Raw genomic sequence first — 72,089 nt, 5'->3', positions numbered from 1 at the left:
CCGGAAGGTGAAAGATGAGAAGGAGTCAGTCACAGGAAGACGGGGAAGTGTGTCCAGGCATAGAGAGCGGCTACTTGATCTTTTCAGTTCACTTTGGCATGGCACACCGCTGAACTCAAAATATACTTCTCATACAGATTGGTAGTTACAAACAGTCATGGGGATGCAAAGTACAGCATAGGGGATCTATAATAATAAAAGTGTAATATGCAAATTGACCGAGTGACTGAACAGCAGAAAGACCATCCAAACGACCTTCTGGACGACCATGCTATGACACCCACTGGCACCAGGCCAGCCAAGGCGGGTGCGATGCGTTTAGTCGGGGGCCCAGCCATTGCCCCACGATCACCCCACAGAGGGAGGCCCAGGCCACCCTCTGTGGGGCGATTGATGGGGGTGCTCCGCAATCAATCACTCCAAAGAGGGCGGCCCAGAGACGCTGTGGTGGGTATGCGGGGCCAGCCAGCAATCACCCCACAGAGGGTGGCCCAGGCCAGCCAAGTGATCTCACCCCATGCCTGTCACCTGCAGAGGGAGGCGACCTGTGATGGGGGGGCGAGGAAGGGGGCAGCACCACAAAGATGGCAAGCAGTGGCAGTGTCAGGGGTGGGGCCAGCTGCCAGCAGCTGGGGGAAGGAAAGCCCTGATAGGCCCTGATCACCAGCCAGGCCTAGGGATCCTACTTGAGGGGTCCCGGATTGCGAAAGGGTGCAGGTCAGGCTGAAGGACAACCTCCCCCGTGCACAAATTTTGTGCACCGGGCCTCTAGTATAAGCAATAATATTTAATATCTATGTGTGGTGGGTACTAGAAATATCAGGGAAACACTTTGCAAAGTATGATTGTCTAACCACTATGCTGTACACCTGAAACTAATACAAAATAAGATTGAATGTAAAATGTAATTGAAAAACATTTTAAATAAAAAAAAATGAAAAAATATATATACTTCAAATGAAAATGAATTCACATTGCTTTGCTAAGTAATAAAACATATATATATTTATCCTCACCCAAGGATAGGTTCACTAATTTTAGAGAGAGAGGAAACAGAAGAGAGAAAGAGACAGAGAGAGAGAGAGACATCGATGTGAAAAAAACATTGATCGGTTGCTTCTGGGATGCACCCCAACTAAGGATCAAACTTGCAACCTAGGTATATGCCCTGAACAGGAATTGAACCCTTTTTGTTGCATGGGAGGATGCTCTAACCACTAAAAATAGTTTCTATTTTTATATTAGTCAATTATTTTTATACATTTCCTAATATATATTACTAGTGACCCCGTGCACAAATTCATGCACATTGAAAGGAAATTAATTTTTAAAAAATTAATTAGAAGAAATAGTTTAATATCGCTATTCATCCTTCCTCTATAATAGAAGTGTCAGAGATGAAAGAAAATTAGTAAAATGTACATGAAAATAATATGTAAATTGCTTAATAAATAAACAAAAACAACATGACTTAACAATGAATATTTTCCATGAAATCTTTACCATCAGAGTCTTCTTTATCATTAATTTTTTTAAGTATGCCAGGTATTCTGGAAAATTTATATCATTTGGACAAACTTTGCCTTTGCTACAACATCAAGTAAATTTCCCTTCAGATGGTTTTTCATCGGAGAAATTTAAGGATAGGCAACATTGACATGTAAGAGTCATTCCACCACAACTGTACTTGATAATTGCATCCGCATTTACCTCACTTTTGCTATGAAGGCAGTTCCTACCAGTCTTGGTAGTACTTGTCGATGACTGTTCTCCAGACATATTCTGTTGACAACATCTCTTTCTTTTGGTTTCAGAGGTACGTTGTGTCAATAGTTGGTCTTCAGACATATTCTGTCTATAATTTTGGCTTCATAATGTCAACAAAAATGTGACATCATTACCTGGTACCCACAGCCACCATTTGCAGGCTGGGCGGGGCTGTGGGCCACATTTTGTGTCATGGCAGCATTGGCTGCAATTTGGTGGGCTGTCATCCCGGGGTGATGGTGGGGCCTGTGTCTCACTTGGGGGAAGCCGAGTGTTGCTTTGTCAGTGCCAGGTTGGCGGTGACGTGTCTCTGTGCACTTCATGGCAGCTCCTGCATTGAGCATCTGCCTCCTGGTGGTCAGTGTGCATCATAGCGACTGGTCGGACAGTGGGAAGGACACTTAGCATATTACCCTTTTATATGTATAGATAAGAGATGGTTTCTATTTAATATTAACAGGCATATTATAGTCCTTCAACAAATATTTATTGAGTTCCTACTATGTGCCAGATCCTCGGCTGGACTCTGATAACGAAGTAGCAAAGCAAAAAAAAAGTTTATTTGAAATGAATACTAAATTGAGATTACACTGGGGTCCTCAGTCCATCCCCTCTCATCAAGGCAGCTTTTGTATGTTTTATATGTTGACATTTCACATGAGAGTCAATTATAGAAACTACTCCCACTACTTAAAAAAGAAAAATATTTTAAAATCATTGGGTCCCCAAATCACTTCTGTAATAATCAATATATGTATTATTATGAAAATGTTTTCCTTAGAATACCTTGTAAGCTATATGTGGATTTAATGTTTGAGAAAACTCAAGAATAATATGAAATAGCATGAATTACTTTGCTTAAATGAATTTAAAAAATTTACTTTTAACACAAATGTACCATTTCCCCCCAAAATATGAAACATTAATCTAAGTTCCCTAACCTCTCAAAGAAACCTCATATTTAATTATTTCTAATATTTACAATTCTCCTTGTCCTAGCAGAATTTTTAAAGAACAGTCTACATGCATTTCAATTGACTTCTTTTTTCCTTTCAAAATATCTGACAATCTTTTAAGCAATAGGGAAGGAAATACCAAGCTGGCAAAATGTGGGATGTGAAAATGGTGCTATGGGCATGAGAAAAGTGTTGCTATTATGTTAGCAAGTTTCGAGTCCTTTCCAAAAAGAAGAACTGATTTGTTAATACCAGTTTTGCTTAGTCATATAATTTTTTTTAAAGTTATTTTGCAGTTATGTATTGTTTTTTTTCGCTGGCATCAACGTGGGAATCAAAGTCACATGAATCGAAGTTTGTGCTAATTATTTTTCTGTCCTTTCCCTCTTTAACACCTATTTAGGGTATACGGATATTATGAAACTCATAGCAAAGACCTCTTCCAGTCATTGGGAGGATGGGGGAAATCATACCCCTTTCTTTTCTTGCTTAGAGGATTTTGGCTCTTTCTTCTCTTTCTTTCTTTCTTTCTTTCTTTCTTTCTTTCTTTCTTTCTTTCTTTCTTTCTTTCTTTCTTTCTTTCTTTCTCTCTTTTGTTATTTTCTTTCTTTCTTTCTTTCTTTCTTTCTTTCTTTCTTTCTTTCTTTCTTTCTTTCTTTCTTTCTTTCTTTTTTTCTTTCTTTCTTTCTTTCTTTCTTTCTCTCTCTCTTTTGTTCTTTCTTTCTTCCTTCCTTCTTTCTTTCTTATTATGTAAGACCACTATTCCACGTTATTATGGTACTTGGTATGAGGTAGTGAACTTCTTTGGTAATAAGCATGCCAGGTACTCATTGTTGGCCCATGACAACATTGTGAAGTAAACATATTGTTCCTTGATCTTTCATTTTGGGTGATCTCTTCTACCTGGCAGCTGGGCCTTCCTACAGTGTGCTTACCTCTACACCCCAACCAAGTCTGCATTCTCTGGCCAAGTCCCTCAAGCTCCAGATCTTTCTGAGCTCTTTCCCTTGCTTATCCATCAGTGACTTCCAGCTTCCATAAGACATTCACACTCATGTATTAGGGGAAAAAAGAATGGTGTTATACCCAAGTAAACACTTTCATTGCTGTTCAAAGGTATTCTGAAAAGTTGTGAATAATATGGGATTTCAGGGAGCTATTTCCTTCCCACCCTCAGCTTTCTCCAGGTGTTTTTCAAATTCTACCCCAGAGAGGGTTGTCTTTGCTAAGTGGATGTAAGCTTCCTGCCTTTCTTTCTCAATGATACTTGCTGACTCATAGTTCACAAAGTTCCCCTGAAGATGATTAGTAAGCATTATTCCAATGTTTCAGCAAAAACACCGAGGAAGGCTGCCTAACATGATTGGGTTGGATTTAAATTAGCTGCATGAAGAGAAGTCACATTGCCTTATCTGTTAGCCAATGTTTCTGCTAAATTAGGCATTTTTAATTTTATTTATACAAACAAGGGAAAAAGATGAATTCACAAAGAAATGTAGAACGTTAGGGCTGGAAGGAACTTCAAGATCAGCTTGGTTGATGTACATTATTTTACAGAGAAACTAAAGAAGCCAAGTTACCCAAGATCACCCAGCTAGTGCTAAACCTCACTTCTCAGTTACAGCCTCTCATGGTGTTGCTGGAGGATTAGGTGGGTGGAATTCTTTGGTCGCTAGTGGGAGTTGGGGGCCTTGAGGTACCTCTGGAGTAAGAATTTCTGGAGGCCCCCATGGAAAGAGGAGATGTGGTAAAAGGCTTTATTTTCATGGAGTCACATCCCTTGGTTTGCATTATCCCTTAAACCAGTCCTGAAAAATATGTAGCTGGGGCTTTAGCAGAGTCAAAAACAGGGCCAATGTCCAGTTTCCATTTCATGGTGGGGTTGAGTCCAATATAGCATCAGGCTAATTAAAGTCCATTAGTCCATTGTGCAGAGTCAACATGGCTGTGGGCCACTTGGGTGAGTGTAGAGCAGGCGAGCCAGGATTCAGATGCCAGCAGCGAGAGAGAGAGAGAGAGAGAGAGAGAGAGAGAGAGAGAGAGAGATCCTTTTTTCAGGCATTAAATACCTCAGATTTTGGGCCCCTGCAGTGGCCATGCCTATTCTGCCCACTGACTCGCTCCCAGGTGTGACTGACAGGTAAGCGTCTTCTCAGCATCCAGACCTTACTGGGCATGTGTCTATTGTCCACTCCCTTCCCCTAGTTATCTTCAGGGAGCAGATTTGGCGAATGTTAACTGCAGTTTTCTGGCAAAGCCGTATAAATGGCATGCTTATACTATCTAGTCTTCCCTCTACTCTTTTCCTGCTCATAATAATCAGGTTATTAATGGTATCAATGTCACCATGGTCTTCTCCCTTCTTCTTAGCATAACACCACTTATAATTCTGCACCTGCCTATGTCATTACCTAATTAATGGCAGTCTCCCGCACTAGACTATTACCTTCATGATTGCAGCTCCTCTACTGGTTTTGTTTGCCACTTGCCAGAACAATCAGGCAAGTAGTTCGTCAGGCTAATGCTCTAACAACTGAGCCAAACCACAATTAATTTTTGAGGGAAATGCACTTACTAGTTTATTAAAGGAAATGATAAGGGATACAGATAAACAGCCAGATAAAGAGATACATAGGGGCATAGGGTGAGGTGGAATGTGGGGGTTAAGTGTAGGAGCTTCTGTCCCATGGAGTTGGGGTACATCTCCCTCCCAGAGTGGATGTGTTCACCAACCTGGGAGCTCACAGAACCTCATGCTCTTGAGATTTTATGGAGGCTTCCTCATGATCAAATGCTAATTCTACTTCTAACCCCTCTCCCGTTGAATATTGGCTTGGCTTTTCTGGTGACCAGCCATCATCCACGATCCCACCCAGAGTCACCTTGATACAACAAAAGATGCTCCGAGTGCACTTAGGAATCTACAAAGGTTTCAGAAACTCTGTGTCAGGAACTGGGAGGGGAAACCAATATATTTTCTGTTATCTTTATTTTTAGGACATATACACTGAGCTATTTAGACAAAAAGGAGCATGTATGATGTCTGAAACTTGGTTTCAAATGGTTCATAATAAATAATACATATAAATAAAAAATAGAGAATGTCAACCATAAAACAAAAGAGAACCAGGTAGTCTGTCACCAAAAAGGATTTATTTGGGGAAAAGAAAGGATTGCAATCTGGAACATACACAGGTGGTGAGCCATGGGCATGTTTTGCCCACACAAAGATGGAGAAAGTATTTATAGGGGGCAGTTTGCAGGCTGACCTAGCCCCCGGCTTTGTCCAGAAGGACGTCCGGAAGATCTCCCGGTCTAATTAGAATATTACTCTTTTATTAGTATAGATTATATAGTTGAGAGTATTACAGATGTCCTCTATTTCCTCACCCTCCCCAACCATTGCCCTCCTCCACCCAGTTCCCGCCTCGCCCCACCCTGGGCCTTTACCACACTATTGTCTGTGTCCATGGGTAATACATATCCTATATAATAAAGAGGAAATATGCAAATTGACCACCACACCCTCACACAATATGGCCACCTCCATGTGGTCAAAAGATGGCTGCCACAAGATGGCTGAAGGGGAGGAGGGGAGTTGTGGGAGATCATGCCAGCAGGGGAGGGCAATTGGGGGTGACCAGACCAGCAGGGGAGGGCAGTTAGGGGGTCCAGGCCGGCAGGGGAGGGCAGTTGTGGGTGATCAGGCCTGCAGGGGAGGGCAGTTGGGAGTGACTGGACTGGCAGGGGAGGGCAGTTGGGGGCGATCGGGCCAACAGAGGAGCAGTTAAGCATTGATCAGGCTGGCAGGGGAGTGATTAGGGGGTGATCAGGCTGGCAGGTAGAAGCGGTTAGGGACAATCAGGCAGGCAGGCAGGTGAGTGGTTGGGAGCCAGTAGTCCTGAATTGTGAGAGGGAAGTCCAACTGCCTGTTTAGGCTCAATAAAAGGGTACTATGTAAATAAACCAAATGGCAGAACAACTGAACAACCAATCAAAGCATAATATGCTAATGATATGCTAATGTTGCCCAACCACTCGTGATGACGTCACTGACCGCCAGGGGTAGACACTCCGACCAGTAGGTTAACTGGCTGTTGGGGTCCAGATGATCGGGACTGAGCAAAATGGGCTGGACATGCCCTGGAGCCCTCCTGTGGTCCCTCCCTGGCCTGTTTGTGCATCAGTGGGGTCCCTCAGCCTGACCTGTGCCCTCTCGCTATCCAGGACCCTTCAGGGGATGTTGGAGAGCAGGTTTCAGCCAATCCTGCAGGCCACTCCCCTTGGAAGGGTACCAGATGCAGGGCTCATAGCTGCCGAGCGGTGCTGCGACAGTGCAAGCATCTCTGGATCAGAACTGATTGAGTGTGAGCCCGTGGCAGGCACAGTGGGCCGGGATAAGCAAGAGTGGTGGGTAGGAGCTGCAGGCGGCATTAGATGGCGGGTTTGGCTGATCCCTGCAGGCTACCCAGAGGGACCCCACCCATGCATGATTTCGTGCACTGGGCCTCTAGTATGCAAATAAGTTTTTTGGTTGATCTCTTCCCACCCCTTCCCTCTGAGATTTGTAGTCTGTTCCATGTTCCCATGCCTCCGGTTCAATTTTATTCATTAGTTTATTTTGTTCATTAGATTCTTTGTTTGCTTATTTTGATTTTTAGATTTAGTTGTTGTTAGATATGTATGTATTGCCATTTCATTCTTCTTTTCTGTTTGTTTTTTTTATTTGTTTGTTTGATTTTTGTTCATCCTCACCCAAGAATATTTTTCCACTGATCTTTTTAGAGAGAGTGGAAGAGAATGGGAAAGACAAAGAGAAACATCAATGTGAGAGAAACATCAACGTGAGAGAAACATACTGATTGTTTGCCTCCTGTGCATGCCCTGACCAGGGCCTGGGCTGGGGAAAAGCCTGCAACCAAGGTATGTGTTCTTGAGCAGAATCAAACCTGGGACCCTTTGGTCTGCATCTGATGTGCTACCCATTGAACCAAAGAGGCTAGGGCTATTTTTCATATTTTTTACTTTTATTTTTTTCTTCTTCTTAAAGAAGACCCTTCAACATTTCATGTGATACTGGTTCGATGGTGATGAGCTACTTTAGGTTTCTCTTGTCTGTGAAGCTCTTTATCTGACCTTCATTTCTAAATGATAGCTTTGCTGGGTAGAGTAATCTTAGTTGTAGGTCCTTGCTTTTCATCATTTTGGATATTTCTTGCCATTCCCATCTGGACTGCAAAGTTTCTGTTGAGAAATTAGCTGGCAGTCATATGGGGGCTCCCTTGTAGGTAACTAACTGCTTTTCTCTTGCTGATTGTTCTTTTTAAATTGATTTTAGAGAGAGAGAAAGAGAGAAGAAGAGAGATAGAAACATCAATCAGCTGCCTCCTGCATACTTCTACTGGGGATTGAGCCTACAATCCAGGGAATTGAACTGGTGACCTTTTGGTGCAAGAGGCAATGCTCAACTACTGAGCCACACTGGCTGGGCAAGAAATTGTGTCTTAAAAGACACAATAGACCTGGCTGGGTGGCTCAGTTGGTTGGAACATCCTCCTATGCACCAATAAGATTGCTGGTAAGATTCAGGTAAGATTCCCCATCAGGGCACATACCTAGGTCAGGGGGAGGAGGAAGTGGGGGCGGGGGGCAGGGGCAGCAGGAGTGGACATGGGGAGGATGCAGCAACCAAAGGATGTTTCTTCTCATTGATATTTCTCTCTCTCTCTCTAATAAAAACATATTCTCAGGTGAGGATTAAAATATAACAATAAAATAAAAATATAAATACACAATAGGCTATAAATTAGAAAATTGAAAAAGTAAAGATTAGCTGTGAGAAAACAAAATCACTGATATACCAGGAAAACTATTAACTGAAGCATAAGTGTATTTTCCACTCTCCATGGATTTGTTTTATCCAACCAGCCATCATCATTTTTGAAAGAGACATAAAGCTGACTTTCAAATTTCTCTTCTGCAGGCATGCTTCTGAATAGAACAAAAAATACAGAATAAATGCCTAGGCATGGTGGCTCAGTGGTTGAACATTGACCTATGAACCAGGAGGTCACAGTTTGATTCTTTGTCAGGGCACATGCCTGGATTGCATGTGCCCCAGTGTGTGTCAGCTGATCAGTGATTCTCTCTCATCATTGATATTTCTAGCTCTCTCTACCTTTCTGAAATCAATTAAAATATACATATTTTAAAAACTAGAATAAATTATTTAATATGGGTAAGGTGCTTAGAACAATTCCCATGCACGTAGTACATTCTCAATTAATGATAACTTATTTATTAAATAGAGGCCTGGTGCATGAAAATTCATGCACTGGGGAGGGGGTTCCCTCAGCCCAGGCTGCCCCCTCTCACAGTCCAGTAGCCCTCAAGGGATGTCCTACTGATGACTTAGGCCCGCTCCCTAAGGGAGCAAGCCTAAACCACAGTCTGGCCTCCCTCTGTGGGAGGCATTGGGAAGATCAGGGGAAGGCACTGCCCCCATTACCCCACTGCTGCTACTGCCATTGCCGGTGGCTGCGGCTGTGAGGCCTGAGCCCTGGGCCTCGCAGCCACCAGAGCTGCCTGAGCCCCCACCCTCGCAGCTGCGAGAGCCACTGCTCATGAGCCTAGGGGAGGAGCCGATAGGTGCTCAATGCACCTCCTGGTGACTGGTTATTTGGTCATTCTGGCCGTCACGGACACTGACTTTTTATATATGTAGATGACACCAAACAAACTAGCTAACCAACTCTAGAAGGATAACATTTGGGTTTGGTCCCACTAGTCCCAGGTGCATGACCTTGACAATCTGGGCATCTAGATTTCCTTGATTGCATAATAGAGCTAATGATAGTATTACACTGGGAGGGGGTTGTTGGGTGGAATAAATGAGCTAACAAATGGAAGGATGTACATCAGCATCCATCCATCACATGAATTGTTTCTTTCTGGGATTTTCCATTTAGTATTTTTGGACCACAGTTGCCCGAAGGTAGATGATACTTCAGGCAATAAATTTTGTTGTTGTTGCCGTAACCAGTTTGGCTCAGTGGATAGAGCGTCAGCCTGCGGACTCAAGGGTCCCAGGTTCGATTCCAGTCAAGGTCATGTACCTTGGTTGCGGGCACATCCCCAGTAGGGGTGTGCAGGAGGCAGCTGATCCATGTTACTCTCTCATTGATGTTTCTAACTCTCTATCCCTCTTCCTTCCTCTCTGTAAAAAAAAAATAAAAAAAAAATTGTTGTTGCTATTGCTGTTGCTGTCTTGTTTATTTTAGATAGTAGGAGGGTGACTTAATTCACAGACTGCTCAAAAACACAGGCTGAAGAGAATAGGGATTTGGATTGGCTCCCTTCTACCAGCGAGTCATAAGTTTTAAGTTGCGTGCCATTGTGAGTGTGATGAAATCTCAAGCTGTTTTACTTTAGTCTCTCCCAGGATGTGAACCAGCCCTTTGTCCATCGTATTCACACTGTATATGCTACCCCCGGTCAGTCACTTAGTAACTATCTAGGTTATCACATCGACCTTAGTGGTATCACAGTGCTTGCCATCCCTATTTTACTTAATAATGTCCCTAAAGCCCAAGAGTAGTGATGCTGACAATTCGGATATGCCAAAAAGAAGCTGTGAAGTCCTTCCTTAAATGAAAATGTGAGTACAGCACAATGAAATATTATGAGAGAGTGAGACCACATACACAAAACTTTTATTATAATTATTATAATAACTGTATTATAATTACTGTAATAATTAGTATATTATTGTAGTATATAGTATGTATAGATTAGCTATGAGAAAACAAAATCACTTATATATCAGGAAAAATATTAACTGAAGCATAAATATGTTGTATGTTCATATATATAGTATAAAGTATATATAAAATAGAATAATTATAATAATACTAGAGGCCTGGTGCATGAATTCGTGCACCAGTGGGGTTCCTTGACCTGGCCTGCGGGATTGGGCCAAAACCAGCTCTCCAACTGTGCTGGGCTGCGTATCTGGCGCTTCGGCCAGGCGGAGCATGCTGTGCTCTCTGTTCCTAGAACACATAGATAGGAAGGTGGTCACTGTACTGATGCGGTACTGTGTTGGGAACAAATTGTGTAAACAAGGCTTTGTAACTAACTGTGGTTTTTGCAAATAAAAACGCTGTAACTCCTGTAGTTCAGCACTGCAGTTCAGCCTTTGCTTCGGCAGGGTGCTGTAACTGTAGTCACTGGCCAGCTTAATAAAGGCTCCTAAATCTTGATCTGAGTCCCTGGTGGTCGTCTCCGCAGGTCGCCCCATTACATTTGGAGGCCCCCAGTAAGATCCACTCCGGCCGAGTTGCTGGTGGACACCCTGGACGCCCCAGGCGAGGACACTCCAGTCTCCGTCTCGGGTCTCAGGGAGGTGGAGTGTTTTCCTCCCCAAACTGCAATCTGAAAACGACGAGCCACCTGGACCTCCAGCGGGGAGGTAAGAATCTGGTATCTGTCTGTGGAACGTTCTCTTTAGGACTCAAAAGAGGGCTGGATGCAGCGGAACCTCGGAGTCCGACCGCTCGGACGCGACAGCGTCTGGGGGTCCTGGTCTGGGCAACCTTAGGTTGCATTTGTCTGGTTTGTTTTGCCTTTGCTCTTTGTTGTCTTTGTCTTTGTCAAAATGGGTCAGGGTCAGTCATCTTCGTCGACCCCCTTACAATGTTTTCTTGAGAATTTTCAGGACTTCAAGAGACGCGGAGAGGACTACGCCACCCCCATTAATTATTTTGATTTGCAGAAATTTTGTGAATGAGAGTGGCCCACGTTTGGGGTTGGGTGGCCATCCACCGGGTCCTTTGATCTAGGGACAGGCATATCAGTTTCATCACATTGTTTACAGTCGTCCTGGCCACCCTGACCAAATTCCCTACATCCAGATATGGGTAGACATCCTCACTGAGAAACCCTGGTGGTTAAAGAAATGCCTGCCAATGCCCCGAAGAAAAATTGGGACAGAGACAGACTGTTTTGCTGACAGAGCCCCCAAAAGGCGGAAAAAAGACAGACCCTAAGGTTTTGCCCAATGTCCCTGAGGATGAGGTCTCAGGATGACAGCCTCTACCTTATGTCCCCCCACCTGGGACACCCTTGGGAAGTGGACCCACGGCTCCTGTGGAGTCATCTCCCCAGCCTCCCCTGGGTACTATTTCTGGCCCAGGTCTAAGCCCAGAGACAAAAGCCGGAGCAGGTCTTCCGGGGGCTTCTCCCCTTTATCCCCAGATCCCCTAATGAAGCATCCATCTTATATAAAAACTGCTGTTTGAAATTTTAACCCTGATAATATGGCTTCTATAAATGCTTGCTTGCTTAAATAATAAGGAAAATGAGACTACTCCCATTCCAGATATAGGCTGCATATCTGGTGCTTCGGCCAGGTGGGGCGTGCTGTGCTCTCTGTTCCTAGAACACACAGATAGGAAGGTGGTCACTGTACTGATGCTGTACTGTGTCGGGAACAAATTGTGTAAACAAGACTTTGTAACTAACTTTGTGGTTTTTGCAAATAAAAACACTGTAACTCCTATAGTCGGCACTGCAGCCTTTGCTTCGGTAGGGTGCTGTAACTGTAGTCGCTGGCCAGCTTAATAAAGGCTCCTAAATCTTGATCTGAGTTTCTGGTGGTCGTCTCCGTGGGTCGCCCCATTACACAACAATCCCCAAGGGGTCCTGGATTGCGAGAAGGTGCAGACCAGGCCGAGAGACCCCACCTGTGCACGATCGGGGATGGGGAGGGACCGTGGGAAGGCTCCAGGGCATGTCTGGCCTGTCTTGCTCAGTCCGGATCAGCTGGACTCCAGCAGCAAGCTAACCTACTGGTCAGAGTGTCTACCTCTGGTTCACATCATAGCAACTGGTCAACCAGTAGACTGTCTGCCCCCTGGTGGTCAGTGCACGTCAGAGTGAGCGGTTGAGCGGTCTTAGCATATCATTAGCATATTATACTTTGATTGGTTGAATGGATGACTGGATGACCGGACACTTAGCATATTAGGCTTTTATTATATAGGATACTACTATATACTACTAGGGGCCCAGTGCACAAATTTGTGCACCTCACCTTGAAAGTAACTGTGGGCCACAAGGGCAGGTCTTGGCCCATCTCCAAGCCCCCGCCCGACATCTCTGCCACAGCCCTCCAGTCCCCTGTCTGCAGACAGCCCCGCTCCCGCCACTGCCACTCCCGTGTGCTGACAGTGCAGAGCAATTGGGGCCGGAGCCAGCAGTGGGTGTGAGCAGGGTTGGTGCTGTCAGCGGGTCCAAGCAGCAGCTGCTGCCCCAATCGCCACTCAGGAGCAGGGGGAGGTGGAGAAGCCCTGAGGGGAGATTGGGTCCAGCATCCACCGCTCGCACCTGCTAATGGTGCCTAGTGATTGTGGCCAGCATGGGCGCTGGCAGCGGGTGCAAGCAGTGGCTCCAGCACTGGCAGCAGGTGTGAGTGCATGGTGGGACTGCGGCGCATGGGAGCAAAGAATTTTCAGTAACCACCAGAGGCTCACCTTGTTCTGGTGCCCCCACTTACCTGCTCCACCATCCTGCTGCAGCCAATGTCTGCCATGTTCTGTACTCTACCGCCTGCTGCTGACACCTGCCATGTTCCGCACACGTCCCCGGTGGTCAGTGCACATCATGGCGACCGGTTGTTTGGTTGTTTGGTTGTTCTGCCATTCAGTCTATTTTCATATTAGGGTTTCATATATATAGATACTATATATAGTAATATATTATAGACAGTATCTATTATATACAGTATTGCCAGTTATTGTTCGTCTCTTACTGTGCTTAATTTATAAATTACTGTACTTAATTTATGAATTACTTTATCATAAGTGTATACAGTAAAATATAATATGTACAGTCATGAACTTCATATGACCTTTGGGTCAATGACAGTCCACATAAATGATGGTGATCTCATGACATTATAATGGAGCTAGAAAATTCCTATTACCTAGTGACAAGTAGACAAAATTGCCTAATGCATTTCTCAGAACGTATCCTCTGATTGAACAGAGCATGACTATAGGGTTCAGTATTATCCCTGGATTTGGGAATCCAATGGGTGTCTTGGAACGTATCCCATGCAAATAAGGGGGGACAGCTCTAATCAACAAATACGATAGCTGGCGCTGTTGCAGCTGTTTCACTTCTGTGCCATCAATTCCTTCAGTTTGCCGAAGGACTGGTTTGCCTTTTCAATTTTAAAATTGAAAGTCCCATATCCAGGGAACTCTTTTCGTCACTGCAGGTACAACAGACTAGTTGTTCCGATTCACTTTGGAAGACTATTACAAAAATGTAAGAAAATACTATGAACAACTATATGCCAACAAACTGTACAATGTGGATGAAACAGATAAATTCCTAGAAAAATACCATCTCCCAAAACTGAATCAGAAAGAAGCAAAAAACCTGAATAGGCTAATAGCAACCAATGAAATAGAAGCAGTAATCAAAAAACTCCCACCAAACAGAAGCCCAGGTCTGGACAGCTTCACAGGGAAGCTATTCCAAACATTCAAAGAAGAACTAACACCTACACTCCTCAAACTATTTCAGAAAATCCAAGAGGAAGGAAGACATCTATTCTCTTTCTATGAAGCCAGCATTATTCTAATTCCAAAACCATGTAAAGACACTACAAAGAAAGAGAATTACAGGCCAATATCCCTGGTAAACATAGATGCTAAAACCCTCAACAAACTATTAGCAAATCGCATCCAGCAATATATTAAAACGATCACACACCATGATCAAGTGGGACTTATTCCTGGGATGCAAGGCTGGTACAATATTCGCAAATCAATAAACATAATACATCACATAAATAAATTGAAAGACAAAAATCACATGATCATATCAGTAGATGCAGAAAAAGCATTCAACAAAATCCAACACCCATAAAAACTCTCAGCAAAGTTGGACTAGAGGGAGCAAATCTCAACATGATAAAGGCCATATATGACAAACCTATAGCCAACATCATACTCAATGGGCAAAAACTAAAACCATTTCCCCTAAGAACAGGAATAAGACAGGGATGCCCACTTTCAACACTCGTGTTCGACATAGTACTGGAAGTGCTAGCCATAGTAATTAGGCAATAAGAAGAAATAAAAGGCATCCAAATTGGAAAAGAAGTAAAACTGTCATTATTTACAGATGACATGATATTGGACATAAAAAACCCCAAAGACTTCATAAGAAAACTACTAGACTTAATAAATGAATTTGGCAATGTAGCAGGATACAAAACTAACACCCAGAAATCTATGGCTTTTTTATACACCAATAATGAACTCACAGAAAGAGAAACTAAAATCAATCCCATTTACCATTGCACCAAAAAAATTCAGACACCTAGGAATAAACTTAACCAAGGAGGTAAAGGACCTGTACTCAGAAAACCACAGGACATTGAAAAAAGAGATAGAGGAAGACATAAACAAATGAAAGAATATATCATGTTCATGGATTGGTAGAATCAACATCATTAAAGTGTCTATACCAGTGGTGGGCAAACCGCGGCTCACGAACCACATGCGGCTCTTTGGCTCCTTGAGTGTGGCTCTTCCACAAAATACCACGTGCGGGCGCACAAGTACAGTGTGATTGAAACTTCATGGCCCATGCGCAGAAGTCGGTTTTCGGCCTGGGCGAGTCTATTTTGAAGAAGTGGCGTTAGAAGAAGTGGGGGGTGTCGGGTCGGTCGGGCGACCAACGCGCGGTGAAGGCAGGCCGTGGGATACACAGCGCGGGAGAGGCGCGGGTGATTCATGCACCAGTTGGGTGAGCCAGTCAGTCAGCAGTCTCATGTGCAGTGGTTAGTGCTAGTCGCGTCCACAAATTGTGCGCGGGCGACAAAAGTACCTATTCGAAGCATAAAGTTACCTGTATTTTTTCCAACCAGCTGCAAATCCTACAGGTATTTTTGTCATCAATTTAAGAACTGTAATTATTTTGTGATGTTGGTTTTATTCTTATAAAATGAAACATTTTTTTAGGTATGTTGAGATGGTTTGGACATATAGAGAGGATGAACGAAAGGAGATAGACAAAACAAGTATACAAGATGAGTGTGAGCTGAAACCGGTTTGGCTCAGTGGATAGAGCGTCGGCCTGTGGACTGAAGGGTCCCAGGTTCGATTCCGGTCAAGGACATGTACCTGGGTTGCGGGGACATCCCCAGTGGGAGATGTGCAGGAGGCAGCTGATCGATGTTTCTAACTCTCTATCTCTCTCCCTTCCTCTCTGTAAAAAATCAATAAAATATATTTAAAAAAAAAAAAAAAAGATGAGTGTGGATGGGAGAGTTGGAAGGAGTCCACCTCAGCGAACGTACCTCAATCAGATTGAGGATGTTTTTAGCAAAGGCCAGCTTAGGAGTACCCTAATTAAGTTAATAACAATGTACCTACCTATATAGTTTAAGTTTAAAAAATTTGGCTCTCAAAAGAAATTTCAATCATTGTACTGTTGATACTTGGCTCTGTTGACTAATGAGTTTGCCGACCACTCGTCTATACTATCCAAAGCAGGAACCATTTGTTTGAGATGATTCCGAACAGCATATTTCAAAGCTGCCCTTCTAGTGTCCTTGCTCTCTGTGACTTTTCTGATTCATTCCAGCTCCACATCTATGCATAACTAAGCTCCCAGAACTCTTTCCTCATGTCTATTTTTCATACGCGCTGTTTCCTCATTCACCTCCCCTTCAGACTGTCAGGGCCTGGAGGACAGAGGTCTTGTCCTGATTTTGCGCAGGCTCAGTCAATGCTTGCGGGTTGGACTGATTTTTGCTTTCCCGGTTTTGCTGGGTGGGCCAAGATTAATTTGCTTCTGCATAGTACTTCCATAAAGGTGAGGCTTTTCTCCAAGAAGATAATGCTATGTAACCTTGGGCAAGTTCCATAACCCTTTTGAGTCATATAATGATGTCATTGTGTTGATATTGATATTAGGCTTAGGAAAAAATTGAATTTGGAAAATGGTGGAGCTGGGGTTTTAAACCAAGGAGTCTGTCTCCAGCCTTAAGAGTCTGAGCTCTGAACCAATTTTCTTGATTCCTTATATTGAGAAAAGAAAAGAACAAAGATATTGAGAGGAAATACAGGTAGAAATATAATACATAAATGAGTTTGCCTCAAAGAAGGAGTACAGATACACAACAGCAAGATCAATAAATTGCAGATTCAATTTTAAACTCTAGATTCTGCTGCACTCATGTTCTAAAATCTTCACCTTTTTAAAAAAGTATATTTTTATTGATTTCAGAGAGAAAGAAAGACGGAGAGAGATAGAAACATCAGAGAGAGAATCATTGATTGGTTGTCTCCAGCATGCCCCATACTGGGGATTGAACCCGCAACCCAGGCATGTACCCTGACTGGGGAATTAAACCGTGACCTCCTAGTTCATAGGTTGATGTTTAACCACGGAGCCACGCCAGCTGGGCTTCACCTTTTTGAAGTATAAGTAAAAAGGAGGGCCAGTTTTCTCAGTGGTTAGAGCAGCCGTGGGCAAACTACAGCCCGCAGGCCGGATCCAGCCCATTTGAAATGAATAAAACTAAAAAAAAAAAAGACCGTACCCTTTTATGTAATGATGTTTACTTTGAATTTATATTAGTTCACACAAACACTCCATCCATGCTTTTGTTCCGGCCCTCCGGTCCAGTTTAAGAACCCATTGTGGCCCTCGAGTCAAAATGTTTGCCCACCCCTGGGTTAGAGTGTAGGCCTGCAGACGATAGGGTTGGATTCCGGTCAGGGGCACATACCTTTGTTGCAGGCTCCTCCCTGGCCTGAGCCCTGTTTGGGGCACATGCAGGAGGCAACCAATTGATGTGTTTCTCTCATATCAATGTTTCTCTCTGTCTTTTCCCCTCTCTTCCACTTTCCCTAAAAATCAATGGAAAAATATCCTCGGGTGAGGATTAACAACAACAACAAAAAGAAATGAATGATCTTAAAGAAAGAAAGAAAGAAAGAAAGAAAGAAAGAAAGAAAGAAAGAAAGAAAGAAAGAAAGAAAGAAGGAAGGAAGGAAGGAAGGAAGGAAGGAAGGAAGGGAAAGAAAGAAAGAAAGAAAGAAAGAAAGAAAGAAAGAAAGAAAGAAAGAAAGAAAGAAAGAAAGAAAGAAAGAAAGAAAGAAAGAGAAGGAAGAAGGAAAGGAAGAAAGAAAAGACAAAAGAGGGGAGGTATAATTTCTTTAATAATTTTCTGTTGAAGGGAAGCAAAAATTCAATCTAGGGACTTGCCTTCCTCTCCTACCCATTAGTTCTGCACCAACAGGAGCCAGGTCAAGATATGTGAGAATTTTTATTTATTTTTTAGATATTTGAAATACAACTTTATTCTGATTCTAAACGAAAAGGAATGGGAATGACAGTAACAAACAAGGTTTCACCACTGAGTATTGTGATGCGATTGCAGCATTCTTATAGTTGAAACTCAATAAGGAAACAACTGTTGCAAACCAGCCAAATTTTATGCAGTTCCAAAAAGTGAAGGTATTTTTTATTTACCACATTCACTCCGAAGCCCATTCATCTTTCCGCATCCCAAGGATCAAGCACAGGTTCTGCTTAGCTGAATGAAGTGCCAAACACGGCACCACTGACATCACAGGACAGTTGCCTATAAAACTAGACTACTGACGCTGGACTCCAGCCTTAATTTTCCTGTCCTTGATGTCCACTTTATTGCCACACAAGACGATGGGATGTTCTCACTCACACACACCAGGTCTCTATGCCAGTTAGGCACATCCTTGTAAGCAACTCTTGAAGTTACATCAAACACTATAATGGCACACTGGGCTACATACTTCTCAAATTCACCCATCAGGTGACATTTCATAAAGATCATTTTCCCTGGGACCCCCCTCCCCTCCACTTTCCTAAGCCTCAGATTTCAGCACATGATCTACACATATTTAGAAACTACTGTTTGCCTGTTTTGGTATCTTGGGTGACAACTGGCCCAAGTCTGGCCATTTTGGCAGTAGTCGCTCGGGAGGAAAACATTAAGAGAAAAGACTTCCACAGCTACAAAGGGTGAAAGGCCGCTCATGCCTAGGCTAGAGCTGCCTGGTCAGCCCAAGGTAGAGCCACGGCTTGATTATCCAGAGGAAATTAAATATGTTTATATCAAATTAAAAAAAAAAAAGATCATTTCTCCCAGCTCCACTATCACCAACCAAAACAAGTTTGAACTCAACTTGCGGTTCTCCTTGGGTTTCCATGATGATGTCACTTCCCGGAGCGACATCAGTCCCGGGGTTGTCTGACTCGAGAATTTAAGAAATGTTATTGCATTCTCTCCCTCACAGCCGGCTGAAACCCGGCGTCATCCCCGAGGGAGGGAGTCTGTTTTCTTACCTAGGATAAAAGCACGCAGTATAGGGATCAGGGTTACATCAGCCAGCTGGGGTAGCTGCCTAAACAGCAGTAACTCTCGAAGTTACATCGAACATTATTAAGGAAGATAGCAGTTGTCTGGTGGGTGAATAGTCAATCAGCGAGAGGGCAGTTTGGGGTTCGTGGGGTGGAGAGGAGGGCTTGAGTCAAGAGGAATGCACCTTATCTCGCTTCTGCAGGTGTGGGCCTGTGGCTTCAAGCTATGGGAGAAAAACTGATAACAATATATTTCAGAAAAACGATCCAAACAAGAGAGGTTAGTGGTAGCGCATCCAAATACTAACCCACTATCAAACGTTCATAAAGACATATCAAGTAAGACTTGATTTTCTACCAAAATCAAATTGGGAATTGCAAGGTCAGGATGAAAAAAAGAAAACATTCTTTGAGGAGAGAGGGGCTGTGCCACCGCAGAGGCGATGCCTGAGGCACTAGGCTGGTGGGAGCTGGTCGCATCAGTCCTCAGCAATGCTGATGATAAAGACTAAGGACAGTGAAAACAAAAGAACAAGAAGGCAGCATAAACCGAGTTAATCTTAATTCCAGGAAATATTGCAAGGCTGGAGAAAGAGCAGAGTTAGAAGAGCTAACGATAATGCTGGATCTTCTGTTGCCAGGTAAAAACCATGGTGCAGAGAAAACTGCACTCGATTTAGGAGACCTGGGGTCTAGGCGGGGGACCAGAACTAAGTTATTGTAGTAAGCAAATTCTTTTGCCTTTTCAACTTTAGTTTCCTTCCTGGGATGTTTGAATGAACTCCCTAGAGCACCTGCAGCTTTAAAATCCGATAATTTCTCAAAAACGGAGTTTAATAAAATTACCAGCCCACTCCTGTGACCTAGTATCTTTTTAAAAATATATTTTTTTTATTGATTTCAGAGAGGAACGGAGAGGGTGAGAGGGATAAAAACATTAGTGAGACTTATGTAAAACTGTAGACAATAAAAAAATTATAATAATAATAAAAAGAAAAGCTCATGTCAATAAAACACTCAGTAAAGGAAAAAAAAATGATGAGAGATTGCCTCCCCATACTGGGGATCAAGCCAGCAACAGGAATTGAACCTTGACCTCCAGGTTCATGGGTCAACGCTGAAGCACTGAGCCACACCAGTCCGGCTGTGAATTTCAGTTTTATATCCCACACATGAGTGCAATCATGTGGTTCTTAGCTTTTCCTGACTGACTTATTTTGCTTAGCATAATATTATCAAGATCCATCCATGTCGTCCCAAATGGCAATATTTCATCTTTTCTGATGGTTGAGTAGCCACCTAGTTTAAAGATAAATATCATGCCCTAGGTGGTTTGGCTCAGTGGATAGAGCATTGGCCTGTGGATTGAAGGGTCCCAGGTTCGATTCTGGTCAAGGGCACATGCCTGGGTTCCGGGCTCAGTCCCCAGTAGGCGGCATGCAAGAGGCAGCTGATCAATGATTCTCTCTCATCATTGATGTTTCTATCTCTCTCTCCCTCTCCTTTCCTCTTTGAAATCAATAAAAATATTTTTATAAAAAAGTAAAGATAAATATCACATGATCTCACTCATTTATGGATTATAATCCTATATAATAAAAGGCTAATATACAAATCAACCTAATAGCGGAACGACCAGTTGGTATGATGTGTACTGACCACCAGGGGGCAGATGCTCAATGCAGGAGCTGCCCGTGGTGGTCAGTGTGCTCCCACAGGGGGAGCACTGCTCAGCCAGAAGCCCTGAGCTGGGCTCACGATTGGCAAGTGCAACGGCAGTGGCGGGGCTCCTGGACTGCAAGAGGGCAAGGCCAGGCTGAGGCCCCCCTCCCTCCACTGAGTGCACGAATGCCGTGCACTAGGCCTCTAGTGAACAACATAAACCGATGAATAAAAACAGATCTAGAGACAGAGAATCATTGATCAGATGCTCAAACCTCAGAGGGAAGGTAGGGGAGGGTGAGGGTATGGGACAGAGATCAAAAAAAGGACTTGTATGCATGCATCCTATCTAATAAAAGAGAAAAATGGTAATTAGCTGTACATCCGCTACCCTTCCCATTGGCTAATCAGGGTGATATGCAAATTAACTGCCAGCCAAGATGGCAGCCGGCAGCCAGGCAGCTGGAAGCGAACATGAGGCTTGCTTGCTTCAGCGACAGAGGAAGCCAACGTTCCCCGCCTGCCACTGCCAGCCTCTGAGCTTGCAGTTTGAAACATTGTTACAAATATAGAAGCTAAACAAAACCCCAGAAACCTGCTTTCAGCCAGCCGGGATGTCAGAGCTGGAGTTGAAACAGTGTTTCGATTATAGAACCCAAACAAACCAGATACCTGCTTTCAGCAGCCGAGGCCTAAGAGCTGGAACCAAGCCTCAGAGCTAAAGCTGGCCCAGAATAAAAAAAAGAAAAAGAAAAAAAGGAGCGGTTGGGAGCTTCAGTCACCCTCCAGCCTGAAAACAGCCCTCAGCCCCTCACCCAGACTGGCCAGGCACCCCAGTGGGGACCCTCACCCTGAAGGGTGTGTGACCAGCTGCAAACAGCTATCATCCCTTCATCCAGGCTGGCCAGGCACCCCAGTGGGGACCCCCACCCTGATCCAGGACACCCTTCAGGGCAAACCAGCTGGCCCCCACCCATGCACTAGGCCTCTATCTGCTGGGGTCCAACCCCAGCAGGTCCAGGGGTCCCCAAAGGTGTGGACGGAGTTGGCGAAGAAGGAATGACACGGAGATAGGGTTCAGTTGATCAGCAGCCTAGCCAGGACCTCTAGCCAGGATCTCCATGTTCTCTTGCTAGGTTCTCCAGCCAGGTTCAGTCACCAGGTTCTCTTGCCAATTTCTGTAGTCAGGCTCAGTCCAGGATCTTTTGCCATGTTCTCTCACTAGGTTCTGTCTCTAGGTTCTGAGGCCAGTTTCTGTCCAGGATCTTTTGCCATGTTCTCTCCAGCGAAGTTCTTCTGTCTCTAGAGAACGTTCTGTGTAGGTTCTGTGCCTAGGTTCTGTCTCTTAAGTTCTGTGTCTTGTTGTCTTGTTGCATCTGTATTTATACCAGTTGATTCCAACCCTATCAATCTCTATTCCAAAGGTTAGGGCGTTTCTTATCTCCATTCCAGGGAGTAAAGATTATGTAGCTTAAGCATTATTGTTCGTAGTTGAAATGATTAATTACCCGCCTGGCACTTAGTTAAGAGGTTTTATTCCCTCCCTAACTTCAGGGGAAAATCCCTACCTGGGGATTCAACCTTTCTCAGAGAGGTGACCTTGGTTAAAACACAGTGCCCAGAAGGTGAGCAAGCATATTAAGAACAGTATGCCATATATGCCAGGTCCCTTGAAACAGCAAGCATGGACCGGTTCCCAGCATCTATCCTATATAGTAAAAGGGTAATATGCCTCCCAGCACCAGGATCAGTGGAGCCGCGAGGCCTCCCGGCACCGGGATCAGCATGACAGGGGGCAGCACCCAAACCCCCTGATCGCCCTGCGGCTCTGTGTGTGAAAGGGGGCGGGGCCACAACCTCCCTATCTGCCCTGCTCTGTTCGTGACAGGGGAAGGCACCCCAACCCCCTGATCAGCCCTGCTCTGTGCCTGATGGGGGGAGCTCCCCAACCCCCTGATCGCCCTGCGGCTCTGTGTGTGACAGGCTGCGGTGCCTCAATCCCCTGATCAGCCCTGCTCTGTGTTTGACAGGGTGCGGCACCCTACCCCCACCCCCCCACGAGCCCTGCTCTGTGTGTGAGGGGGTAGAGCCATAACCTCCCCATCGGCCCAGCCCTGAGTGTGACAGTGGCGGTGCCCCAAACCTCTGATCGGCCCTGCTCTGTGTGTGACAGGGTGCAGCACCCCAACCCCCTGATCGGCCCTGCTCTGTGGGTGATAGAGGGCGGCGCCCCAACCCCCCCCCCCACGGTCCCTGCTCCGTGGGTGATAGAGGGCGGCACCCCAACCCACCCCCCCCCCCACGGTCCCTGCTCTGTGTGTGACAGGGTAGAGCCATAACTTCCCCATCTGCCCTGCTCTGTGTGTGACAGGGGGCGGTGCCCCAACTCCTCTTTCGGCCCTACTCTGTGAGTGACAGGGGGGAGCTCCCCAACCCCCTGATCGCCCTCCGGCTCTGTTTGTGACAGGCGGCGGTGCCCCAACCCCCTGATCGGCCCTGCTCTGTGTGTGACAGGGTAGAGCCATAACCTCCCCATCTGCCCTACCCTGAGTGTGACTGAGGGTGGCATCGCAACCTCCTGATCCGCCCTGCTCTGTGCATGACAGGGGGCAGCGTCCCAACTCCCCAATCAGCCCTGCTCTGAGCCCGACCAGGGGCTGCACCTAAGGATTGGACCTGCCCTCTGCCACCTGGGAGCAGGCCTAAGCCATCAGGTCTTTATCTCCTGAGGGGTCCCAGACTGTGAGAGGGCACAGGCCGGGCTGAGGGACCCCCCTGCCCCCCGAGCGCACATATTTTGTGCACTGGGCCTCTAGTATAAATATAATAGGCTAGTGTACATAGCATAATTTGATTTCTATTTAAAGGAATCTATTAAATACTAGAGGCCCGGTGCACAAAATTTGTGCACAGGGGTTGTTTGTCCCTCAGCCCAGCCTGCACCCTCTCCAATATGGGACCACTCTTACAATCCAGAGGGGCCCCCAACCACTGCTGGCCCCCATCCACTCTTCTGCCTGCCTAATTGCCCCTAAACGCTTCTGCCTCCCAGCCTGATCACCCCCTAACCACTCTGGCCAGCCTGATCGATGCCTAACTGCTCCCCTGCCAGCCCAATTGTCCCTAACTACCCTCCCTTGCTGGCCTGGTCACCCCTAACTGCCCTCCCCTGCAGGCCCTGTCCCCCCCCAACTGCCCTTTCCTGCAGGCCTGGTGGCCCCTAACACTCCTCCCCTGCTGGCCTGGTCACCCCTAACTTCCCTCCCTTGCCATCCTGGTCCCCCCCAACTGCCCTCCCCTGCAGGCCTGGTCGCCACCAACTGCCCTTCCCTGCAGGCCTGGTCCCCCCAAACTTCCCTCTCTCTTACCGGCCTGGTCACCCTAACTGCCCTCCCCTGCTGGCCTAGTTGCCTCAAACTGCCCTCCCCTGCAGGCCTGTTCACCCCCAAACGCCCTCCCCTGCAGGCCTGGTTTCCCCCAACTGCTCTCCCCTGCAGGCCTGGTCCCCCCCAACTGCCCTCCCCTACAGGCCTCCCCCACAACTTCCCTCCCCTGAAGGCCTGGCTACCCCCAACTGCCTTCCTCTGCAGGCCTGATCGCCCCTAAAACTCCTCCGCTTCAGGCCTGGTCATCCCCAACTTCCCTCCCCTGCAGTCCTGGTCTCCCCCAACTGCCCCCCCCCCCTGCAGGCCTGGTCCCTCCCAGCTCCCCTCCCCTGCAGGCCTGGTCGCTCCCAACTGCCCTCCCCTGCTGGCCTGGTTCCCCCCAACTGCCTTCCCCTGAGGCCTCTCCCGAAACTTCCCTCCCCTGCCGGCCCAGTCACCACTAACTGCCCTCCCCTGCTGGCCATCTTGTGGCGGCCATCTCGTGTCCACATGAGGGTGGCCATCTTGTGTGTTGGAGTGACGGTTAATTTGCATATTACTTTTTTATTATATAGGATTATATATGCTTATATATGCATGAAATAGCCTGGAAAGATATTTAAGCAATCACTAAAAATTAGTATCTCTGGGGAAAACTAAGCACTGGGTGCCAGAGATATGAGACTCACTTTCACCATATACATTTTTACTTGTTGAATTTTTTTAAGAGAGTTTATTAGTGAAGGAGTGGGACAGAGAGAAGGCTGATCCATAGGCAGAACAGCCTCCTTGAATTTTTAAAATATCATATGTATTACCTAGTTTAAAAACTGTTAAACCTTTTTAAAAGGCTGGCATTTTATCATATAACATATGTTTAAATATACTTCCCTTCTTTGTCTGGAAGAAATTTTCCACAATCAGGAATAAAAGGCACTGTTTAAACAAGTAAGGCTAGTTTATTAAGTCTAATAGAATAAAGAATCCTCTTATATTTGCACACACACACACACCCAAAGTAAAACAAAAACCTTCAGCCTACATTTTAAAACTGGCTGAGTGTGGCCTTTGAAAGTTACTTCTTTCTTTTTTTTTTTAAGATCAACAAAATGGTTTGGTTTTATAAAAATAGAAAAGGCATGAATGAATGTATTGAGTTCTTATCGTTTTCAGCTCTAGAGTTTTCTTTGTTTCTCCTTCAAAATTGCCATGCCTCCAACCTCTGACATTACAAAGAAAGAATAATTTCCAGTTCTGTGCTGAGATTTTTAATCTTGTTTTTTTTTTTTTTGTCTCCTCAAACGATCCTATATAATAAAAACCTAATATGCAAATTGACTGAACAGTGGACCGGCAGAATGCCCAGTTGCTATGACACACACTGACCACCAAGGGTCCCGGGAACAGCTCCTGCGTTGACCATTTTCCCCCTGGTGGTCAGTGTGTGTCATAGCAACTGGTAGTTCTGCTGGTCCACTGTTCAGTCAATTTGCAAATTAAGCTTTTATTACATAGGATTGTTGGGGGCAGCTCTTACATTGAGTGTCTGCCTCCTGAGAGAGAGGTGGCGATCAGGAGGCAGGGCCAGCCAGTGGGCTGTGACAGGCTGCCAGCCAAGGTGGGTGCCAGTTGGCGGGGGGGGGGGGGGGGGGGGGGGGGGACGGGCGGCTATCATCCTACCTGCCAGTCGCCCCACAGATGGCCCTGATCGCCAGCCACGCCTAGGGTCCCTACCCATGCACGAATTTTGTGCATTGGGCCTCTAGTATAAACATAATTAGTTTAAGGTCTGTATTTGACAATCCCAATGTCAGAAGCCTTGTGGTTATTTCTATTGTCTGTTCTCCTTCAAATTGCCTAACCTTCTATGCCTGATGATTCTTTCATGTCTGGGGGCATTGTATTTGATACAATCAATGTAGAAATAACCCGATGGCATCTTCTACCTAAAAGTGCCTAAAGAAAAAAACAAAAACAAACAAACAAAAAGAATAAAAGTGCCTACGGCCATAGTAACAGGAATTATCTTAATCAGCTTTAGGTATTGAAATGATGGATAAAAACCTGGGCTGAAGTACCTAGAAGGGCTAGTCTACGGACTGTTGTTTTATTCTTCTTTTAAAGGCCTGCAGGCTCTCACCCCAAAGCTAGATGCCGCCCCTACCCAGAGCAAGTCAGCTCCAGGGAATTTTTCATGGCATCAGAAGAGATGGAAACATGTGGGCATCTTTAGTAGGCTCCTAAATCGGTGCACACTCAAATCCAATATGCTTGGAATATCAATCCTACATTTCAAGCATTGAGAAATGAGTTCCGACTGCAGGAAAGGTGGAATAAAGAGCACCTAAAAAAAAAAAATCACTTTCATCAAGACCCCCAAATAACCAACATGATAAGCCTGTAATTAACTGGGACTCTCTCCCTCTTAGAAAGCTCTTGGCTCCTTGACCCAGTAGCTCACAGGATGCTCCCTCTGCCTGGATTGTCTTCTCACAGATGTCCACATGGTTCACTTCCTCACCTTTTTCAAGCCTTCACACAAATGCTATCATCTTAATAGGCCATGTCCCGATGACCCTATGTAAAAGGGGAACCTCTTCAATTCCTGCTTCTTCTGACCCTGCTCAGCTTTCTATTTTTTTCACGATCAACTTGTCTTCTACTATGCTGTAATTTGCTGATTCATCATGCCCAGGCTCTGTCTGCTTTGTCCACTGATGCCTCCCGGCATCTAGATCAACATCTGTTTGGTGCTCAGTAGATGTTTGGTGAGTGAATGAGTGGTGGTAGCTCAGAGGTCTCATGGATACAGTAGGGAGTCTCTCAGAGGTCTCTAAAAATCTCTCCTCTGCCCTACAGCTTATCAAACATTTTTTGTTTATTTGTTTTTGGTGCCTGTGACTGGAATCGAACCTGGGGCCCATGAATCCACAGGCCAATGCTCTATCCACTGAGCCAAACCAGTCAGGGCCAAATACTTTTTTGTTCCAACTACTTATAGCTCTGTCCTTAAGAGGAATTTGAGTAAATGTATTTCCCCTACTTCCATGCATTTCTGGTGATATTTTAGATTTAGGTATTGTAGTTCTTGGATCCTGCTGCCTGACCCACCCTCTGGTTCTGCATCTCACTAGGAGAAAGGTCTCCTCAGGGATGCCTGGAGTATTCTTCAAAGTCATGGACCACTACACCCTGCATCCATCTCTACAAAAGCAACAATTCTGCCCAGAAGCAGATAACCTCTCCTTCTGGATACTTCTTGAATAGTCTAGAACAGGCTTCTTTCTTGGCTTCCTTGACTAGCAATGAATGAATGAGTCATTCAGACCTCCTTTCTGAATGACTCATTCATTCGCTCTTTCTCCCTCTCTCTCTCTTTTTTTTTTGTTAATCCTCACCTGAGGATATTTTTTCCCTCACTGATTTTTAGAAGAGGTGGAAGGAGGGGTAGAGACACATCAATGGGTTGCCTCCCACACACGCCCTAGGGATGGAGCCAGGGCTGGAGCCAGCAACCAAGGTATGTGCCCTTGATCACATTTGAACCCAGGACCCTTCAGTCCCTGGGCCGACACTCTAACCACTGAGCCAAACCAGCTAGGGGGACTCATTCTTTTTTTGAATATTCCTTCTTGCTCATCTCTTTCAGGAGACTCTGAGGTTGGTTTTATTCTCCCTGCTGTTTAATCAAAAGGGAACAATATTGCCTTTTCTCTTTCCAAAGGACTGCCACGCTGGACCTAAGCTGAGGGCGATCCTTTGAAACACACAAACATTCAGGCACATTAGCATTCAGTACCTCATATCTGACAATTGCCTCTGTAACTTCCTCTTTCACAGAACCCGTGGGAATTTACACCGTGAGTACAAAAGGAAAATAACTGAGTTCTCTTGTTTCTTATCAAACAAAATAAGTTAGCCATAGATGCCTTATCAAATATATTTAAAATTAGCGGGGTCTGCTTTCAAATTTTTCCAACTGGCACACCAAGAAACGCGAATCTAGACAGTCCATATGTGCTATCTGATGGCAAAATCGTGCCCTTAAGAGTATAGGGCTTCAAACAAGAAATAATACTTGGAATTGACTGGAGGCTGAGATGAGGGGGACAGAACCAGTTCTCTAAACTTTGGTACTTTTTAAAAAAAAATATATATATATATATATATTTTATTTTTTACAGAGAGAAAGGGAGAGGGATAGAGAGTTAGAAACATCAATCAGCTGCCTCCTGCACACCCCCTACTGGAGATGTGCCTGCAACTAAGGAACATGCCCTTGACTGGAATAGAACCCGGGACCCTTCAGTACACAGGCTGACACTTTATCCACTGAGCCAAACCGGTTAGGGCTAAACTTCGGTACTTTTTATTACTGTCATACTTCTTCATTACTGTCATACATTTACATGGGTTGTATTTAAATTATGCTAGAGTTTTAATAGAATAAAACATGTAATTTTACAACACTGATTGCTGGGGTCCAACCCCAGCAGGTTCAGGGGTCCCCAAAGGTGTGGATGGAGTTGGCGAAGAGGGAAAGACTCGGAGGAGGCGTTCAGTTGATCAGCATGGTTGGGTTCTCTTGCCTGGTTCTATTGCCAGGTTCTGTCCAGGTTCTCCAGCCAGGTTCTGTAGCCATGTTCCCTCGCTAGGTTCTCCAGCCAGGTTCTGTCCAGGTTCTCCAGCAAGGTTCAGTCACCAGGTTCTAGTCAGGTTCTTTTGCCATGTTCTATCCAGGTTCTGTAGCCAGGTTCTGTCTCTAGGTTCTTCAGCCAGGTTCTCTCGCTAGGTTCTGTCTCTAGGTTCTGTGGCCAATTTCTGTCCAGGATCTTTTGCCATGTTCTCTCCAGCGAAGTTCTTCTGTCTCTAGGTTCTGTGTAGGTTCTGTGTCTAGGTTCTGTGTCTAGGTTTTGTGTCCTGTTGTCTTGTTACATCTGTATTTATACCAGTTGATTCCAATCCTATCAATCTCTATTCCAAAGGTTGGGGTGTTTCTTATCTCCATTCCAGGGAGTAAAGATTATGTAGTTTAAGCATGATTGTTCGTAGTTAAAGTGATTAATTACCCGCCTGGCACTTAGTTAAGGGGTTTTATTCCCTCCCTAACTTCAGGGGAAAATCCCTATCTGGGGAAACAACCTTTCTCAGAGACCTTGGTTAAAACATAGTGCCAAGAAGGTGAGCAAACATATTAAGAACAGTATGCCATATATGCCAGGTCCCTTGAAACAGCAAGGATGGACCGGCTCCCGGCAACTGATGACTGTTTTCACTGTTCAAGGCAAAGTTGTTTCCTTAGAATTTTCTTTTTTGGAATCTTACCTGCTTTGTTAGATAACCTTCTTTTATATCCCTGTTCTCATTGACTGTGGTTCTTTGTTATTGTAGTATGTTAATTGAAGCACATAGAAGCACATGCATGCTGTCATTTTAATAAAATGAATACCCATGAACCCAGCTCCTGGTACAAGGGAAAGGCAAGGGTGTACACTTGAGAAGGAGAGTGGGAAAAACTAAGCATTTTAAATAAATTATTTGCTACTCTCCTGATCACCTCTCTGCTTTCCCATTCCCAGGAGTAGCAAACTGCCCTACACTTCCTATTAATTATTTCCTTGGCTGACACATATACACATCAACCATAGAAAGATAGATGATAGATAGATAATAGAAAAAAAGAAAGGAAGGAAGGAAGAAGGAAGGAAGGAAGGACAGAAATAGGAAGAAAGGAAGGAAGGAAGGAAGAGAGAAAGGAAAAAAAAGGAAAAAAAGAGAAGGGGGGAAAAGCTGGTTAAAACATATTTAGTTGTTTGTGAACTCTAAAAATCCTGTCATATTTTAAGTTGTTTCCTGGGTTTTACTTTTTTCACTTAACATTATTCTTCCCTGTAATGCATTTAGCTATAATTGATCCATTTTCATTTTTCTATATTATTCCATTATGTGGGCATATCACAATTTATTTATTTATTATTATTATTTTTAATTTATTGATTGATTAAGGTATTACAAATGTGTCCTTCTCCCCCATTTCCCCCCTACCCCCCCCAACCCCACTCATGCCCTCACCCCCCCCTGTTGTCTGTGTCCATTGGTTAGGCCAGTGGTTGGCAAACAGCGGCTCGTGAGCCACATGCGGCTCTTTGGCCCCTTGAGTGTGGCTCTTCCTAAGCCTTAGGAGTACCCTAATTAAGTTAATAACAATGTACCTACCTATATAGTTTAAGTTTAACAAATTTAGCTCTTAAAAGAAATTTCAATTGTTGTACTGTTGATATTTGGCTCTGTTGACTAATGAGTTTGCCGACCACTGGGTTAGGCTTATATGCATGCATACAGTCCTTTGATTGATCTGTCCCCCTTACCCCCACCCTCCCCTACCTTCCCTCTGAGGTTTGACGGTCTGATCAATGCTTCTCTGTTTCTGGATCTGTTTTTGTTCATCAGTTTATGTTGTTCATTATATTCCATAAATGAGTGAGATCATGTGATTTTATCTTTCTCTGACTGGCTTATTCACAATTTATTTATTCATTCTCTTGTCATGGTATATATATATATATATATATATATATATATATATCTTTGTATGTGTATGGGTTTTCTTTTTGTTTTTTTGTATGGGTGGTTTTTTACTAGTCCTGTGTCAGAGGAGTTTCCTTCATTGGTATGAACACTAGCAGGAGTTACTTGTGTGTTTTTTGTTTGTTTGTTTCGTTTTTGCTAATCCTCACCTAAGGATATATTTTTTCCATTGATTTTTAGAGGGAGTGGAAGGGAGGGGGAGAGGTAGAGAGAAAGAGAAACATCAGTGTGAGAGACACATCAGTTGGTTGCCTCCTGCATGCGACCTGATGGGGATCGGGGATCGTACCTGCAACTGAGGTATGTGCTTTTGACTGGAATCAAACCTGGGACCCTTCAGTCCGAGGGCTGATGCTCCAACCACTGAACAAAACTGGCCAGGGCTAGCAGGAGCGATTAAAGTAACTACAGTAAAGGCATGAAGCCTATGGAGAATATTTGTGTAACCTGGTTATTGGGAAGAGGCAGGGACCGCAAGGGAAGATCTGGATTTGAGTCCTGGCTCTGCCACTTGCCAACTAGCTACAGGTCCCAGATGTGGTAAACTAGGAGTTTTTGGTGATACAAGGTTACATTAGTGCATATTCACTAGTCCTTCTGCGCAATCTCAATAAAACCTTTCCAAAGCCTTTTGTTATAAGGCAATTATCGGTTATCAAAATCTTATTCTCATTCAGTCTTACTCCTTAGATAAGGACGCAAAGTCAGCTGAATGGTTAAACAGTTTTGGTTGGAGTTAGGTAGAACTGGTTTGAAAACCTTCACACCTTTACTCAGTAGCTGTGTGATTTTCAGTCAGTCACTTCACCTCTCTGAGCTTCTATTTCTTCATCTGTGAAAATAAAGTGGGACCTAACATTTATTGAGTGCTAGGACTATCTAAAGTACATTAACATGGATTCACTCAGATTTTCACAGTAGCTCTATGTGATAAAAAAAATTTATTATCTACATTTTACAGAGCGGGATCAGAGGCTAAGTGATCTGTTCAAGTTCACATAGATCTGGAGCCACAATTGGAATCCAGGGATAATAATACCAGCACATAGTATTACTGTGAAGGTTAAATAATCCATTATGATAACATATAAAGTAAATATATGCTGAGAGTAGCAACAAGGATAAGAAGAAATGAAAAAGGAATTATACTGAATATACCGATAAGTATATGCGTATATTATGCATGAATGGTATAATCATAACTAGGGATAATCTGTGATAAATTCAAAATGAATATTATAATTCCTGGAGCAACCACTACAAATAAATTACAGAAGTATATTATATCATAACATGCCATTACATTATAAAAAGCTAATAAAATGAAATAATAAAATGAAATAATAAAAATAATTAATTCAAAAGGAAGCAGGAAATGAACAAAGAAACAAACAAATAGCCAGATGATAGACTTAAACTTAGCCATATCAGTAATTACTAAATTAGACTAAAAAGGCAGATATCGTTAAACTGGATAAGCAACACCCCCATTACATGTTGCTTAAAGAGACATATTTTAAATATAAAGACTCAATGTGGACATGTTGAAAGTAAAAAGGACAAAAAGTAAAAGGAAAGTGAAAATCCTGGTGTAGTTAATGTCAAAGTAGACTTCAAGGATTACCAGAAAGAAAGACAGAAGTTTTATGATAACAAAAGGCTTAATTTACCAGGAGCACATAATAATTCTAAATGAGTATAAACCTAGTAATAGAGACTCAAAACACTGGAAGCAAAAGTTGACAGAACTGAAGGGAAAAAATAGGCAAATCCACAATTATAGTTGGATATTACTCTTTGTGGTGTCTAATCTTAATTAAAAAAATCAATAAGGATGTGAAAAATTAGAACATTATCAACCACCTAGACCTGACATTTATTTGGCCCTTCATACAATAATTGCAAAATATACCTTGATTCAAGTGCAATTGAAACATTCATCAAGAGAGATACTATGTTGGGTTTTCTTTCTGCTCTAGGCCTGAGTGGCTGCCTTCGAAATGGGCAAGAAACCCGGGAAGGTGGTGCTGGTCCTGGCTGGACGCTACTCAGGATGCAAAGCCGTCATTGTGTAGAACATTGATGATGCCACCTCAGACTTCCCTCCAGCCATGCTCTGGTGGATGGCATTGCCCTCTATCACCATAAAGTGACAGCTGCCATGGGCAAGAAGAAAATTGCCAAGAGGTCAAAGATCAAGTCTTCTGTGAATTCCAGTCACCTCATGCCCATAGGTATTCTGTGGATCTTCCCTTGGACAAAATTGTTGTCAGCAAGGACCTCTTCGGAGACCCGACTCTCAAATGCAAGGGTCAACAGGAGGCCAAGGTAAAGTTTGAAGAGAGGTACATGTCTGGCAAGAACAACACATGGTTCTTTCAGAAGCTTCGGTTTTAGAACATTTTTTGTTTCCGTTATTAAAAATCCAAAAATAAAGATAGAAAGAGAGGTCCTATGTTGAGTCTCAGAACAAGTCTCAGTAAAATTTAAAGAATAATTGAGAGCAAGTAATTATTATTCTTTAAAAATATTTTTTTATTGATTTCAGAGTGGAAGGGAGCCGGAGAGAGAGAGATAGAAACATCAACAATGAGAGAGAATCATTGATAGGCCACCTCCTGCACACCTCACACTGGGGATCTAGTTGGCAACCGGATATATGCCAGGACTGGGAATCCAACTGTGACCTCCTGGTTGATAGGTCAAGGCTCAATCACTAAACCATTCAGGCTCAATAGGATTATATAAAACATCTACATTTCAGAAGAGGGATGGTGTGTATATTTGCAAAACAAAACAGCTCAACAAAGTAGTTTAGAACAATAGTCCCATATCAACGGTGATTTAGGATTCCAAAATGCTGATTAGAAAAATCTCTCCCCCACCCTGTAGAAGATTTACTAGAAACCCTTGGGTGGTTCCCCCCCGGGCTACAGGTGACAGCTATTAAAGCGGCAGAAAGTTGCGGTGAGTTAGGTTGATGCAGGCTTGTGTTTCAGAGGAGTGAGTGATTTCTACCTGGTACCTGTGGATGCTAGATTGGATTCAGGAGAACAGGTAAGATGGGTGGGCTGAGAATGAAGCATTTTTAGGTGGACGGAGCACCCATAGTTTCCATCAGAGCCACTGGAAACCAACACAAAGAAACCTTCAAGATAAAGAAGAAAACTTGACGCCCTTGGCAAATGCAGCAGCTTCAAGCAGTTTACTGGTAGATCAGCACCCATCAACCGCTACTATTTGCTAAACCTCTACTAAACATCTACAGGATCCACGTGTGCAGGGAAAGCAATAGCACCTCCTCTCAAATGAGCGCTGGTAGTTTTGGTTGGTTTGGCTCAGTGGTTCGAGCATCGGCCCGTAGACCAAAGGTCTGATTTCTGAATTCCCGGCGAAAGGTACTTACCTCAGTTTCAGGTTGCTGTTTTTTTGTTTGTTTGTTTGTTTTGTTTTTTAATCTTTGTTGTTGAAAGTATTACATAGGCCAGTGATGGCGAACCTATGACACGCGTGTCAGAGGTGACACGCGAACTCATTTTTTTGGTTGATTTTTCTTTGTTAAATGGCATTTAAATATATAAAATAAATATCAAAAATATAAATCTTTTGTTTTACTATGGTTGCAAATATCAAAAAATTTCTATATGTGACACGGCACCAGAGTTAAGTTAGGGTTTTTCTTTTCTTTCTTTCTTTTTTTTTTTAAATATATTTTATTGATTTTTCACAGAGAGGAAGGGAGAGTAATAGAGAGTTAGAAACATTGATGAAAGAGGAACATCGATCAGCTGCCTCCTGAACACCTCCTACTGTAGATGTGCCCGCAACCAAGGTACATGCCTTTGGCCAGAATCGAACCTGGGACCTTTCAGTCCACAGGCTGACGCTCTATCCACTGAGCCAAACCAGTTAGGGCTTTTTAAAAAAAATATATATATATTTTATTGATTTTTTTACAGAGAGGATGGGAGAGGGACAGAGAGTTAGAAACATCGATGAGAGAGGAACATAGATCAGTTGCCTTCTGCACACCCCCCCACTGGGGATGTGCCCGCAACCAAGGTACATGCTCTTGATCAAAATTGAACCCGGGACCTCTCAGTCCGCAGGCCAATGCTCTGAGCCAAACCGGCTACAGCTACCATTGTTTTTTTATCCACTCATCTGTTATTGGGCATTTAGGCTATTTTCAAGTCTGAGCTTTTGTAAATTGTGCTGCTAGGAACATAGGGTGCATGTATTTTTTTTTCTTTTTTTAATACATTTTTTTTATGGATTTCAGAGAGGAAGGGAGAGGGAGAGAGATAAAAATATCAATGATGGGTATGCACCCTGACTGGGAATTGATGACTGGGAATCAAACTGGGGTCTCCTGGTTCCTAAGTCAACACTCAACCACTGAGCAACACTGGCTGGACTGAGTTGCAGGTTTGATTCCTGGCCCCAGGGTCAGGCTCATGTGGGAGGCAACCAATCTGTATCTCTCTCATGTCAATGTTTCTCTCTCTCCCTCCTTTCCATTCTCTGAGGCTCAATGGAAAAAATATCCTCAGGTGAATATTATAAATAATACATAAGTAAATAAATAAATAAATAAATAATCAGAGATGAGTATTATAAATAAGTAAACAAGCAAGTAAGTAACTAAGTAAGTAAGTAAATAAATAAAATGAACTATGGTCAATAGAACTAAGGCTGGAATGAATGGCCTCCAATGCCAAGGCAAGGCCTATGCCTTTAAAAACTCGCAAGTAAGGCGATCAGTAAATCACGGTATGAGTAAAGAAGTTTGAGAGTAAAGAGACCCATTTGGGGAGATCAGAATGAGACAGCTGCTAAATAGTCCGAACAAGAAAGGCCCTATATTGCCCTGCTGGCATGGCTCAGTGATGGAGTGTCGACCTATGAACCAGGAGGTCACAATTCGATTCCTGATTAGGGCATATGCCTGGGTTGCAGCGGGGTGTGCAGGAGGCAGCCAATTAATGATTCTCTCTCATTGATTTCTCTCTCTCTCCCTTTCTGAAATCAATGAAAGTATATTTAAGAAAAATAAAAAATACATATAAAAAAAGAAAGAAAGGCGATTAAGGTCCAGAATCAGGGGAGAAGTAACAGGAATAAAAAAAAGAGGAGGGGCAAGCATTGCACAGGTCAGAGTTTCCAATAGGGCTGTGCAGGCCTAAGGGCTGCAACTTACACTGGGTGGGGGTTTCATGGGGTTTGTTCTAATGCTTTGGCCCATAGGATACAAACTATTCTGCGCCTCTTCAAAATATTAGCCCCTGGTGTCCACTGGCCGTATCATGAAAGAGAAATTATGAAGGCACTGTATCTTTTAAAAAAAATCCCCTTTTGTAGCACTTCCTTAAAAACAGCTATTTAATGCAATTCTGCAGTGAGTTCTTGACAGTTCTGTCTTAACGATTCTGATATTCATGAAACATCATTGTAAGGGGTTGAAGTGCCTTCCTGGTAAGTGTTAAACTTGTTCTTTTCATAGCGTCTTGTAAAAATGGTTATTCATTTTCTCCTTTGGTCTAATGAGTGTTTTTTTTTTTTTTTTACTGGCTGTCCTGATACAAGATATATTAAGCAGCAGAGTGATCAATACGTTTTCAAACTTTTTTCTTCCCTTTGAGTTTGCTGCTTTTGAGAGTTGTGGCAGTTTCGTGGGGTATTGTAGTAAAAAAGGAGTAGCTTCATTTAAGTATTTAATTCAAAGTACAACACTCATGTATTTGCTTTGGCGCTTGCAAGTAGAGGCATATTTAATTGAAAGTCATTGATGTGGCTTTTGAAAAATACATTTTTCCCAGCTTTTATGAGGTATAGTATTGTATATATTTCAGGTGTACAACATGATGATTTGATATAAGAAAATATTAGGAAATGATGACCACAATAATATTAGTTAACACCCATCATCTCAATAGTTTCCGATTTTATGGCTTTTCTTTTCGTATTCTCTTTTAATTGACATGATATAGTGATCCTATCATCTCATTGTTTAATGCCGTATTAAATATTAGAGTAAGCTCATTGTGTTTGCAGGATAAATGTTAACAACTTGTATAAACAGTTGATAGGTGTCCTAAATGAAATGATAAGCAATGTTGGTTACCCCATACACTTTATTGTTATGTGGATTTCTTTGTGTGTGCGAAGTTTTATAGAAAGTAGAATTAAAAAACATTTAATGTGGGTCAGTGTGATAATTGTTTATTTAAAACAAAAATCTAAATTACTTACAGGGATAAGAAAGTAGATAATATAAAATTATGGATCAGGGTTCTTAACTCAGGATTTTAGGAAGTCCATGGATGTGTTTCAAAGCCTATATTTTATTTGTGATATAATTCTACATTTCATAAGGGAAAAAGTATGTCTTTCACCAGATTCTCTGAAGGCTATAGAACATCAGAAATGTTTAAAAAAATCACTGCTAAAACCAAATAGCTATGCTTAATGGAGAAAATAATTTTGATTATCAGAACTTAGGAATACTTTTAAATATTTAAATATATACGTGAGTTATTTCTGTATTCTCTTATAAGTTAAACCAGGTAGGTAATTAATTCTATTTAGCTTTTTTAAATTGAAGAAGTTTTGTAATGATAGAAGAGCAAAAAAAATGTTTATAGGAAGAAAATTTGTACTCATCATATATACTAATCAGATGGTACTCTTGGTTTATGTAAGACATTTTTTAGAAAAAATTTTGAGTAAGATCTTTTAATTCAGAGGAAAATTAAATAGAGACACTACTTAATTTTGTTTTTTAAATATTAATCTTTTTCAGAATTGCCAAGTTAATAAGAAGTATGGTAAGTGGTCATGTAAAAATCTTTATTCATTTTCCATTTTGAAAATAAAATACGTGGATTAGATTAATAAGAGTAAGCAATGGTTTGCACAACACTTCTACTTTAAATCTTTTTTTAAAAAAGCTTATTTATTTATTTACTAGAGGCCCAATGCATGAAATTTGTGGTTGGGGGTGATCAGGTAGGCAGGTGGTATGTGGTTAGGAGCCAGTGGGCCCAGATTGCGAGAGGGATGTCCGACTGCCAGTTTGGAGAGGGTACAGGCCGGGCTGAGGTGTTTGTGGGAGGCAACCAATTGCATCAATGTTTCTTTCTTTGTCTCTCCCACTCCCTTTCACTCTCTCTAAAAAATCAATGGAAATATATTCTTGGTTGAGGATTAACAAAAGAAAAAAGAAATTAAGAGCATTTTGTTTTTAAATAACATTTCAGATTCTTGATTAAAGGTAATTTTTAAAAAAATATTTTATTGACTTTTTACAGAGAGGAAGGGAGAGGGAGGGTTAGAAACATCGATGGGAGAGAAACATCAATCAGCTGCCTCCTGCACACCTCCTACTGGGGATGTGACCTCAACCAAGGTACATGCCCTTGACTGGAATCAAACCTGGGACCTTTCAGTCTGAAGGCCGATGCTCTATTCACAAAGATAATTTATTGATCCCTTTTTCCAAATCAGTCTTCAGCTCTACAATTCCTTGAAAAATTTTACAAGAATGTTAAAATACTTTACTATAGCCCGGCTGGTGTGGCTAAGTGGCTGAGCATCGACCTACACACCAGGAGGTAGCCAGTTCAATTCCTGTCCTGGTCAGGGCACATGCTCAGGTTGGAGGCTCAATCCCCAGTGTGGCGTGTGCAGGAGGCAGCTGATTGATGAGAGAGAAACATCGATCAGCTGCCTCCTGCACACCTCCTACTGGGGATGTGCCCACAGCAAAGGCACATGCCCTTGACCAAAATCGAACCTGGGACCCTTCAGACTGCAGGCCGACGCTCTATGCACTGAGCCAAACCGGTTAGGGCTCCATTGATTTTTAGGGAGAGGAACAGACAGAAATATCAATGTGAGAGAAACACATGATTGGTTGCCTCCTACATCAGGGCCTGGGCCTGGGAGGGGCCTGCAACACAGGTACATGCCCTTGACCAGAATCAAACTCAGGATCTTTCATTCAGTCTGCGGGCCGATGCTCTACCCACTGAGCCAAACCAGCTACAACAATAATGTTCTCTCTTATCAATTTTTCTATTTCTCTCTCCCTTTCCCCTTATCCAAAAAACCAATAAAAAACACCATTTAAAAAATACTATACTATATAGTATGAATACTGGTCTCTAAATATGTATTATAGAGCAATGCTCTCAATTAGGGTTGAATTTGTCCCCAAGGATATATTTGAATATATTTGAGACATTTTGATTGTCACAGCTGTTGGAGTGCTCCTGGCATCTAGTAAGTGGATGGAGGCCTGGGATGCTGCTAAACACCTTAAAATGCCCAGAACAGACCCCCAATTTCCCCCCCAAAAAAGACTTGGCCAACCTAAAATGTCATAGTGCCATGGTTAAGAAACCCTCCAATTGATAATTTCACAACTCCAAAGTATTGCTATTGTTCTAGCAGGCTTGTGTTGAACAAGATAGGCTGGGCCAAGCATTTGAAGATGCTTTTGATGTACTGAGGCAACATTCAACTGGAGATCTTCAGTACCTGCCAGGTAAGATGTTAGCTCCTTCTTCTGCTGCTATATCAAATGGCTGGTTGGTAACATACATATGCAAGAATAATGATCAGAACAGAGAAGACTGTTTTTACCCAATGCAGCTAGAATTAATTCTAACAAAGGCAAAATGCATCCAGGGTTACCTAGCCTAAATCAATCTAAAGTCTCACATATAAAATGCAAAATACGTAGAGAACGACATTCCACACAGGAATACTAAGACATATCATTTTTTATTAAGCACTAGAGGCCAGTGCACGAAATTCATGCATGAGGCAGAGGGGTCCTTCAGCCTGGCCTGTACCCTCTTGCAATCCAGGACCCCTCGGGGGATGTCTGACTGCCGGTTTAGGCCCGATCCCACAGGGATCCCTGTGGGATCGGGCCTAAACCTGCAGTTGGACATTCCTCTCACAATCCGGGACCACTGGCTCCTAACCTCTCACCTGCCTGCCTGCCTGATTGCCACTAACAGCCTCTGCCTTCCTGCCTGATTGCCCCAACCACTTGCCTGCCTGCCTGATGGCCCCTAATCACTCTGCCTGCCTGCCTGATGCCCCTAACTGCTCACCTGCTTGCCTGATCACCCCTAACTGCCTCTGTCTGCCTGCCTGATCTCCCCTAACCACTTGCCTGCCTGCCTGATTGCCCCAACCACTCATCTGCCTGCCTGATTGCCCCTAACTGCTTGCCTGCTTGCCTGCCTGCCTGAATGCCCTTAACTACTCTGCCTGCCAGCCTGATGCCCTTAACTGCTCGCCTGCTTGCCTGCCTAACTGATCACCCCTAACCACTTGCCTGCCTGCCTGATTGCCCCTAACTGCTCACGTACCTGCCTGATTGCCCCAACCACTCTGCCTGCCTGCCTGATCGCCCCTAACTACTTGTCTGCCTGCCTGGTCATCTCTAACCACCTCTGCTTCGGCCCCCACCACCATGGCTTCATCCAGAAGGATGTCTGGAATGACATCAGGAAGGTCATTCGGCTGTCTGGTCTAATTAGCATATTATGCTTTTATTTATTTTTTATTTTTTTAAATATATTTTACTGATTTTTACAGAGAGGAAGGGAGAGGGATAGAGAGCTGGAAACATTGATGAGAGAAAAACATTGATTAGCTGCCTCCTGCACACCTCCCACTGGGGATGTGCCCACAACCAAGGTACATGCCCTTGACCGGAATCAAACCCGGGACCCTTCAGTCCACAGGCCTACACTCTATCCACTGAGCCAAACTGGTCAGGGCCGCTTTTATTATTATAGATATCTTACTGACATTTTCAGAAAGGGCTCTTCAATTATTCTCGTTTATTTTAAAGACCTTCCACCCAAGCAAAATATATTCTACTGGAAAAAATAAGTATGCTATTCTTTCTTACCCATTATCCCATAGACTATAGAAGTATAGCCTAGATGAGATGCAGATATTTTCACAATTGAGTTTACACAGGGTATTGTGGGAAGTTCCAATATACAAGAATTCATGCGATCTCATCCTGCAAGGAGCATGTACTCTAGTAGGAGAAATGGAATATGTAAAAATGTATCTGTAATATCAGCATAATGCAATAAACACCCTAAGGAAATGCTAAGTGATGAAAAGAACATGGGTGGAAGCAATTGCATACATAAGCTTATACATATAAGCACATATATGCACAAACATAAACTTTATCTTTTTAAATCTGTTTTTACCTTAGATTGCAAAGACTATGTGAATGTCCTCAACCACTGTTATGTCACAGGAAGTCCCAGCTGCTATGGTATGCTGCCTCCAGAGCAACCTATCTATAACTGGAAAACAGTAATAGTGAGTATACACACCAAGAGGCCTCTCTCCAAACCCCCTCAGTAACAGGTAAATTTCCCCTTCACACCAGCTTTCCCCTTGGCACTTGATGAATGATAGCTGAAACCCAGCTGAAAGCACAAGACTGCAAATGCTTACTCATGGTTGCTTACTCATGGCTACCATCAATCAGGGTATGAATTTTTTAAAAATATATTTTATTGATTTTTTACAGAGAGGAAGGGAGAGAGATAGAGAGTTAGAAGCATCGATGAGAGAAAAACATCAATCAGCTGCCTCCTGCACACCCCCTACTGGGGATGAGCCCGCAACCAAGGTACATGCCCTTGACCGGAGTCAAACCCGGGACCTTTCAGTCCGCAGGCCGCCGCTCTATCCACTGAGCCAAACCTATCCACTGAGCCAAACCGGGGCCAGGGTATGAATTTGAAAGGCAATGTGGGTGATGATGAGCAGTGCTGTGAAGAAGGAAACTGCCCTTTGTTATTGCTCCTCACCCAGTGGCAGACTTCTAGAAAGAGGAGGCGCTTTCAAGGTTCTAAGATCACTGCTTCTCTTAAGTACGTCCGGAAAATTGCCGAACAGTTGTGATGGGTCCCTAAAAACCAGAGGGCAAACGCCCAAACATCCCCTGCATTGGCTTTACCTACAATTTTGTATTCATCTGTCCTATTCCCCCACACCCCAAGCACTAACTATATGTATTGGACCAATTAATTTATATTTTAGTAGCTTCCTGCAAAAGTAAATATCCCCACCATCTCTCTCCATCCGTGTGTTCTTTTACATTGTTCTGATGTGTCCATTTTATGAAAGCAGTCTTAATGTAGTGGGGAGTAAATAGGAAATGATTTTCCTTTTTCTTCTGTCATTACTTGCAACCGTGCTATGCAAAAATCTTTCTTTGTGACCCTGTACATTGTTCTGTCGTGGCCTTTCCACGGGACATTTCTTTGAAGAGGGAGTTTTTGGTTCCAGCTTAAGCTCTTCTGCCTCCATTTAGGGTTGCCAGGTAAAATGCAGGATGCCCAATATTTCCATTTGCAAAATCTGGCAACCCTCCTTCCACTTCCATTCCCACAGCCTGGCATACACACACTGCACTGCCTCTTGTGGTTAGGAAGTCCTTGGCTGTTGGGCAGCCCTCTTGCATGGGGTGTGGTAAGATCGCTCAAGTTCAGCCCCTTCCACCCATGGAGATCCACATATCCTTGACATATGTAATGGTAGGAGCTCCTGCCCCCTTTCTTGGCTCTGCCCTCCTTTGGTTGCCATCTTTCTCCTCTTATCTCCTCTTGCCTGGATGGGCATCCAAAGCAAGAATGGAAGCCCGTCTCCCCTTTTTGCTGACACCTAAATTCCTGCTACTGACTCTTTTTGGACTTGCGTTCTCATTGGCATTTTCAGGGGAGGGAAGCCATCCCCTGTCCTTTCTCATCGGCAGAGGACAATATGGAACTCCTCACAAACCCAAAGAGGACCCCCCATCCCTAGGTCCTCTGCAGATATGCTAGTTCTGTCCCTGGGAGATATCTGGCTGCAGCTGAGGGTAGTGCTTTGGAGAATCTGGATGTTTAACACTCTTTTGCCCCCAGCGTTTGACTTTAGCCACCAACTGAGGGCCACATGGAAAGTCCCACTTAACATCCTGCTGCATTGTTTGTATAGAACCGTCCTGTGGACCTCTGTCTTGAAGGGAATATTCATCAGTCTCTGCAGAACATCCCTGAAAACCAGATGGTACAGTTTCCTGTTCTCCAGCAAAAGGGAGGAAAAGGTACATGGATCCATCGTGTAAAAGAACCAGGTCTCCCTCAAAGCAGTTTTAAGGGGATTTCATATCTGTTTGGAATTGTATTTGCAAGATATTCTCTAATCACGATTGAGCATAATTTAACTCAGACAGACTGAACTACTCCAAGCTGTTCATCTTGGATGAGCTTTCCTATTGCTTCATAGAGATTTTACAAAGCTGCAAAGTATCCACTTAGCTCAAATAAATACATAATGTGTATATATTATATTTTAGGTATCAAAAGGGAATTTTTCACAAGTTATTTTAGCATTCTTATTCCAGTTGTGAAGTCCTTGGGATAGAAATCATCTTCTTTATTAAGTTTTCTGCAAAAAAAATGTTCCATAATAATTTGATATTTTATTAGTTTGAATTCCTGATGTGAGAGAAACATGGATCAGTTGCCTCTCGTATGCCCCCAGGGATTGAACACAAAACCTAGGTAGGTTATGTGCCTGACAGGGAATTGAACCCTCAACCTTTAGGTGTAGGGGACAACACTCCAACCTAGTCACCTGGCCAGGGCACCATTTGTAATTTTTTAAAGAATATGCATGTTTGTATATGCAAAAATAAGAAAAACACTTTCTAGAAATATGTAAGATAGACTAGAACTTTTACTTTCACTTTATGCTTCTGTTTTAATCATTTACCATGAGCATATAATACTTTTATTTTAAAAAAATAAAAATTTAAACATTTTTTAAAAAAAGTTGTGGATTCATTATAATTGATTTAACCACTGGATGAGAGGCAGTGAGTTTGTTTAAGGTTGTGACTTTTATTTTTTTATTTTTTATTTTTATGAAGTGTGTGTGGGGTGGGGGGGGGGCGGGAGGCGGGGTCAAGGTTGTGACTTTTAATTCATGATTTGTTTTTGGTAAGTCCCTTTCATTACTCAGTTCATAAACTCAAGATAATACAACATAAAAGATAATCTTTGTAGAAACTTTTGAGGTTTTTGGATGACTGATGACTGATGCAAGAGTATGACTCCCCAGAGGCTGTTTAAAGCAGTTTGGAAATCCAGTATTTTACTTTCTCAAGGGGGAAATGGAATTTGGCCATGGATTTTTTTTTTTAGCTCCTGACAGATCTGATGAGGCATGGCATTTACAGGCCAACCCCCAAGTTACAAAATGGGTGGTCACCTTTGTTCTTTGTTCTGCTAAAAATATCCAATCAACCAAACAAACAAAAAACCACAACAAATCTTCCTGAAGTTTCCTGTCTAGTAGTTCTAAAATGTAAAGGGCTATGCTCCTAAAGAGAAAAACTCTGACAGTACCATTTTATGTAACAGCAATGAAAAAATATCACAGTGCCCATTGTCATTGCTCATAAACAATATCAAAATGTCATGAAGATATTTTGGCATTTTCCACTCCAGTTTTCTCTATACTTGCTTTTTCAAGAAATTATGCAGACCCAGAGTTCGCATTTTTACCTAAGTCTCTGTTATCAATTTCACTTAGGTTTGCATAGTGTTTTGCCTTTTACAAAATGGATTCATATTCCTTACCTCATTTTGACAACTCATTTGAATAAAGACCTTCAAATGACTTGCTTTCTGAAAATGGCTTTTGGGGCTTCCCTTTAAAACCATTAAACTTGGTCATCCATTCCTGAAGTTTCCTGAGTTTTTGCTCAGTTTCATTGGTCTGTAGAAAGTTTAACACTTGATATAAAAATACTAGTTAAGATTTAACTATAGAAAAAGACCACATGAGAAATGGGAGATTCAGGTAAAGAGGTTCCAGGCTTCTCTTTATCATTGAAGGATGATACAAGATTTTTTTAAAAAATATATTTTATTGATTTTTTACAGAGAGGAAGGGAAAGAGATAGTTAGAAACATCGATGAGAGAGAAACATCGATCAGCTGCCTCCTGCACATCTCCTACTGGGGATGTGACCATAACTAAGGTATATGCCCTTGACCGGAATCTAACCTGGGACCCTTCAGTCCGCAGGCCGACGCTCTATCCACTGAGCCAAACCGGTTTCGGCGATAATACAAGATTTTTTGATAACTTTTCCAACAAATAAAGGTCCAGTTGAAAGCTCAAGGTCAAAAAGACCCTTGACTTTCAAGTCCCATAAAATGATGCCATAAATGCATGCCTACGTGAATGAGAAGGAGGAAACCAGTCCCAGAACAGCTTTCCACGTTGTAGTCAATAAACCCTTCCTGAGGATGTTCCTTGTTACAGCAATGAGTGGAGTATGATGTTGTTTTCCCCCTTTTTAGGCAGGAAGAAGCTCCGACTGTTCGAATACCTTCATGAATCTCTGTGTAACCCTGAGATGGCATCTTGTATTCAGTGGCTAGACAAGACCAAAGGCATCTTTCAGTTTGTATCAAAAAACAAAGAAAAACTTGCCCAACTTTGGGGCAAAAGAAAAGGCAACCGGAAGACCATGACTTACCAGAAAATGGCCAGAGCACTGAGGAATTATGGAAGAACTGGGGAAATCATCAAAATCCGGAGAAAACTAACTTACCAATTCAATGAGGCCATTCTCCAAAGACTCTCTCCATCTTATTTCTACTCACAGTATGTTCAACCTGGTCAAGGATATCTAAGTTTAAATAGCTGGAATGCAAATTGTAACTATACATATGCCAATTGCTGTGAGCGGAGTTACCATACCTGCTAAATATAATCTTACATATTACGATTTCCTAATATCAGAAATCCCCGAACCCACAATACAATGTATAACTAATAAATTATAGAATTGTATACTATATAATTTTATTAACCAGTCACACTAATAAAATTCAATAAAAATTTAAAAAGAGAAATATCTATAAATTTCAGGATTTTTCTCTTTTATATTTAAATCTTTATTGTTCAGTATTACATATATGTCCTCTTTCCCCCCCCTTTAACCCCTTCTAGCCCACCCCACCCCTTCAACAACCTATTGTGTGTGTCCATGCACTCTGCATATATGCATACAAGTTCTTTTGTTGATCTATTCCAACCCACTCTCCCCGCCTTCCCTCTGAGATTCGATAGTCTGTTCCATGCTTCTATGTCCCTGGATCTATTTTGTTCATTAGATTCCACATATGAGTGATTTCATGTGATACTTGTCTTTCTCTGACTGCCTTATTTCACTTAGCATGATACTCTCCAGGTCCCTCCATGATGTCTCAAAGGGTAAGAGATCCTTCTTTTTTTATTGCTGCATAGTATTCCATGGTATAAATGCACCACAGATTTTTTATCCACTCATTTACTGATGGGCACTTGGGCTGTTTCCAGATCTTAGCTATTGTAAATTGCACTCCTATGAACATAGGGGTACATACATTCTTTCTGATTGGTGTTTTGGGTTTCTTAGAATATATTCCTAGAAGTGGGATCACTGGGTCAAATGGCAGTTCCATATTTAATTTTTTGAGGAAACTCCATACTGTTTTCCATAATGGCTGCACCAGTCTGCATTCCCACCAGCAGTGAACTAGGGTTCCCTTTTCTCCACATCTTTGCCATCACTTGTCATTTGTTGATATGTTGATGGTAGCTATTCTGACAGGTGTGAAGTGATACTTCATTGTCATTTTAATTTTCATCTCTCTGATGATCAGTGATTTTTGAGCATTTTTTCATATGTCTTTTGGCCATCTGTATATCCACTTTTGGAGAAGTGTCTATTTAGGTCCTTTGCCCATTTTTAATTTGGATTTAGATTGTTTGTCTTCCTTTTGTTAAGTTGTATGAGTTCCTTATAATTTTGGATAATGACCTTTTATCAGTTGTATTATTGCCAAATATGTTCTCCCATTCAGTGGGTTGCGTTTTCATTTTGTTGACAGTTTCTTTTGCTGTGCAGAAGCTTTTTATTTTGATGTAGTCCCATTGGTTTATTCTCTCCTTAGTTTCCTTTGCCCTACAGTGGTTGGCAAAGTCATTAGTCAACAGAGCCAAATATCAACAGTACTTCTTTAAAATAGACTCGCCCAGGCCAAAAACCGACTTCTGCACATGGGCCATGAAGTTTCAATCGCACTGTACGTGCACCTGCATGTGGTATTTTGTGGAAGAGCCACACTCAAGGGGCCAAAGAGCTGCATGTGGCTCACTAGCCGCAGTTTGCCGACCACAGCCCTAGGAGATATATCTGCAAACATATTGCTATGAAAGATGTCTGAGATTTTGCTGCCTATGGGTTTTTATGGTTTCATGAGTAACATTTAAGTCTTTTATCTATTTTTAGTTTATCCTTGTGTATGGTGTAAGTTGGTGGTCTAATTTCACTTTTTTGCTTGTATCTGTCCAATTTTCCCAACATCATTTATTGAAGAAACTATCTTGACTCCATTGTATGCTTTTTCCTCCTTTGTCAAATTAATTGAACATAATGGCTTGGGTTGATTTCTGGGGTCTCTGTTCTGTTCCACTGATCTATATGTCTGTCTTGCAGCAGTACTAGGCTGTTTTGATTACAGTGGCTTTGTAGTATAACTTGATATCTGGTATTGTGATCTCTCCAACTTTGTTCTTCTTTCTCAGTATTGCTTTGGCTATTCAGGATTTTTTGTTGTTGTTCCATATAAACTTTTGGAGTATTTGTTCTAGAACTGTGAAATGTGCTGTTGGTATTTTAATAGGCATTGCATTAGATCTGTAGATTGCATCGGGTAGTATGGACATTTTAATGATATTGATTCTACCAATCCATGAACATGGTATATTCTTACACTTGCTTAGATCTTGCTCTATCTCTTTTTTCAACATCCTATAGTTTTCTGAATATAAGTCTTTTACCTCCTTGGTTTAGTTTATTCCTAAGTATCTTAAATTTTTTGTTGCAATGGTAAATGGGATTGCTTGTTTAGTTTCTCTTTCTGATGGTTCATTGCCATTGATTTCTGGGTGTTAATTTTGTATCCTGCTATATTGCCAAATTCATTTATTAAATCTAGTAGTTTTTTGGTGGAGTCTCTAGGGTTTTTTTATGTACATTTTTATGTCATCTACAAATAATGAGAGTTTTACTTCCTTCTTTCCAATTTGGATACCTTTTATTTCTTCATGTCTGATCACTGTGGCTAGAACTTCCAGTACTGTGTTGGATAAGAGTGGTGAAAGCAGACATCCCTGACTTGTTCCTGTTCTTAAGGGAAATGGTTTTGTTTTGGCCCATTGAGTAGGATGTTGGTTGTCTTTTTTTCACCAGATTAGGAAAGGTTACTGCCATTATTTCTTCAAACACATTTTCTATCTCTTTCTCACTTTCTTCCCCTCTGGCATTCCTATAAAGTGAATATTGTTACGTTTCATGTTGTCCCACAGCTCCCTTAAGCTGCCCTTGTGTTTTTTAATTGTTTTTTTCTTTTTGGTTCTCTGAGTGATTTTTTTTTTTCCTACCCTGTCATAGAATCCACTGATCTGATACTCAGCTTCCTCTAATCTACTGTGTATTCCTTCCAATGTGCTCTTTATTAGTGCTATGACATTCCTTCCAACTGGTCTTTTTTCATAGTTACTATATCTTTTTCTCATGCTGTTGAGCATCCTTGCCATCATTATTCTGAACTCTATGTCTGATAAATTTCTTATCTTCATTTCATTTAGCTCTTTTTCTAAAGAATTCTCTTGTTTTTCATTTGGGGCTTATTTGTCTTCCCATTTTGGCCGCCTGTTTGGGTTTGTGTCTACACTGAGTGGCCAGATTATTATGACCACCCTTCAGTACTTCATTGACACTTCCAAAAATACTGAATATTGAAAACTTCCTAAGCAAATACTCTCAAGGTTTTATTATTATTATTATTTGCATAACTAATTCCCTTCATTGTACTGATGGGGCGGTCATAGTAATCTGGCCACTCAGTGTATGTATTAGGTAGATCTGCTATGACTCCAAGTCTCTAGTGCAGCACCATTTCAGATGCTGTTTTTGACTGGCCCTGAGTCCCCTGTTTGGAGCTATCAGCAATCCACAGCTTGTGGCTTCCTCTGTTGGGGCTGGCTGCCTTTGGAAAGGACCAAGATGTGCACTAAGGTCTGCTTTTTCTAGTTCCAGGCCCTGAATTAGATCAAGAAAAGCTTATAGGCTCCAGAGACCTGCCTCTTCCTGAAGTCTGATTGTTATTCAGTCTGATTAACCTCAGGCTATCAACCACAGGATGGAGTGAGAGGTTTACCAACAGGGTAGGGCAATTGCTTCTGCCTGCAGGCTGATTGTTCTTCTCACTCTCTTAATGGGCCTCATAAGCCCCAGAGGGTAGGTCAACAGTTTTCCAATAGGGTGAGGCAATTGCTTCCCCCTCCCCACTCCAGGCAAAAGCTGCCTGGATGGTAAAGGTCTGCTGGAGAAAGATGTCCTCTGCAATATGAGGGAATGACTCAGCACAGGAAATGGGAGTCGGGCTTCTGAGTTATAATCCCAGAGCCCCCAACCCTGGCTTCTGTTCACACAGTCCAATCCACTCTGCCTTCACTCTGCTGGAACCCAAGGTGAGTGCTGCACACATAATTTTGTGCAACGGCTGTTTAAGAGGTTGCCTGTATTTCTAGCCATCTCTCCCTAGCAGACAGCAACCCTGATGCTATTCACAGCCAGATATTCTGTGGTCACCTTTCTTAGTTCTGGTGCCCTGGGCTGGGGAGCCCAGCTTGGGTTTAGACCCCAGAGTTCTCAGTGAGAACTCCCCACAGCTGAGGTATCCCTCTAGAACTTCAGCTGCTGTCTGTGGCAGTGGGTCAGCCCTTTCACATCTCTGTACTTCCTACCAGTCTCTATGCCGTCTCCACTTTCTATCCTTGGTTATCAGGGTTCTCTCTGGCTAGTCTTTAGTTGATTGTTCAGGATGGTTTTTCTGTATTTTAGTTATAAGTCCAGTTTGGTCCTGGAAGCAAGTCAGTATAGCTTCCACTTACTCCGCTGCCATTTTGGAATCTCCAGGATTTTTCTCTTAATGCAAATGCTGAAGAGAATAACTTCATTGTTGCTATTTTTTATTAAATAGCATATAATTGCCTAGCCAGTGTGGCTCAGTGGCTGAGTGTTGAGTCATGAAAGAGGAGGTCCTGGTTTGATTCCAGGTCAGGGCACATGCCGAGGTTGCAAGCTCAATCCCCAGTAGGGGGCGTGCAGAAAGTAGTCAATTGACACTTCTCTCATCAATGTTACTATCTCACTATCCTTTTCCCTTCCTCTCTTTGAAATCAATAAAGACATACTTTTAAAAAATAATAGCATATAATCTATAGCAACTTGGTGAGATACTCTCCCAGCAAAAGATAAAATGATCAAGGCTTATATGAAAGCATAGACTAACTGTCCTTGCTCTTAGTATTGACTATATACAATACTTTCTTCTAGATTAACAATGTCTGAAGAGATTACTTGATTTATATATTCACTTAAACATTTTCCTGCCATACTAAACAAGCAAACAAAAAAATCACTAACAAGAGATTACTTGATTTATATATTCACTTAAACATTTTCCTGCCATACTAAACAAGCAAACAAAAAAATCACTAACACCTTATGGCTTTAGCAATAAAACCAAAACTGATTGTGATGATAGTGTTTATTTCATGCTAATATACACTTAATGGCTTTCCAATCTTCAGTGGCTATCCTGAACTGATATTTTCTCTGCACTTGGGACCTTATGATCTATAACCTGTGGTGCCAAAGAAACAATGGTCTAAGGAAGATGCCACCAAACTTAAGGAAAGCTTATACCTCTCAAAAATTATTTCCTTTCATTTCTTTCTTCCATAGAGTAGATCCAAAAGCTAATGCTTCTTGCTCTCCTGCCACTAAGCCACAGGGAGGGGCTCTTGCCCCATTATCTTTCTGGTGCAAACCTGGAACACGATCTCCTTTTTCCCTTGAACAAGTCCAGCTGAGACCAAACTGGAAGTTGAAAAGGAAAAAGACTGATAAATGATAGAAACTAGCAAATACTAAACCTAGAGTAAAACCAGAATTTAGTCAGTCTGGCTTGAAAGCTATGGTTTAATCTCCACCTTACATAAGGAGCCCTGGGAAGAAATACTTCGCTTCTTACTTCCTGCTTGGCAGGTTCACGCCTGTTCCATCCATATAACTGTGAAGCAAGAGAGCTTCCTAGACCACATGAGCCATTTCCATCCAGGCCAAGAGCCCCCTGGAGCCTGCCCTTTCCAATTTGTAGCATCCCCACTCACTTCTTTTTCTTTGTGTCCTCCTGGTGCTCTTCCCCAGGGACTCTTAAAAAAAAAGAACATGTGTGGGTTATAAAACAAAAAGCAACAAACTCATAGTTAGAAACAGCAGAATGGTAGTTACCAGAGGGGAAGGGGGTGGGGAGAAGACAAAGAACGTAAAGGAGGTCAAATATGTGGTAACAGAAGGAAGCTAGATATTGAATTGTGAGCACACGGTTGAGTATACAGGTGTATTATAATGTACACCTGAAATGTATATAATGTGATTAACCAATGCTACTCCAATAAATTCAGCAGGAAAAAAAAACAAAAAAATCAACAACATGATAGATCCAGAGTGATTAAATGAAGGCTAACTTGATATTGGTCATCTCTACATGTAATCTGGGTTTCTGTTATAGACTGAATGTGTACACCCTCGAAATTCATGTTGAAATCTACCTCCAATGTGATGGCATTGGAAGGTGGGGGTCTTTGGGAGATGATTAAGTCATGAGAGTGGAACCCTTGTGAATAGTTTGAGTGTCCTTATAAAAGTGATCCCCAGAGAGCTTTCCTTCCCTTTCCACCATGTGAAGACACTAGAAGACAGCCATCTTTGAATCAGGAAGTGGCTGTCACCAGACACTGAATGCTCTGGCACCTTGGTCTTGGACTTCCTAGTCTCTTGAACTGTGAGAAATAAATTTCTGTTGTTTATAAGCTACCCAGAGTATAGTATGCTTTAATAACAATCTGAACAGACTAAGACAGTTTCAATTAGTGCTAACATTAAAGTAGGACTCAGCAATTACACTCATTCTCCCACAAAGAAAATATGCTTTATAAAACATTAATAAAGAACATAAATTTTAAAAAAATATATATTTTTTATTGATTTCAGAGAGGAAGGGAGAGGAAGAGAGAAAGATAGAAATGTCAATGATGACAGAGAATAATTGATCAGCTGTCTCCTGCATGCCCCCCACTGGGGATCGAACCCAAAACCTGGGCATGTGCCCTTGACCAGAATCTTATCCAGGACCCTTCAATCCATAGGCCAATGCTCTATCCACTGAACCAAACTAGCTCAGGCTAAATTTGACCACAGATTGCAAAGAGGAAATGAAAAGGGTTTAATAATTCAGTCAGCGACAATAAAATTTCATAAACATATTCTCTCCATTATCCTTCCTATATCCAATACTAGCCTGAGGGATTCATCTGAACAGAAAGAAATATCGATGTGAGAGAAATACATCGATTGGTTGCCTCCTGCATCAATTGGTTGCCTCCTGACCAGGGCTTGGGCCGGGGAGGAGCCTGCAACCGAGGTACATGCCCTTGACTGGAATCAAACCTGGGGCCCTTTGGTCCATAGGCTGATGCTCTATGCACTAAGGCAAACTGGGCAGCAATTACTTGTTTGATTGGGCACTCATATATAGTAAAGTGAATAAAGTGCATTAAGGTGGAGCATTATTATACCTAACCTTAACTGTATAGAATGAGATAGACACCTGCATAATAATCATCTAGATTAAGAAAAACAATACTTCCAGCACTCCATAAGGTTCTCTCACTCTCCTTCCCAATCTATGTCCACCTTCTTGAACATTATTATAAACTAGAGGCCTGGTGCACAAAAGTTTGTGCACTTGGGGGGTGTCCCTCAGCCCAGGCTGTGCCCTCTCACAGTCTGGGACCCCTAGGGGGATGTCCATCTGCTGGCTTAGGCCTGCTCCCTGGGGGATCAGGCCTAAGCTGGCAGTAAGACATCCCTCTGGCAGCCCGGAAGCCCTCGGGGGAAGTACACTTGCCAGGAGGGAGCAGGCCTAAGCTGTAGTCGGACATCCTTAGTGCTGCTGAAGAGGCAGGAGAGGCTCCCACCACCACTGCTGTGCTGACAGCCTTCAGCCTGGCTTGTGGCTGAGCAGAGCTCCCCCTGTGGGAGCGCACTGACCACCAGGGGGCAGCTCCTGCATTGAGCATCTGCCCCCTGGTGGTCAGTGTGTGTCATAGTGACCAGTCATTCCCAGTCTTTCTGCTGTTAGGGTCAGTTTGCATATTACCCTGTTACTATATAGGATAGAGGCCTGGTGCACGGGTGGGGGCAGCTAGTTTGCCCTGAAGGGTGTCCCAGATCAGAGTGGGGGTCCCGCTGGGGTGCCTGGCCAGCCTGGGTGAGGGGCTGATGGCTGTTTGCAGGCTGGTCAAGTCCCCAGTGGGGACCCTCACCTCATGGGGGTGTGGCCAGCCTAGGTGAGGGACTGAGGGCTGTTTTCAGGCTGACCACGCCCCCAGGTGACCCAAGCTCCCAGCCTCTCCTTTTTTTCTTTTTTCTTTTTTCTGGAATTTATTTATCTTCTATAAATGAAACTTTGTAGCCTTGAGCGGAGCCCAGGGCCGGCCAGGCAGGCGGGAAGCTTGGCTTCCTCCATTGCCTGGGCAACCTAAGCCTCCTGCTCACTCCAGTTCTGTGGCTGCCGCCATCTTTGTTGGGTTAATTTGCATACTTGCTCCTGATTGGCTGGTGGGCATGGCTGGTGGGCATGGCTTGGGTATAGCAGAGGGACGGTTAATTTGCATGTTTTTGCTTTTATTATATAGGATGAAATCACACAGTCTTTTCTCTTTTGCATCTGGTCCTACTTTCCTCAATATCATATCTATGAATTTAATCAATGTTGCTGGATTTTCCATGAGTTTATTCTTTTTCATTGCTTTTTAAATTGATTTTTAAAGGACAATGCTGATTTTTTAACAGCCCTAAAATCTCTCCTTTTCAGTGGTTCTCAACCTTCTGGCCCTTTAAATACAGTTCCTCATGTGGTGACCCAACCATAAAATTATTTTCGTTGCTACTTCATAACTGTAATGTTGCTACTTTTATGAATCGTAATGTAAATATCTGATATGCAGGATGGTCTTAGGCGACCCCTGTGAAAGGGTTGTTCGACTGCCAAAGGGGTCACAACCCACAAGTTGAGAACTGATGCTCTAGACCAGGGGTGGGCAAACTTTTTCACACGATGGCCACAGTGGGTTCTTAAACTGGACCGGAGGGCCGGAACAAAAGCATGGATGGAGTGTTTGTGTGAACTAATATAAATTCAAAGTAAACATCATTACATAAAAGGGTACGGTCTTTTTTTTTTTTTTAGTTTTATTCATTTCAAATGGGTTGGATCCAGCCCGCGGGCCGTACTTGAAAATATAAAATGGACCCCAAATATTTCCAATGCTCACATGGATAATGTTACTTTCTGGTTTGAAAACTGTTCCTCAAAGGGCTGGAATGACTTTTGACCTCAAGAACATTAAGTTACCTAACACTGAATAATTTCACAAATTAATAAGCGTAACACAAATAAACCTATTTTTCTTGTTCTCTGAAAGCAAATTTCCTGTTGCACACACCAAACAATTCAGTCCAAGACTAATGACGCGGCAATCGGCTGCTAAAATATTCATTGCTAGTATTAGTGGAGAGAAATGCTGCACCTGTGCATAAGGCACATAAGGGAAATGAATGCAACACAATTATAGTAAACAATCATTAGTGAATGTTGTAGTTTGTTATTAATAATTATGTATAACAGGATATTGTAAAAATTAAGTTACAAAATTTTTATTAAAACATTTCTTACATACTTTATATTAAATGTATTAAAGAAATGTATTAAAACATTTCTTATAGTGACTGGGCCGCTGCCGGGGTCCAACCCCAGCAGGTCCAGGGGTCCCCAAAAGTGTGGATGGAGTCGGCAAAGAAGGAATGACACGGAGATAGCGTTCAGTTGATCAGCAGCCTAGCCAGGATCTCTAGCCAGGATCTCCAACCAAGTTCTGGTCTGGATCTCCAGAGAGGTTCTGCTTCGGATCTCCAGCCAGGTTCTGTGGCCATGTTCCCTCGCTAGGTTCTCCAGCCAGGTTCTGTCCAGGTTCTCCAGCCAGGTTCAGTCACCAGGTTCTAGTCAGGTTCTCTTGCCAATTTCTGTAGTCAGGTTCAGTCCAGGATCTTTTGCCATGTTCTCTCCAGCGAAGTTCTTCTGTCTCTAGAGAACATTCTGTGTTCTGAATTCTGTCTGTTGTTGTCTTGTTGCATCTGTATTTATACCAGTTGATTCCAATCCTATCAATCTCTATTCCAAAGGTTAGGGCGTTTCTTATCTCCATTCCAGGGAGTAAAGATTATGTAGCTTAAGCATGATTGTTCATAGTTAAAATGATTAATTACCCGCCTGGCACTTAGTTAAGAGGTTTTATTCCCTCCCTAACTTCAGGGGAAAATCCCTACCTGGGGAAACAACCTTTCTCAGAGAGGTGACCTTGGTTAAAACACATAGTGCCAAGAAGGTGAGCAAACATATTAAGAACCGTATGCTATATATGCCAGGTCCCTTGAAACAGCAAGGATGGACCGGCTCCCGGCAGGCCGCAAAAATACTTGTTTTGGGCTGTATGAGGCCCGTGGGCCACGAGTTTGACATGCTTAATATATACTCTAAATTGGTTGGTTTGTAATTTAAAAATTGCAGTGGACTAGAGGACTCTCCCTGGAGAGGTGTGGGGAAGATGAGGGTGGCAGTTGGCTAAGGCAAGGTGACTCAGGCATATGATTGGGTTGTCCAGAAAACCAGGTGTGTCTGGCATATGCATACAGGGCAGATGCAAAACATCAAGTTTACAGAAGCTAAAAACATGGTTAATACAAAACATTCAGTAGTCTCCTCTGATCTGTGACTGTGTTTGCTCTTCATAGTCCAGCAACAGACATTAATATAAGGTCAGAGTGAAAAAGGACAAGAGCAGAACACAACTCCCAATCACTTTCCCATAACACACATTTCATCCAACTGCACAGGAATGGTGAGATTCCTGCCTGGGGAGGAGTAGATTTCTTGATCAATCAATGGGACTGGTCCTATTTCCATTCTCTTCAGGGAATACCCTTTATTATGTCCTTCATGATCCCTGGTTCTGCCTTTTGGGATAATCTGCCAGTTTATTTTTTTCGTATAATGGTATCTGAAATGGGCATTCAAAAGATGTGTTTTCTTAGTACCAAGCAGCACTGTGTTAATACGAGTTCAGAAATCTAATATTGCCAGTTCCATATTTTAGCATTTGCTACTGACAACACCCCACTTCCTGGTACTAAATTTTGAAGCAGTAAACTTTCTTGGTTGTAGCTAACTGAAATCAGCTTTGACTCACTGAAATACTGGAATTTATTGAAAGATATTAGATTGCTTACAGAATTTCTGAGAAGCCTGAAGACCATGCAGCCTTTGAATCATAAAGACCAAACCACATCAAAGACCTGGTCAAGTGAGGACATTGCTGTCATTGTTACCAATCACTAGATGCCTCAAGTTACGTCATCTCACATGTCACTGAACAGAATTAGCATCCATCATTGCTGCCCCCAGAAATTAACTTGCTACAACTGTCATTGCATTCAGAGACAGTTGTCTACCATTCCTGCTTCTGTACATTGAAAGGGACTTCAAATTAGCTGAGGTTTGCTCATGTGCCTATGTTGGCTACAAAGAAAGCTAGAAAAGCAATTATCTGGAACTTTCAATTTTTATACTGGGAGACTATTTCTGCATCCTACCAAGACTCATAAGGTCAAGAATTCCCCAAACATAGGAAGGGGTTCACATGCTGGGCAGCCAAAAGAATGACAAAAGTTCAGTTGATATTTAAACTATAATAACAAAGATCAGAGTAAGTATAGTTTAATTTTAAAGACCTTTGACATGCCTGGCCAATTTCCCAAAATTCTCTTTGTTCTTGGTACTTCTGTGGTCATAAAAATTTAAATAGTCTCTAAACAACTTTATCTTTCTGAGAAGGCAGTTTCAGCATAGTATTTAAATTCTCTCAATATCAAGTAAAATTGTAACATATTTCTATAACTGAAGCTTTGCTGGGATCCAACCCCAGCAGGTCCAGGGGTCCCCAAAGGTGTGGACGGAGTCAGCGAAGAAGGAATGACATGGAGACAGCGTTCAGTTGATCAGCAGCCTAGCCAGGATCTCTAGCCAGGATCTCCAGCGAAGTTCTGGTTAGGATCTCCAGCCAGGTTCGGTTGCCAGGTTCTGTAGCCGAGTTCTTCAGCCAAGTTCTGGTTAGGATCTCCAGCGAAGTTCTGGCCTGGATCTCCAGCCAGGTTCTGTGTCCATGTTCTCTTGCTAGGTTCTCCAGCCAGGTTCTGTCCAGGTTCTCCAGCCAGGTTCAGTCACCAGGTTCTAGTCAGGTTCTCTTGCCAATTTCTGTAGTCAGGTTCAGTCCAGGATCTTTTGCCATGTTCTCTCGCTAGGTTCTGTCTCTAGGTTCTGAGGCCAGTTTCTGTCCAGGATCTTTTGCCATGTTCAGTCTCTAGGTTCTGTCTCTAGGTTCTGTGTAGGTTCTGTGTCTAGGTTCTGTGTCCTGTTGTCTTGTTACATCTGTATTTATACCAGTTGATTCCAATCCTATCAATCTCTATTCCAAAGGTTAGGGCGTTTCTTATCTCCATTCCAGGGAGGAAAGATTATGTAGCTTAAGCATGATTGTTCGTAGTTAAAGTGATTAATTACCCGCCTGGCACTTAGTTAAGGGGTTTTATTCCCTCCCTAACTTCAGGGGAAAATCCCTACCTGGGGAAACAACCTTTCTCAGAGAGGTGACCTTGGTTAAAACACATAGTGCCAAGAAGGTGAGCAAACATATTAAGAACAGTATGCCATATATGCCAGGTCCCTTGAAACAGCAAGGATGGACCGGCTCCCGGCAAAGCTTATCTAAGAAATTGGGGTTTCTAATTTTCGCAATATGAAAGTCTTATTAATGTCTGTCTCCCTTGCTCAGGAAGTGTTTATGATGTTCCAGTTTTATGATTTAATTTTATTGGGATGAAGTTTGGAGAGCTGGAAATATAATCAGTTACAATTACAAAAGACTAGTGGCCCGGGGCACAGATTCATGCATATTGAAAGAAAATGAATTACTGCCAAGTCACTGCAGCTCGGCAGTAAACCAGATTTGGGGCCAACAGTGCCCCAGCAACAACGTAACCCACGGCCAAGGTGGAATCTTGTGGCCCCCATGAGGAATCAGGCTCGCTTCTCTCTGGTTCTGGGGTGCACAACCCGAGAACCACCACTGCCAAGTCACCGCAGCTTTGCAGCTCCTGTGTTGAGCACCTGCCCCTAGTGGTCAGTGTGAGTCATATGTACTGGCTGGTCAGCCGGTCAGACAATCAGATGGCCACTTAGCCTTCTATATTTATAGATAATTGATACTGATTCTTTTCCCAAGAGCATTTTTCTGGTTGCCAGAACTCACTCTGAGGACGTGAGGGGTACATTGGAAGTGCTCAGGGTAATGGCCTCTTAGGAGCAGCTCTCAGTCAATGACAGATGGGATTTCATAAGTACTTACCTCTGCTTCTTTACTGCATAATTGAAATAATGCTGAGACATGTCCTTATACTTCCCTCTTCCCCTAATGCTGTTTCTTGCAACCTCCTCTCACACTACTAATATTCATGTTCTTGTCTCAATGTCAGCTTCTGGAGGAAGGAGAGGACCCAATATAAGCTGTTAAATGACTCAAGTCACTTATGCCATTAAGATGTATCAATTATGGATGAGAACAATGGACTAGCACTTAGAGCTTACTGCAGTATTAATATGTTTCTTCTTCTTCTTCTTCTTCTTCTTCTTCTTCTTCTTCTTCTTCTTCTTCTTCTTCTTCTTCTTCTCCTCCTCCTCCTCCTCCTCCTCCTCCTCCTCCTCCTCCTCCTCCTCCTCCTCCTCCTCCTCCTTCTTCTTCTTCTTCTTCTTCTTCTTCTTCTTCTTCTTCTTCTTCTTCTTCTTCTTCTTCTTCTTCTTCTTCTTCTTCTTTTCTCTCTCTCTCTCTCTCTCTCTCTCTCTCTCTCTCTCTCTCTCTCTCTCTCTCTCTCTCTCCACACTATGGTGTCAGCAGCCCCATTTCCCATTTATATCAATAGAAAAACTGAAAGAATAATTTATGTATTTTTTCTAAAGTCATCCAGCTAATGAGTGTTCCATTGTCTGTACTCAGGTCAATCTAATTCTTTCTACTGTGCTATACTGTCTGCTGATGTAAAGACTACCTTAGGAATAGGTTAATATATGTTCTCTACCTGTGCTGATGCCAGATCTTCATAACATTATCATTCTGGAGAAAAACATCTGCTAAGTGTATTATTCAGTGTTAACAAAAGTCGTTAATAGACTCATAGAGAGACCCTGGAGAGACAAATTCCTAGTTTTGGGGGTTTCTCAGAGTAGGTTGAATAAGGGTCTGGGATCCCACTATTCAGTAAGCAGATGTTCACTTAATATTAAGGTTTTCAGCTTCACACTTCACTCTACCCTTTAACCTAAGTTAGAGTCCTTCTGATCTAATTTCTCCACATAACAAACCTGTGATGTCTCATTATATGGACTAGTTACTTACCTTTCTGGATAGAGAACTGTTCCATTTAAAAAGCTCGCGTATGCTTTTATGTGTATTTATTGTCTGCTGCTTCATGGCCTTTGGGGAAGTAGATATATTTTACATATCTATCACATTGCTTATTTTATTCATTGTCTTTTTTTTTGTACGCTGAGTCTTTCTTCAAAGACAGTGGCATGATTTATTAATTTGTGTGGCATTTTATTTTTTTATAATACCTATCTTATTTTCCCTTTATTAATTAATGTACTACATGTGTGTCCTTATCTCCCCATTGACCCCCACTCCCCGCCCCCACTTGTGCCCTCACCCCCTTAGTGTCTGTGTCCATTGGTTAGGCTTATATGCATGCATACAAGTCCTTTGGTTGATCTCTCCCCTTTCCCACCCTCCCCTGCCTTCCCTCTGAGGATTGATGGTCTGATAGATGGTTCCCTGTCTCTGGATCGCTTTTTGTTCACCAGTTTATGTTGTTCATTATATTATGTGTGGCATTTTATTAAAATCACTGGTAAATCAACCTAATCTAGAACTAGAAGGTTAAATGATCAATGTAAAATACATTAGTGTTTCTTTGATTATTTATAAGGAATTATTATATTGCTATACTTTCACATATGTAAGGCACTTTAAAATACAAGGAAAACCTTTTGTTCTATTCATTTGGTCTCAGGAAATTATTATTTCTTTTAGGTTTCTCCCTGCAAATCTCTTTCAAAGGCAAAAGCAACCCAATGCTTTTATGGATATTTTTAGAAGCATTTATATGTAGGGACTACATGATATCAGGATGATGTAAAAATATTTTTATAGGGCAAGAATACCTATCATATCCACTGAGTGGCAGAAGGAATATGTCATTCCATCTCATAAAAATACTTTTGCTATCTTATGACCACCATACTGAGTAACTTATTCGGCTCATTTGACTTGTGGAGTAAAAAGAGACTAATTTTCATTGCAATAAATAAGAGAACTTATAAAATTATTTATTAGATTGCCATATGTCTTTTGGTGAGAAAACAGGAACTACCTGAGGAGTAATTTGTAGGAGAAAGGAAATCTTGAGTAAATTAAATAAGTGAAATAGCATTACAATGAGACTTATGGCATAGGAAATATTAATAACAAAATATAAAGCTGTTATACTTTTAAAAATGTGTTAGGTTTCCTCTGAGAATATACACTAGAGTGAGTTTGAATCTTCAGTCTTGGACAGTGACTTAAATTCTTTGAGACACAATTTATTTATCATTATAATGTAGATATTGCTCTCTCTCTCAAGGTTGTTTTGAGGGATAAATGACATACCAACATCATAGAAAAACCATATTCACTTCAATGAAGGGACCCCAAATATAACTTGATTCCTCATTTTCTCGATTAGAAGTCTAAACAGTACGTTTTCAACCACTTGAAAATACAAACTTCTAGGGTATAAATTAGTAAAATGACTATGTTTTAGTATAGTAATTTTGCTACTCCTACATATTTAAAATTGCACATGAAAAATAGCAAATAGCCGTAACTGGTTTGGCTCTGTGGATGGAGCGTCAGCCTGTGGACTGAGGGGTCCCAGGTTCGATTCCGGTCAAGGGCATGTACCTTGGTTGCGGGCGCATCCCCAGTGAGGGGTGTGCGGGGGGCAGCTGATCGATGTTTCTCTCTCTCATCGATGTTTCTGGCTCTCTGTCACTCTCCCTTCCTCTCTGTAAAAAATCAATAAAATATATTTTTAAAAAATAGCAAATAAACAATCATTATATTAACTATATAAATATTTATTGATTTAAGGAGATGCACGTGGTACCAAGTTGATAAGGGGTTGATTTGTAATGGTTAATTTTATGTGTCAACTTCACTGGGCCATCGGGTGCCCAGACACTTGGCTAAATATTCTTCTTAGTGTGTCTGTAAGGGTGTTCCTGGATGAGATGAACATTTGAATCAGTAGCCTTAGTGAAGCAAATTGGCCTCCTTTTCATATAGACGGACCTCATCCAGCAGATGGAAGACATGAACAGGCTCAGTAAGAAGGAACTTCTGCCTGACTGGTGGAGCTAGACATGGATCTTTTTCAGCCTTCGATCTTAGACAGAAACATCAGCTTTTCTTGGATCTCAAACCAGCCAGCTTTTGGACTGACCTTTATACCATAGGCTCGCCTGGTTCTCAGGGCTCTTGGCTTGGACTAGAACTACACGTGGACGCTCATGGGGTTCCAGCTTGGAGACTGCTGATCTTGTAACTCTTTAGCCTCCACAATTCATGTAGTTTAAATAAATCAACATGTAGGCAGAATATCCAGCTGAGGGAAAATCGAGGGGGAAAACCCTCTCTCTAAATGGAAGAGCTAGGAAAACTGGAACGTGGCAGATGAATTCGACACTGGCACTTGGTGAGGTAAGCTTTCTATTTCCTCCTGCAACATGTCCTCCACATTGACTCTCATGGTCAAGGTGCCTGAAGCACTTTGCCTACCTTGCAGACTTCATTTCCTCTTCTCCCAGTGCTCTCTGCCTTTCGTAGACTTCTGTTATCCCTGCGCAAATAGAAGTCCTAGCCCCAGCCAAAGAGTTCCATGTTCATTAGTTCCTATGAACTGACTATAAACCTGTGGGTATAATAGCTGATTAATTTTCCATAATCACTTGGTCAGGGACTTCTTTGATCACCATGTTTTTTGGTTCCAGATGGAAATTGCTTCATTTAAAAAAATTGTACACACATAATTCATACCTCTTATAAAAAGCTCGCAAAGTATAAATATAAAGGCATAATAACCACCTTTAATTCTTTGTATTGCCTTCCAACTTTTTCTTTTTCTTTTTATAATATACATATAATAATTGATTTTTATTGATTTTTTACAGAGAGGAAGGGAGAGAGATAGATAGTTAGAAATATCGATGAGAGAGAAACATCGATCAGCTGCCTCCTGCATATCTCCCACTGGGGATGTGCCCGCAACCCAGGTACATGCCCTTGACCAGAATCAAACCCGGGACCTTTCAGTCCGCAGGCCGACGCTCTATCCACTGAGCCAAACCGGTTTCGGCAGTATAATTGATTTTTAGAGAGAGAGGAAAGGAGAGGGGGAGTAACAGAGAGAGACATTGATGTGAGAGCATCGATAGGCTGCCTCCTGCACACGCCCTACCTGGGATTTTGGGCTCATGCTCGCAACTAGGGTATGTGCCCTGACAGGAAATCAGACCGGCAACCTATGGTGCCCAGACAACCGAGCCACATCGATCAGGGCTCCTTCCAAACTTTTTCTAGGCATATAATAAACATGCATATATTTTACAAAATGATGCCATAAAAATATACTCTATTTGTAATCATCTCTTTTCACAGAGAAATGCAGCCTGAACATATTTTTTTTTTGTGGACAAATAAATCTTCATATTTTCCTTTTAAGAGTTGCATGATATTTTTTATGTAGATATGGCATGGTATATTTAATAGATTACCCATTTTGCTCTATGACATTTTCCAGAAAAATTTCCAGATTTCACATCTATTTTTACCTTTAAAATTGTATTTATTTATTTTGAGAGTATGTTTATTAAAGCTGGGGATAGTGAAACAAGGAAGGGCTTGGGATAGAAAAAGCAACAGGAGAGAGACTGGGCGGGCTGCTTTGGTTCTCTAAAAATGTTACAGGAGAGAAATGAGCTGAGGTGGGGCTGCTGTCAGCTCACTGGAGAGTCAGAGAAAAGGGGGCCTTGGAGGCAGGTTCGGGGGTAGCCTGGGATGAGCTGATGCTGCCGATTGCTCCCCTGGCTGCAAGTCTCATGGGGTCCGCTAGAGTTTAGGAGATGCATGCCTGTGGGGGGGGGGGGGGGGGAATGGGGTAAGGGACAGGCATAGGCATGCTCCTGGGAGGGAGTGTGGCAATTTTTACCTTTTTCTTAGATGCCAACCTTTTTAGGTTCAAACTGCAAGTTTTAGCAATAAAAATAGAAACCCAGGGCACTGATGGCTGAGCCCTAACTCCTATCAGGTCACATCCTCTGCGGGGTGCCACCCTTTTTCCACTGTGAAGCATTATTTGAACAGATTCTCAAAATAGCACTGCCTCTTTTTAGCATGCCAGCGTCTCCCTGGTGTTATCTGGCCTTCCCCAGTGGCCAGCAAGAATTCTCGACTCCTCGTCCCGGAGTCTCTCTGTCCCTGTGCCAGACCAGACTTAGCAATCAGGGCATGACGTCAGATTGCTGCAGGCAGTTGGGCCTTTGGGACAGCAAGTGGGAATGCAGACTTGTGGAACCGGCCAGCTCCCTGTCTCCACCCATAGCCAGAGATCCTGGTGTCACGCGTACGAGTGTTCTGAGTAGGGGAAAAGGTCAGGGGTACAGGCAGATGGCGTGTTCTAAACCCAGTCTAACCAGCTTCCACTTTGGACTTGGCTGTTGCTTGTAAATTACAGAGAAGATTCAGGGAGGTCATAGATTTTTCAATTCTCTAGTTTTCACTAGATATCATATCACTCCGTAAAAGAGCGTGGGCTTCAGAATCAGTCTTTTCTTTTTTTAAAAAAAAATATTTTTATTGATTTTAGAGAGGAAGAGAAAGGGAGAGAGAGATAGAAACATCCATGATGAGGGAAAATAATTGATTGGCTGCCTTCTGCATGTCCCACACCAGGGACTGTGTCCACCATCTGGGCATGTACCCTGACCAGGAATTGAACCATGACCTCCTGGTTCATAAATCAACGCCAAGCACTGAGCCATGCCGGCCAGGCAGAATCAGGCAGTCTTAAGTTCAAGACTATATCTTCCACTTACTCTCCATGAGACCTGATGCATAAGGCAGTCAGTAAGCACTTACTGAGTAGATGTGTTAAAGGTATGTCTGTGACTGTCCGTTGCCCCAGCTGTAAAATGGGGCTGACAACAGTACCATGTCACAGGGTTGTTGTGAGGACTAGTTGATGAATGCATAATTAGCATACAAAATGTGCTCCATAAAGTAGAGCTGTTACTTTATTACTTTAAAAAGAAAAATTAGAGCTCTTCTTGCCAGTCTGTCTTACTGGTACAGTCCCTGTTGCCACATTTGTTTGCGCAACAAATCATTATTAAATAGGCACTGTGATAAATACTGGTGAAATATATATATATATATATATATATATATATATATATATATATATATATATATATTTTAGAGAGAGAGGAAAGGAGAGGGGGAGTGAGAAAGAGTGTTTTATTTTCCATGTATTCCCTTATCACCTGGAAACGTAGCTGTTAGAAATGCAAACTCTCAGGCCCCACCAGAGTTTGTTACCCGAGAAAACTATATTTATGACTTTTTATATTTATGACTTAGTATACACAAATGAGTTTTTATACTCATCTAGATGAGTATAAAAGGAGAGTGGGGCAGGGGACTGGATAAAAGAAGGTGAAGAGATTAGCAGAAACTCATCTAAACATGTATAGATTTAACACTTTTTATATTTATGACTTTTTTAAAAAAAATGAAGCCTCACATATTGTAATTGTTTAAGACACATTGATACATGGAACAGATTGACAAATGTCAGAAGGGATGAGAGTGGGGGTGGAGGGAGACTGGATAAAACAAAGTGAAGAGATTAGAAGAAACTCATCTAAACATGTATAGATTTAACACTTTTTATGTTTATGACTTTTTATATTTATGACTTTGTGTGTGTGTGTGTGTGTGTGTGTGTGTTCCAAAGACATTTTATTCATGGACTGGAATCGGAAGCTCCTAGGATTTGCGTGAGTCACAAAATATTCTTCTTTTGATATTTTTTAAGAGAAGTGGAGGATAAAACACTGAATCTTAGGTCACAGGCAAAACTAGGGTTTTATATATATATATGCATGCCTATGTGACCATCTGACCATCTGACCGGTAGCTATGATGCACAATGACCACTGGGGGCAGACGCTCAATGCAGGAGCTGCTGAGCTGTGGTGACTTGGCAGCTGCAGTTCTCAGGTAACACACCTGGAACTAGAGAGGAGGGAGCCCGATTCCAGGGTGTGTCACCTGAGAACTGCCCTCTTACAATCCTGGACCCTCAGGGGATGTTGGAAAGCCGGTTCTGGCCCGATCCTTGAAGGCCAGGCTGAAGGACCCCACCTGCTGGAAGGACGCCACTCACTCTGCAGACGCCCATTGAGCCCTGGTGCGGCTGTCCCTCCAGGGAGGGACAACAGGAGGTTGGCTCCAGGGCGTGTCTGGCCCATCTTGCCCAGTTCTGCCCCACCGGCCACCTCCTAATTAGTTTTCTTCAATATGCATGAATCCCTGAACGGGGCCTCTAGTCTTACCTAATAATACACAAACATGTAAATTAACCATCCCTCCACTATGCTCACCAGCCAATCAGGAGAGTATGCAAATTAACCCAACAAAGATGGTGGTTAATTTGCATACATAGGAGTGAAGCAGTGGAGTGAAGACTGAAGGCTCCGGCCAGAGTGAAAGCCTGGGTCCCGGGTCCCGGAGGAAAACCAGTGCCGGCAGCCAGGGGAAGGGAAGGCCTATTGCACGAATCTCTTCGTGCAACGGGCCTCTAGTATATAAAAGGCTAAGTGACTGACTGTCCATCCGACTGTCCGACCAACTGACTGGTACCTATGATGTGCACTGGCAATTTAAAAATAAACGTTGACTCGCACAAGGAAAATTTTCCCATCGAATTTCTTAATAGTATTACACTTTCAGGAATGCCATGTCATGAATTAAAATTGAAAGTAGATGCAATAATCAGGCTACCAAGAAATCTTAATAGTAAATGGGGTCTTTGTAATGGTATTAGATTTATTATCAAAAGATTGTGACCTAACATAATCGAAACTGAAGTATTAATGGAATCTGCGGAAGGAAAGGTTTTTCTGATTCCAAGAATTGATTTGTCCCCGTCTGACACTGGCCTCCCATTTAAATTAATTCAAAGACAATTTCCTGTGATGCCAGCATTTGCGATGACAATTAATAAATCACAAGGTCAAACTCTAGACGGAGTAGGAATATTCCTATCTGAACCCATTTTCAGACATGGTCAGTTATATGTTGCTTTCTTTTGAGTTTGAAGAGCCTGTTACGTTAAAGTTAAAGTTGTAAATATTTCATTACAGGGAAATGAGTCAAGCACTCTGAAAGCGTTTTTACTCTTAATGTGGTGGTATACAGGGAGATATTAGAATAAGTTTAATCACTTTATCAGTCATTGTTTCTATCAATGTTGTTTTTATATCATGTCTGTTGTTTTTATATCATGTTGTTTTGTTTATTAACAAATCTATATATTATTTTCATGTGCATTTTACTAATTTTCTTTCATCTCTGACACTTCTATTATAGAGAAAGGGCAAATAATGATATTAAAATATTTTGTACTTTAATTTTATAACACTATATTATATAAACTATTTTGACATGTAATTTTTTGCAGTAATGTAATTACCGCACGAATCTTTCTTCTAATTAATTTCCTTTCAATGCGAACAATTCCGTGCACCAGGCCACTAGTATTGAATAAAACACTGTCCAGGGCTACAATCTAGAATTATCTTTTCATTCATTCATTGAACACATATTAACTCATCACCTATTAGCCAGATACTGAACACGGTCATTTACCTTCAAAATACAGGGTACCCAAAAATGTGTATACACACTTTAACAGCTGATAGCTCAATTTTGAAAATGAAATATATTTTAATAAGCATCGCCTTTATAATTATTCAAAGTGTGTGTATACATCTTTGGGGGATACCATTTATTTCTTGTATTTGTCTACTTACTTTCATCTCCATTGTCATCTTCCTAGCTATTCTTTTTTTTTCTTTCTTTTTAATTAAATCTTTATTGTTCAGATTATTACATTTGTTCCTCTTTTCCCCCCCATAACTCCCCTCCTCCCAGTTCCCGCCCCACCCTCCACCCTCACTCCCCACCCACTGTCCTCATCCATAGGTGCACGATTTTTGTCCAGTCTCTTCCCGCATCTCCCACACCCCTTTCCTCGCTAAGAATAGTCAGTCCATTCCTTTTCTATGTCCCTGATTCTATTATAATCACCAGTTCATTCTGTTCATCAGATTATTTATTCACTTGATTCTTAGATTCACTTGTTGATAGATGCATATTTGTTGTTCATAATTTGTATCTTTACCTTTTTCTTCTTCTTCCTCTTCTTAAAGGATACCTTTCAGGATTTCATATAATCCTGGTTTGGTGGTGATGAACTCCTTTAGCTTTTCCTTATCTGTGAAGCTCTTTATCCGACCTTCAATTCTGAATGATAGCTTTGCTGGATAAAGTAATCTTGGTTGTAGGTTCTTGGTATTCATCACTTTGAATATTTCTTGCCACTCCCTTCTGGCCTGCAAAGTTTCTGTTGAGAAATCAGCTGACAGTTGTATGGGTATTCCCTTGTAGGTAACTGACTGTCTTTCTCTTGCTGCTTTTAAGATTCTCTCTTTGTCTTTTGCTCTTGGCATTTTAATTATGATGTGCCTTGGTGTGGTCCTCTTTGGATTCCTTTTGTTTGGAGTTCTCTGCACTTCTTGGACCTGTAAGTCTATTTCTTTCACCAGGTAGGGGAAGTTTTCTGTCATTATTTCTTCAAATAGGTTTTCAATATCTTGCTCTCTCTCATCTTCTGGCACCCCTATAATTCGGATATTGGTGCACTTGAAGCTGTCCCAGAGGCTCCTTACACTATCTTCGTATTTTCGGATTCTTTTTTCATTTTGCTTTTCCGGTTGGGTGTTTTTTGCTTCTTCGCATTTCAAATCTTTGACTTGATTCTTGCGCTCCTTTGGTCTGCTGTTGGGAGTCTGTATAGTATTCTTTATTTCAGTCAGTGTATGCTTAATTTCTAGTTGGTCCTTTATAACAACATCGAGAGTCTCATTAGATTTCTCGAGGATCTCATTAAGTTTATCAGCGGCTTCTAGACAGTTCTTGAGAGACCTTAAAAGTGTGGTTCTGAATTCTATATATTCCATTGACAATTTTGTCCTGTTTCTTTGTCTCCGCATTTTGTTATGCTTTCTTGGTGCACCCCCTAGTGGTCTTTGTGCGCAGTCTTGTAGTTAAGCCTTGATTGTTGTAGCTAATACTAGGGGGGATTTGACCTCCAGGCCAAGTGGCTGTGAGAATCAGCTGTGTCTGCAGTGAGAGAACTTCTGTCCTCTAGGGAGGTGCTAATCTGGCGCTTGCCTGAGGCTATCCGGCAAATGTCTTTGTGCAGGGCTTGGGCGGGGCGGGTGGGTCACACGGGATCAACAGGGTGGGCCGGAGAGAGCAGTTATGGCTGCTCTCAGTCCTGTCCCCAGGGGCTCTGCCTCTCAGTCCCAGCAACTGCTGCAAACCTCGGAGAGAAAGCTGCACTCGCTCTGACCGAAGCCAGACAGTCCCGCTTCTCCCGTTTGAGTCAGGGTCCCTAAAGACTTGCCCGGATCTGGAGCTCAGAGTCTGTGACTCCCTCCCGATTGAAAACGCCAACCGCACCCTCAGCCACCAGCCCGTTCTGCATGCACTCCGCACCTCAGAATTTGACTTCAGCACTGCGCCTCCTCTGAGTGTCGGTATGCGTTTCTCTTTCCTCCTAGTTGTAGGACTTCCACTCAGCCAGCATTCCTGTGGTTCTGGGTGATGTCCGTTCCGTCTTTTAGTTTCACTTTTGAAGTGGTTGTTCGAGGCAGCAAACTCCGGCATTAACCTATGCCTCCATCTTGGTTCTCTCAAGTCCTTCCATTTTTATCCCTGCTCTTCTCCCTAGCTATTCTTGACTCTTTAAAATCATTTCGCATCCAGAATGGCTTATTAAAACTATAAATAAGATCAGGGCATTCCTTTGTTAAGCGTAAAATCCCACTTAAAATAAAATCCAAACTTCTTTCCTTGGCCCATGTGGCCCTCCATGACCTGGCCCCTTCCTACATCTCCAACCTTAGCTTAGCTCTCCCCAAACCCTTATACCCCACAGCCTGTCAGTTCCTAGAACCAGCTGAGCTCTTTTTCACCTCCAGGCCTTTGCACATGCTATTCCCTCCACCTGGAATGCCATCCCCTAGGATGACAGGCTTCTTCTCTTCCTTCATGTATCAGCCTAAAGGTCATTTTCTCAGAGAAGGCAACCGAATGACCATCATTTTCCCCCTAACACCGCGTCTTGCTTATTTCCTTTTTACTACATTTTGCAATCTGCATTTATTGTTTTTATTTATTTGCTTACCTGCTTGTTATCTGTGTCTTTTGTAGCAGAACAAAAGCCCCAATGAAGACAGGAGCCTTGTCTCTTATTCATTGTTCTTCATTGCCCAGGTCTGTGCCTGCTACAGAGTAGGTACTCAATGTTTTGTTACGAGGAGTGCATGAATGAATTTGTATTGTTTAAAAACCTCCACAAATAAAAATTTCCTCCTGGAATAAAAGTTCTGAACCTCAGGTTGGCACATCCTAGGATAGATGCAAACACTTATTTTTATGTTGGACTAAATTTTTAAAAAGTAATAGAATGAGAGGAGAACCAAGATGGCGGCATAGGTTAACGCCGGAGTTTGCTGCTTTGAACAACTACTTCAAAAGTGTAACCAAAAAACGGAAGGGACATCACCCAGAACCACAGGAACGCTGGCTGAGTGGAAGTCCTACAACTAGGAGGAAAGAGAAACGCACACGGACACTCAGAGGAGGCGCAGTGCTGAAGTCAAATTCTGAGGTGCGGAGTGCGCGGAGCGGGCTGGCGGCGGAGGGCGCGGTTGGCGTTTTCAATCGGGAGGGAGTCGCAGACTCTGAGCACCAGATCCAGGCGAGTCTTTAGGGACCCAGACTCAAACGGGAGAAGCGGGACTGTCTGGCTTCGGTCAGAGCGAGTGCAGCTTTCTCTCCCAGCTTTGCAGCGGGTGCTGGGACTCAGAGAGGCAGAGCCCCTGGGGACAGGACTGAGAGCCGCCATAACTGCTCTCTCCGGCCCACCCTGTTGATCCTGTTCGACCCGCCCCGCCCAAGCCCTGCACAGAGGCATTTGCCGGATAGCCTCAGGCAAAGGCTAGATTAGCACCTCCCTAGAGGACAGAAGTTCTCTCACTACTGACACAGCTGATTCTCATAGCCACTTGGCCTGGAGGTCAAACCCTCCCTGGAATTAGCTACAACAATCAAGATTTATCTATAAGACTGCGAACAAAGACCACTAGGGGGTGCACCAAGGAAGCATAACAAAATGCGGAGACAAAGAAACAGGACAAAATTGTCAATGGAAGAAATAGAGTTCAGAACCACACTTTTAAGGTCTCTCAAGAACTGTTTAGAAGCTGCCGATAAACTTAATGAGCTCTACACGAAAACTAATAAGACCCTCGATCTTATATTGGGGAACCAACTAGAAATTAAGCATACACGGACTGAAATAACGAATATTATACAGATGCCCGACAGCAGACCAGAGGAGCGCAAGAATCAAGTCAATGATTTGAAATGCGAGGAAGCAAAAAACATCCAACCAGAAAAGCAAAATGAAAAAAGAATCCAAAAATGCGAGGATAGTGTAAGGAGCCTCTGGGACAGCTTCAAGCGTACCAACATCAGAATTATAGGGGTGCCTGAAGATGAGAGAGAGCAAGATATTGAAAACCTATTTGAAGAAATAATGACAGAAAACTTCCCCCACCTGGTGAAAGAAATGGACTTACAGGTCCAAGAAGCACGGAGAACCCCAAACAAAAGGAATCCAAAGAGGACCACACCAAGACACATCATCATTAAAATGCCAAGAGCAAAAGATAAAGAGAGAATCTTAAAAACAGCAAGAGAAAGAAACTCAGTTACCTACAAGGGAATACCCATACGACTGTCAGCTGATTTCTCAACAGAAACTTTGCAGGCCAGAAGGGAGTGGCAAGAAATATTCAAAGTGATGAATACCAAGAACCTATAACCAAGATTACTTTATCCAGCAAAGCTATCATTCAGAATTGAAGGTCAGATAAAGAGCTTCACAGATAAGGAAAAGCTAAAGGAGTTCATCACCACCAAACCAGGATTATATGAAATGCTGAAAGGTATCCTTTAAGAAGAGGAAGAGGAAGAAAAAGGTAAAGATACAAATTATGAACAACAAATATGCATCTATCAACAAGTGAATCTAAGAATCAAGTGAATAAATAATCTGATGAACAGAATGAACTGTTGATTATAATAGAAACAGGGACATAGAAAGGGAATGGACTGACTATTCTTGGGGGGGAAAGGGGTGTGGGAGATGTGGGAAGAGACTGGACAAAAATCGTGCACCTATGGATGAGGACAGTGGGTGGGGAGTGAGGGCGGAGGGTGGGGCGGGAACTGGGAGGAGGGGAGTTATGGGGGGAAAAAAAAGGAACAAATGTAATAATCTGAACAATAAAGATTTAATTAAAAAAAAAAAAGTAATAGAATGAGATCTAGAGAGAAGGGAGTCAATCTCCTCTAGGAGAAGAGCGAAGAGAAGAACACTCCAACAGCAGAGAATTTAAAAACT

At 42.6% G+C, this 72,089-nt stretch overlaps 1 protein-coding gene and 1 pseudogene across 4 annotated transcripts; both read left to right on the top strand.

Annotated features, from left to right (window-relative positions):
• The first annotated feature begins 32,766 nt into the window (after positions 1-32,766).
• Positions 32,767-33,163, top strand: LOC132226004 (large ribosomal subunit protein eL27-like; annotated as a pseudogene).
• A 2,959-nt stretch (positions 33,164-36,122) lies between these two features.
• SPIC (Spi-C transcription factor) lies at positions 36,123-45,750 on the top strand. Of its 4 annotated transcripts, none has more exons than XM_059680909.1 (6): positions 36,123-36,241; positions 37,569-37,593; positions 39,218-39,314; positions 41,067-41,131; positions 42,800-42,908; positions 45,178-45,750. In XM_059680909.1, the coding sequence occupies exons 2-6, from the start codon at positions 37,591-37,593 to the stop codon at positions 45,585-45,587; spliced, it is 684 nt and encodes a 227-aa protein (XP_059536892.1). In that variant the 5' UTR covers positions 36,123-36,241; positions 37,569-37,590; the 3' UTR covers positions 45,588-45,750. The 4 variants fall into 4 exon arrangements, with proteins under 4 accessions (XP_059536892.1, XP_059536890.1, XP_059536893.1 ...); XM_059680907.1 differs by having other exon boundaries at positions 41,022-41,131; XM_059680910.1 differs by having other exon boundaries at positions 36,126-36,241; positions 39,221-39,314.
• The last annotated feature ends 26,339 nt before the right edge of the window (positions 45,751-72,089 follow it).

This window comes from Myotis daubentonii, chromosome 2, assembly GCF_963259705.1.
Source record: "Myotis daubentonii chromosome 2, mMyoDau2.1, whole genome shotgun sequence".
In the NCBI taxonomy this organism is placed as follows: domain Eukaryota; kingdom Metazoa; phylum Chordata; class Mammalia; order Chiroptera; family Vespertilionidae; genus Myotis; species Myotis daubentonii.
The sequence above is the reverse complement of the archived record's forward strand: the minus strand, read 5'-3'. Positions and strand labels throughout refer to the sequence as shown.

Bases quoted from the DNA above. Each gene is read 5' to 3' on its own strand.
- SPIC (XM_059680907.1), top strand. The intron at 39,315-41,021 runs GTAAGATGTTAG...TTTTTACCTTAG, and splicing joins AGATCTTCAGTACCTGCCAG to ATTGCAAAGACTATGTGAAT. The intron at 41,132-42,799 runs GTGAGTATACAC...TTGTTTGTATAG, and splicing joins ATAACTGGAAAACAGTAATA to AACCGTCCTGTGGACCTCTG.